General features: G+C 36.0%; 1 protein-coding gene across 2 annotated transcripts; it reads right to left on the bottom strand.

The window, feature by feature from the left end:
- Positions 1-20,424: 20,424 nt before the first annotated feature.
- MAP9 (microtubule associated protein 9) lies at positions 20,425-56,727 on the bottom strand. Of its 2 annotated transcripts, none has more exons than XM_087437502.1 (14): positions 56,615-56,727; positions 55,646-55,810; positions 54,852-54,936; positions 53,147-53,467; positions 46,548-46,780; positions 39,435-39,519; positions 37,423-37,670; positions 35,667-35,737; positions 34,397-34,565; positions 33,561-33,650; positions 31,945-32,106; positions 31,669-31,814; positions 31,359-31,491; positions 20,425-24,578 (listed from the first exon to the last, which is right to left on the bottom strand). In XM_087437502.1, the coding sequence occupies exons 2-14, from the start codon at positions 55,718-55,720 to the stop codon at positions 24,456-24,458; spliced, it is 1,941 nt and encodes a 646-aa protein (XP_087293628.1). In that variant the 5' UTR covers positions 55,721-55,810; positions 56,615-56,727; the 3' UTR covers positions 20,425-24,455. The 2 variants fall into 2 exon arrangements, with proteins under 2 accessions (XP_087293628.1, XP_087293626.1); XM_087437500.1 differs by having other exon boundaries at positions 46,548-46,777; positions 56,615-56,704.
- Positions 56,728-72,089: the final 15,362 nt, after the last annotated feature.

Here is a 72,089-nt window from a genome sequence, read left to right as displayed (position 1 = left end):
TTTCTAGAAACCTTGCACTGCTGTTCCTGCATGCACAAACCTATATGATTCGGTCCTTCAGAAGTTTCCCTCTTCTTCAATAGCCTTCTGTTGCCTGCTTATTGCCTCAGGGATAGCTTACTTCTGTGCAAAGTGGCCCGGTTGCTCCTTTCTTTTTAAATTCCTAAATCTCTCTGATTTGCTCTTGTAAGTCTCTCTGCCTTGCTTCCACAGTGGGAAGGAGGCATTTTATCTTTCTCCTTTTGGTGGGGGAAAGATTTCCAAAGTAAGTCTGATATAAAACTGGCTTCCTAGTTGCATAATTCACTGATAAAAAGATTCTTTATAATACCGTTAAACATTGCCCCTGGTGGCAGCACAATGTTTTACTATTGAAACATGCATTTAAACGTGCCTTCTCTCTTTCTTACAGGAGACGATATTTCCTTAGCTAGGGAACTAAGAGTGGGAGTGTGTTGGGGGAGAGTGGGGGTGGGATGGAGTGGGTGTTACTCATTATTGTGATGGATCCCAAGTAGGTGATCCTGTAAACAACGTGATTGGATCACTCAGAAGGCACAACCTAAGGAAGTCTTCCTTCTGGGAATGCTGCAACATCTCTCAATTAGCTACAGATCTAATCCATGGCAATGATTTGCATGGAAGCCCACTCTCCCATTCTCCCTGAGAAATAAACATGATAAAGCTGCAGAATTCCACTTAGTCTGTTCTATTACACACTCTTTAGTTTTTTTCCTGAAACTTACTCCTCTCCTTTTTTATTTCCATTTTCAGCTTCTCTGTCCTTTTTCTTTTTCCTATTCATTTTTGCATTTATAAAAGCACGGACTTTTAAACTGTCCACATATACTCCAAGTCCACCAGATAAAAATATAAAAACAGATACAAAAGTCTTCATATATAGCTAAGGCTTTACATACACTATTATAATCTCTGTAACAAATCTATCATATTAGGGTACGTCTGTCTTCTCCATTTTCCAAGGTAAACTGAAAATTACAGGGACTAACAACTTGTTCAAGGTCACATAGCTAAAGGCTTTGAAAAGGCAGGATTCAAAGCATGTTCCAATTGGCTCCATTCAATCCATTCCACAGATTCATTGATCCAGTCAATTGTGATTGAGTGCCTTGGTGCTGGAGACACAACGGTGACAGAACAGAACAATCACTGCCCTCATGGAGCTTACCTGCTTGTTGAGTGTCAAAGAAAAGTTAAACAGGCAAGGAAAACTTTACTCAAGGCTGTTACAACAGAGGAGACAGACTGGACTCAACTCCTGTACAACATAATGTGGGAGAGATTGTGAGTGGTGAGCTAGTGGAAGAGTACTGGAGGGCGTTAGGGGGTCAATGTGATGAGGCCATTTTTGTTTGTTAATTGATAACTTATCAAATTTAGGCTCCTACTCTCCCACAGACCAGGAGATAGGGCACTATCTTTCTTGATGATTACATTTCAAAGGAATGGCTCATAGGTCCTTGAGAAAGACATTTCTGGGTTGTAAAACTGGCAAGAGGCTGGGAGAAGATTTACATCTCAAAGGGGCAGAAAAATAACTTCACAGTACAGTCATGCATCACATAATGATGTCTTGGTCGACGGGACTGTATATATGGTGGTGGTCCCATAAGATTAGTACCATATAGCCTAGGTGTCTAGTAGACTATGCTATCTAGTTTTGTGTGAGAACACTCTATGATGTTCGCACGACGACAGAATCACTTAACTACGCAGTTCTCAAAATATATCCTCATTGTTAAGCCATACATGACTGTAGTTAAGTGTTCTAAAGAAAATCCTTTAAGAAAAGAGAGGTCAGGATTCTATTGTTGGAAAGAAACCAATCTAAAACTTAGTCAAGCTGAGGGGAACATTAAGCTCATTGTCAAGAGAGAGACAAAAATATATAGAAGTCTAATATCAAGCAGAATAAGGATGCTGGGGTAGGGGGGATGCTATTTTATATGAGTTAATGATTTTTGTCCTAGTTCATATCTAGAAGAGAGGTCTTAAGCCCCCAGTTCCTTAGAGCAACTAATTGGAGTTAGGGGGGAATATCTCCTAATGACAGAAATGTAACAACTCACCAGGTATTTAATGAAAAACATGTTGCCAGGCTGGGTCTTCTGGTCTGGCTCCTGATCTCAGGGCTTTTCCAGCCATTATTCCTAATGTGTCATTAATTTTAGGGCCATAATTTGGCATCAGCAAATAGGCTACTATCTTCCTAAAGATCTAAACCAAAGATCTGATTATAACCATCTCCTGGATAATATGGCTATCCTCTCATTTTCCTGAGGGAACACATCTTGGGTCATTTTGGCTTGCTCCCCCCTCACCTCTTTTGCCTAATAAGCCTAAACATAAAGTGTTCATATACTCTTTTTTTTCTGGACAGTAGCATCATTCAGGTAATCTCCAAAAGACAGGGAAGTCACTTCATCACCTCAGAAGTAATTTCCCTCCTTGGGCAATCAAGGAGACTTTTCAGCAGCCCTCTCACTAGCTAAGGCAGGAAAAGCATCTGGCTAAAAAGCAAATTTAATCTCTAGCAGGGCACCTCTACTCCATTATACTATCCCTTATTAGTTTTATGTTCTCATAAAAATATTACAAAGCCAAAAAAAGAAAATGTTACTAAGCCACTACATTTTATAGGTAAGAAGACTGAGACTTTGAGATTCTTGTTCAAGGCACATAACTGTTAAGCAAAAGAGTTGAGATATAAAGGTATGCCATTTTAATTATAAAGCCTGTGTTCTTTGCAATTTTTATTTCCGTTGTTGTACTCTACTACTAATCAAGTTTTATTCCTAGGGATAGGGAAGTAAAACCTAAATTCTATGGCTTTTATTTTTTCATGGAAAATGTAGGCATCTATAATGATATCAGAATGAAACATATAAGAAATATTATTCTGATCTATTGCAGAGTTTCTCGTGAGGTTCAATAATTATTGTTGAGTTTCCTATTCAAATGTTCTTTTCAGGATTATATCTTTAGGGAAAAGGCTAAATAATATTGATTATTCATTTTTATTTCAACATTAAGACGAACTATTTTTACTGTTTATTAGCTCCCTTTGTGGCTTTATAAGCTCAATCAGTTTTGTTCTCTTTGGAGATGAGAACATTGCAGAAAACAAAGAATACCTCAGGGCAAATTCCAATTACGTTATAGAATATGAATTATTTTACCTTGGCTGGCTGTTTGCTTAAGAGATATTTCTGATTAAAGAATTCTAATTTAAAGTGCAGGAGTAAATTTTCCTTCCACGTTATTTCACAATTCATCTCTTTTCTCTTTTATGTACTTGTACCATGGGGCTGATTCTAATTCTTGGCTTGAGGAGGAATAGTAGGTGCATCCCTTTGAAAAACTAAGCCCTGCCCTATTGCACTTCAGTCCTTTACCTTCTCAACCTAGAATTTATTCTGAATATTTCAGAAAATTCAGACTACATTTTCTATAGAAGAGTGAAGTTTGAAGAATGAAAAGCCAAGTACCTGTATAGACACGGGGGCATCCAAGGTACACTCATGGAGATGGGGTTAGGGCTGTTGTGTTTCTGGTCATGGTCTGTCCAGCTGCTTCCATGAGCCTACTGAGGCCATGAGCCCTTCTCTTTGTCACCTGCTCATTCCCACTCAGATGGGAGGAAAGAGATAGAGAGCCTTATGGCACCCTTACCGTAGTACTGCCACATAGCAGTGGGGTTCTCCATCAAGGTACCAGTTAGAGGGAATGTATGAAACTCCTTATCTCGAGATATTTAGAGATAGGTATTAGAGCTGTACATTTGAAAGGGTGCCCTACATGTTGTACAATTATACAAGCTAACAGGGAGAACGGGCCATGGAAGACTACATAGTACAATCATAGTCAGACTTCAGAATTACTTAAGAATCCCTCAGGGGTGATTGTTAGGCATGTAGATTCCTGTGTCATATCCCAGTAACAATACATTTCTCTGAGTGGCTCCAGAATCTGCTTAACAAACTTCTTAAGTATTTCTTAGTTAGCTCTGAAACTCAAAAAAGATTCAAGTAGGTGGTTAAATGATGCAATGCACCTCTAAGACCATTAAATTACAAAATGACAATAAATAATTCCTGAATGATGATTTTTGTCATAATAGTCTGGGTAAAACCTAACCAGACTGTAACTCTTTTATAAATTAAAAACCTATTCTGTTTTCTCCGAAATGAATGGATTGCAACTTGATTTGATTTTGCCTTATGCAGACATTCTGTGGCTGTGTCCTTGGGGAGACACAAAAGTACATGGAACAAGGGTCCTTCTAGAGGACAGCTTCTGTTGTAAAATGTGCCTTCATTCCTCTGATGTCAGGCAGATATCACAGTCTTCATGGGGTAATGAAAGATCTGCTTCTAGAGTCCCTGCCCCCTTGCCCCTCCCAACTCTTGACAGAGTGCATCTGAAAAGTGAAAGAAATGTCTCCCTCATGATTCTAGTACAGACGAAATGAAAAAGGATGGCCTTCCTCCAACTCCTGGGTAATTAATTTAACCTAATGTGTCTGTTCTAGCATCCAAGTACTGCAGTAATAGGCGCCATGTAAATATACAGATAGCTTGAGAGAGATCACTTTATTCAGTTAATGGAATTACTCCTTGGTTCACCCAATGTTAGCAATGACTTGAAGCTCTCATTCACTTAGACTAATAATATCTTACATGTTATAGCAATTTTTAGTCTTTAATGCATTTTACATACCCCGTAAGGAACAGAGTGCTTAAAAAAGATTATATGACTTGCTTTCGTGGCCTGACAATGCAGGAAGGGTCAGATTCAGGATTCAAAGGCAAGCCTAGAGACTCTACGTTTAGTTCTCTTTAAAGGGCATGAGGGCTTATGCAATCAGTTTTTCCAGATCTTACAGTTAAGGGGGAAATCCAAAGCTCTGGTTACAATGAGAGTGTTATTTGGCTCAAGCCCTCACCCAAGACTATAAAGACCCTCTCCTGCCTCTCGTCAGGGCCTGGCTCCTCCTGAAAAACACTCCACAGTCTCCTTTCTCTGGTTAGAGTTCAGGGGAAACTCATTTGATGTAGCACAAAAGTCTGGGGTCTTCATATGATTTATTCTCTTTACTAAGTCCCTCATTCAACAAATATGTATTAAGCATGTGCTAGAAGCTGGGCACTGTGCTGAGAACAAGGAAAGAAATCAGGAAAAAGAAAAGAGACTTCCATGCCTTTCTTGAGCTTACAGTATAGTGGGAGATTCAGAAAAGCTAAACAAGATACTACACATTGGACATGGGGTAAAGGGATATTTCAGGATGAGACAGAAGTAGAGAGATAAATAGCCAATCCAGAGTGGCATTGCCAGGGAGGGCTGCTTGGAGGACGAAACTTCTAAGCTGATCCGTAAAAAATGAGTAGGAGTTAGGTGGGTAAATGGAGATGAGATGGAGCGAAGTTTCCAGTCAAATGGGAGCAGCACTGTGTGAAGGCCTGGAGCTGGGGAGCATTGCAAGATCAAGTGTTGCTTATTTGTAGTCCCTGATGTGATGCCACCATAGCCCTCAGCTCTTTGTGCATACTATCCCCAATCTAAGCCTAATCTTGGCCTCCGGTTGCTGCCCTTTCTTGTTCCGACTCTGTTCCTTGGTACCAGTAACATCTTCAACCTTCTTCTGCCCCATTTATTTGCAAGTGAAGGAAAGCCATGCCTCCTTCTTACCAGTTGTACATCTATTCAGATTTTCTGTTTCTTTATGATTTGGTCTTGGTATGTTTTGTGTTTCTAGGAATTTGACCATTTCATTTAGGTTTTCCAATTGGTACTCTCTTATCTTTTTTATTACTATAGAATCTGTAGTAATGTACCCACTTTCATTTGTGATTTAGTAATTTGAGTCTTCTCTTTTTGTCTTAATCTATTTAGCTAAAGGTTTGTCAATTTTGTTGATCTTGTCAAAGAATTAACTTTTGGTTTCATTGATTTTCTCTATTGTTTTTCTATTTTCTATTTTGTTTATCTCTGCTCTATTCTTTCTTCCTTTTGCTAGCTTTGGGTTTAGTTTGTTCTTTTTTTTCTAGTTCCTTAGGTTGTAAAGTCAAATTGTTGATTTGAGATCTTTCTTATTTTTGAGTGTACGCATTTATAGCTCTAAATTTACCTTTTAGCACTGCTTTTGCTTCATCCCATAAGTTTTGGTATATTGTCTTTTCATTTTCATTCATCTCTAGGTATTTTCTAATTTTACTTGTGATTTCTTCTTTCATCAATTGGCTGTTTAAAAATGTGTTGCTTAATTTTCACAATTTTGTGAATTTTCCAATTTTCTTTTTCTTATAGATTTCTAACTTTATCCTGTTGTGGTCAGAGATTACTGTCTATGATATCTATCTTTTTAAATCTATTGAGACAATTTGTGACCTAACGTATGGTCTATTCTGAAAAATGTCCCATGTGCACTTGAGAAGAATGTGTATTCTGTTATTGTTGGATAGAGTGTTCTGGACATGTATATGTCTATTAGATCTAGCCGGCTTATTGTGTTGTTTAAATCCTCTATTCCCTTACTATCTTCTGTCTGGTCATTCTATCCATTATTGAGAGTGGGGTAGGGGTCTCCAACTGTTATTGTAGAACTGTCTACTTCTCTTTTCAATTCTGTCAGTTTTTGCTTCATATATTTTGGTGTTCTGTCACTAGGTGCATAAGTGTTTATAATTATTATATCTTCTTGCTGTATTGAACCTTTTATTAATATATAATGTCTTTCTTTGCATCTTGTAAACTTTTTTGATTTAAAGTCCATTTTGTTTGATGTTAGTGTAGCCACCCCTGCTCTCTTTTGGTTATGGTGCATGAAATACCCTTTTTCATCCTTTCACTTTCAACCTGTTTGTGTTTTTGGCTCTCAAGTGAGTGTCTTGTAGACAGTACGTAGTGGGATCATGTGTTTTTATCCATTATGCTAATCTCTGTCTTTTGATTGAAAAGTTTAATCTGTTTGCATTTAAAGCAATTATTGATAAGAAGAAACTTACTTCAGTCATTTTGCTATTTGTTTTCTATATGCCTTATAGCTTTTTCCCCTCGTTTCCTGAATTACTATCTTCTTTTGTGTTTAGTTTTTTTTTTTTCTTTTGTTGTGGTGAAATGTTTAAATTTCTTTCTCGTTTCCATTTATGTATATTCTACAGTTATTTTCTTTGTGGTTACCATGGGGATTACATTTGACATCCTAAAGTTATAACACTCTAATTTGAGTTTATACTAGCTTAAGTTCAAAAACATACAAAAACTGCTTCTTTATAGCTTCACCCTCATTCCTTTTCATTGTTATTCCCCCAATTTATAACCTTATACATTATGTGCTCCCCAAAACATAAACTAATAATTCTTTTAAATGCATTAATCTCTTAAGTCATATAGAAAACAAGATTTGGAGTTACAAAGCAAAGTTACAGTTACAAAGCAAAGTTACAGTAATATTAGCTTTTACACCAATAACTAGGTTTTTGTCTCTAAATGTGTTAGTCTTAAATCATGTAGAAAATTAAAAAATGCAGCTTTAATCCATTGTTACAATAATATTAGCTTTTATAATTGCTCATGTATATGCTTTTATTGAGATCTTTATTTATTCATGTGACTTTGAGTTACTGTCTGGTGTCCTTTCATTTCACCTTGTAGGACTCCCAGGAGCATTCCTTTCAGGGCAAGTGTAGTGGTCATGAGCTCCCTCAGCTTTTGGTTCTCTGGGAATGTCTTAATTTCTCCCTCACTTTCAAAGGAGAGTTTTGCCAGATGTAGGATTCCTGGTTGACAGTTTTTCACTTTTAGCAATTTGAATATATCAGCACACTGTATTCTAGCCTCCAAAGTTTCTAATGAGAAATCTGCTGGTATCTTATTGAGGATCCATTGTATGTGATGATTCACTTCTCTTTTGTTACATTCAAGACTTTTTCTTTTCTTTGATTTTTGAAAGTTTGATTACAACATGTCTCAGTGTGGATCTCTAAGTTTATCTTACTTGGAGTCAGTTAAGCTTCTTGAATGTTTATATTCATGTCTGTCATCAAATTTGGGAAATTGTAAGCCATTATTTCTTCAAATATTCTCTCTTTCTTTTCCTTGTGGGACACCCATGATGCATATGTTGGTCTGCTTGATGATGTCCCAAAGGTCCCTTGGGTTCTACTTGTTTTTCTTCAATCTTTTTACTTTCTGTTGCTCAGACCCAATAATTTCCATTGTCCTATCTTTAAGTTCATTAATTCTTCTGCCTGCTCAGATCTGCCTTTGAATTGGTATAGTAAATGTTTAATTTCAGTTATTATACTTTTCAGCTCCAGAATTTTTTTTTGGTTTACGTTTAGGTTTTCTATTGATATTTCCAGCTTGTTTATACATCATTTCCTTGACTTTCTTCACATATTCCTTTAGTTCTCTGGGTGGCTTTTTAACAGTTGTTTTAAAGTCTTTGTCTAGTGTATCTGCCATTAGGTCTTTTTCAGGGACAGTTTCCGTGATTTATTTTTTTCCTTTGAATGGGCTATACTTTCCTGTTTCTTTGTATGTCTTATGATTTTTTGTGGACCACTGGATATCTGAATCTAATAATGTTGAAACTCTGGAAATCAGATTCTCCCCCTTCCCCAGATGCTGCTGTTTTTGTTATCATTTTTTTCATTGTTTTTGTTTTTATGATTGTTGTAGGCTGTCTCTGTGCCAAGGATCAGCCTGAAGTATAAACTTATGGTCCTCTCAGATATTTTCTGAGCCTTTCCCTGGGCATGCACAGTCACTTTCTAATTTTCCCCATATATACAGTTGTCTTTGATTGTCTTCGTCTTTAATGTCTGTCTCCTGAAAGGGGAAAAAGTAAAAAATGAAGGGGGAAACAAAAGGGTCCTGGCCCTTTAAATCCCCTGGAAGTCACTTTAGTCAGAGGTGGAGGGGCTTGCACCAATGAGGGGAGGTGCAACAACAATGGCTGTATGCCTCTTTGTCTGCACCTCTGTGATCAGAGGCAGCAACAGTGATCAGAACACAGATCTCTAATATTTGGAGGACAGGATCCTTTTTCCTCACCTCTGGATCCTGTAAGCTGTGTGCAGGCTGCTCTAGAAATGTGCACAGCTGCCTGCTACGTGGCTGAGGGTGGAGGATGGGCAGCTGCTAATGTGCTAAGAGCTGAAATTGATCAAAATTAACCACAATTTACTGTCCAAATCTTCCCCTAGAAGTCACAAACCTTCAACAGAATCCATAGTTCCAAAAATAGCTACGTCAGACAGATTTTGCCCGTGCAATTTTTTCAACTGTTATCTAGAGAGGGAGACAAATTCCTGATGCTTCCTACTCTGTCATATTCTAAGAATCCTTCCCTCTAGTCACAGGTATTTGCACAAGAGAAGTGAACACATATGTCCACAGAAAGCCTTGAACAAAAATGTTTATAGCCACTTTATTCATCATCATCAAAAATTGGATGGATGTCCATCAACAGTCCAATGGATAAACCAAGTGTATATTCACTGAATAGAATACTGAGTTGTATTCTACTCAACAATAAAAAAGACCAAACTGTGATACATGTATCAACACAGATGAATCTCAAAAATGTTATATTGCATTAAAGAAGCAAGAAATAAAAATGAGCATACTACATATTTCCATTTATATGTCATTCTGAAATGGCCCTATCTAACCATGATGATATAAATCAGATCAGTGATTGCTTGGGAGGCAGAGGGAGGGTTTTGGCTGGGAAAGGACACAAGAGAACTCTCTGGGATGGTGGAAATGTTCTGTGTGGGTGTCAGGAGGGTATGCATTTTTCAAATTGATTGAATGATATTCTTAAGATATGAGCATTTTATTGCATGTAAATTATACCTCAAAAGGAAATACATTTTTTTAAAGCTCACTAAAAATTACCCACGTAAATTCTACTTGATCTTGTTTATAAGTTAATTTTGAAAATACGTGTGTGGATGATAACTACCCATAAATTGGAAACATTAAATAAAGGGGTCAAAATAGGATTTTATAAGTTTGAATCCAAGTTATTCAGTATCTGTTTCACTCAGATTAGACATGTGTAAAGGTGAGATACTGATACTAACCAAATTCATTGTTGTCTGGGATTTCTGGAGAATAAATTAATTGAAGATCTCTAAATCACTTAGCAATAAAAGCAAATTATTCTTTATATGCTATATAGTTTAACTTGACACGTAAAATGAAAAGTCATCATTCTTTTCCACAGTTGTTACCTTAATTTATGCTACACCTTATCTTTAGAGAGGTAAGACTATGTAGACTGCATGTAAAAGTGGAGACAAATCATTGCTATTTTGCGTAATTGATTTTTGGTTATTCTAGAACCTTCTTGGAGGTTGATTTGAGTAAATACCATAGTGTCTTGGTTATCATAAACAGGAAACCAGTTTATTGAGTTAGATAGGTGGGAGAAGGGGAAAAAAACACTTCACTGAGCAGGTAGCAGATTGGCATCAATTGCAAGCTTGTGGAAACATGAGAACGTTTGGCTGAGTACCACTTCATATAGAACTAAAGGAGAGTACTATCCTTAACAATAACAATGCTTACCAGGACACAGAAGAATATAGAGAAAATCTAGATGGTGACAGAAAGCAGAAAGGTAAAGAGGATCAGATGTGATGTACACCAGAGAGCACATCAGAGTATTGCCCAATTCCTTATGAATTACATTTAGATAAAGCAGAAACATCTGAAGCTAACTGCTTATACAACCAATTATTTAGAAATAAAGATATTTTCATCTACAATAATACTGAAAATCACTCCAGTTTCTAAAAGGCCAAAGATAGTTGGCAGGTATATAAAGAAAGGGATATTTAGGAGGGAGGACCTGACATTTAGTCTATTTATATAGGTGACATCAAAACACATTGTTAAGCCTGTCAATGGATGTGACACAATCATTGACACAACACAGTTTCAGAAGTACTATTTAAAAATAAAATTGTGTCCCAGAACAAAGAAAGATTCCTAGCTCTAACATTTGTTGACTCTGTTTTCTTGGGCAAGTTACTTAAATTCACTGAGCCTCAGTAAAATATGGATAATGATAGTGCCCAACTCATATGATGTTTGAGAGAATTAATGATAAGATGCATGCACAGTGCTTAGAATAAAGTAAGTGCCCAATAGATGCTAGAATCTAATATAAATATAGATATAGAAATACGCACATCTTATTGCCAGTGCTGTCAAGTCAATTCCAACTCCTAGTGGCCCTATGAACAGCAGAGCAGAACCCTGCCAGGTCTTTTTGCCCCATCCTCTCATTTTCTAGCGCTGTATTAGTCAAGGCTCCAATGCTATTCATAGGATTTTCATGGCCAATTTTTTTGGAAGTGGGTGGCCAGGTCCTTCCTTCTTCACTACCTTAGTCTGGAAGCTCCACTGAAACCTATCCACCCCGGTTGACTGTGCCGGTATTTGAAGTACCAGTGGCACAAATTTGAACAACCAGTGGCACATCACAGCAACACGCAGCTGCCACAGTATGATGAGTGGTGTGGTTCCTTGACGGGGAAACGAACTTGGGCCAAGGTGGTAAGAGCACCAAATCTTAACCACTAGACCACCGGGGCTGGCTTATATGCACATACATATATATATATAATATAATTACAAATATTTGGCAAAAGAAGAGATAAATTTGACAGATATACATCAAAACTCTACTTGTCACTCGTGGCAGAGACTGACTGAGGATTTATCAAATCTGTTACCCTTTCCTCCCAGACTTACAGCTAGCTTACATACCCTAGTGGTAGTTATTGCCTTACTTTGGCGGCCAATATATCTGGGAACTTCTTACTTTTCCTCATGATTGCAATATGACTGCTGCAGCTCCCACCATCATATCTATGTTCAAGCCAGGAAGAAGATAGGAAAGCTCAATGTGTGTTTCCTTTTATCAGGAAAGTCATAGCTTATAAAATTCTCAGCAGACATCAACTCAAGTCTCACTGGCAGAAGTGTGTCTTCTAGTCACCACTAGCCACAGGAAGGATGGAAAGTCAGTATTTAACTGAGCACCTTGTTGCTCCAGACATTACTATGACTCCGTTATCAAGGAAGAATTGAGGAATGAATATTGGCTAGGTAAGTGACAATGTCTGTAACTTATAAGTGTAACAATGAATTCTAACCTGTCTGATTTTTGGTTCTAGGTATTTGTCTATATAGGGGATACAAAAACCCAGAAAAAGTCAGGAGGGGGTCTATTTTTACCGAATGCTGAAAGCTAGCAGAAATAATCACATCTCTGGAAAAACTGTACATTGTCACATATTTATAACTTCTGCTTTCATGTGGAACCACTTGCCACTGAAAACCCAGCTCTGTTCAAGTGCTTGGCTCTTGTTTGCCGTGAAATGAGAAAGCAATAAAAACATGATATGTGTATAAATACTTTTAAAATCATGAGAGAAAGAAAAAGTACATATAAAAGTTTTCTGGGTTAAAGCCTCAAAGTCTCCTATATACCGGTTTACTTAATCAAATCTTTACATTTCAATTTAACTTAATTTTAATTTTTAATTAATCAGCTAATAATCTGCTTGCTTAGTTTGAGTGCGTAACAGCAATGAAGAACACATTAGCTTCTTTTTTTGATTTATCTTACCGGGAGTTTCTAATTAAGCAACTTTCCTGTATGACTCACAAATAAAACATATACTTTCGCCCAGTCAAAAACACCTGGAAGTAGCTTTTGCATATTATATTCATGACAGATTTCACTTGCTGTCCTGACTCATCGATGCTAATAATGATCATTTAATTGAAAGTTGACATTTTCTTTCTTTTTTTGATGCAGAGGTAGTTTAAGCTGAGACATTCAGCAACTAATGAAAATTTTGGTGTAGTATATATGAACCCATAGTATTTATATATTCTCTTTATTTTTCTTGTGTTTCCTTCAGCATAAAAAATAATTGTGTGGGGGGCCGGCCCCGTGGCTTAGTGGTTAAGTGCTTGCGCTCCGCTACTGGAGGTCCGGGTTCAGATCCTGACGCACCATTTGTCCGGCCATGCTGAGGCGGCGTCCCCCATACAGCAACTAGCAGGATGTGCAACTACCGTATACAACTGTCTACCGGGGCTTTGGGAAGGGGGAAAAAAGGGGAAAAAAAGGAGGAGGATGAGCAATAGATGTTAGCTCAGGGCCGGTCTTTCTCAGCAAAAAGAGGAGGATTGGCATGGATGTCAGCTCAGGGATGATCTTCCTCACACACACAAAAATAATAATTGTGTGGATATATTTATTTAATGCATTGTCTGTGATTACATGTTAACCTATAGTGAATTATAACTATCTAAACTAATTTACACATAGACATATTTGTTTTTTTTCAAAAGCTTGCATTTTTCCTCTGTAAATATTCCAGATAAACATTCAGTATTGCCAACTTTTATGGCTGACTAATAAAAAAAAAAAAGCAAGGGCAGAAATGTGTAACATTGACTTGAAAGAACCTTGACAGGCATCAAATCATTTCTATGATATGCAGGCATTGCATTTTAATTTTATTACTCAAGACATTTTTTTCTTATTAGATTGTGCTCGCAAGGGGGAAAATACTAACAGTGTCAGAATGGCATAGATAATTTTTATCTAAAATAGTTGATTTCTGCAATATGTACTGCCTGTAAAAGCACGAGTCATAACTCTTTTCCATTTTTGTTAAATAATTATTGCAAATAAGCTATAAATTCTCCATCTTAAGAACAAATAAACCCAGCCTTGACCCCACGTCCTCTTCAGCTATGATACCCACTCCCATTTCTCTGTTCCTGGTCACAGCAAAGCATATTGAAAGAGTGGTTTATACTTCTAATCGAATTTCCTTTCTTCCCTCTTTCTCTTAGAAACATTCTAATCAGGTCTTCATCCCCATCACTCTGTTGAAATCTTATTTTTAGGTCACATTGACTTCTCTTTTACAAAATAGGTCAATTGTCAGTCTCCCAACCACTCGATCCATCAGAAAGATTCGACATTGCATCACTCACTGTAGGGTTTTGTCTGGGACCCGCTTTTCTTCTTTATCTATACTCACTTTGTAGGTGATCTCACCTAATCTCATGACTTTATACCATACCATCTGTATGCTGATGATGTCCAAATGTACATTTCTAGAGCTTCTCTCCTTTGATTTAAACAACCAAACTAGCTTCATGATATTTCCTTTTGGAGTTAGCATTTATAGCAAAGAACTCTTCATTCCCCCCCAAACTTGATTTCCCAGTTTTCCCATTGTGATAAATTGCACCATCATTCACTCAGTTGCTCAGGCCATCCTTGATTCTTCCATTTTTTCCACATCCTCATCCAACTTGTCAGTAAATCCTGCAGCTTCCCCCTCAAAACACATCTGGAATTTGGTGACATGGCACCTCCTTCAACCATGATCATCTTCCTCCTGAACATTTGCAATAGATTTCAAATTCTTCACTCTCACCTCTTAAAGTCTATTGTCCACCCAACTGTCCAAGAAAAGTTTCTATAACACAAGATCTTGTGAGGTTGCTGGTATTAACTCTCAAATTTTATACCATGATACTTAATATAAAACCAAAGTCGTTTATCATGCCCAGTGAGGTCCTATGGGTCCAAATGCTGCTTCTCCAGGTACTTATATGGTTTGTCATTCACTCGTTTTAGGCTTTTGCTCAGACTTCTCGTCAGACAGACCTCTGATAATCCTACATAGCAGCCTCTATTACTCTTCTCCTTCCCCTGCTTAGCACTTATTGTGCTTAGAACTGATGGATGTTACACCTATACATACTTATTTATTCAGTGTTTCTCTTTCCTACTAGAATATAAACTACCTGAGGGCACAAACTTTTCTTTATCCATTCAGGTATACTCAGTACCTACACCAGCACTTGGCACATCAATTCCAATTATTAGGTTTCCATATTATGTAGAGGCATTAATATTGTCCAAATCATTCCTCTATCTCCCAACAATGCATTTTTTCTCTCTTTGGAAATTTTTATTAAGTTTGTCTACTACTCAGGGAGATTAAACATCTTCTCTTTCTTCTTTTAACAAAAGAAGGCATCACTGAAAATTTTGCCATCCACCTCTATAACTAGCATGGAGAAAATGAGTTGCCCTGGACAAATATCCTTTGTTCTGCAAGAATCATAACTTTGTTTTTGTATTTCTGAGACTAGAGACATCCAATCATGCAGAAGGGTAGAATTGTGCTTCCCAAGATATTTCATATGGCATCAGAGAAAACAACATTATTATTGATGACACTGAGTGTTTAAGGGTGCCTATATCAGGCTTGGTTAACAAAATTAATTGTATTTTCCTTACATAAAAGTAAAACTACATAAATTACTAGAGGATAAATTAAATAATTAACTTGAATAAAATTTCAAAATAAAATATTTTAAAATTTAAAATGATGATAAACTTGAATTTGCTTTTGAGGACATGACTTTTTCATATCAGGTATTACATTTGAGATGCCCATATGTAATCCTTATCGAGACATTTAAAGGTAATCTCATCAAATTCTCAATCATCCCTGTGGACAAGACATATTGTTAACACAAATAGTTGATAAAATTTTTGAAAAGATATTTTTTACCTTACAAATTGGTAATTATTTGTACCAATTTGATTGGTACATATCAAAACCTTACAATTGGAATTATATTTAAAGAACCAAAGAGCCTTCTTTTCTTTCATGAACAATTACAATGTTAAAATTTATTGTTACAAAGCAAATGGACTTCAAATCATATTGACTATTTTCATGTCAAATACAGTATATCAAAATAATCATGGAACTCTGGTTTGCAGAATAGCACCTGTGTGATTAGAATGGTCAGAGCCGTCACCCTGCAGTTAGCTTGTGCTAAAAGCTCACATAAACTATGAAAGGTGGTGTATACTTGAAGACAGAACTGTGTCATCCAGGAGACACCATCTGGCCTCTAGGCATGTCCAACTACCATTGGTCCTACTTGGGCTGCCCACCATAGCTGTGTTTCTTGGGCACCCAAGAAATGAACTCCTCCAGCAGCTCATGGACTCCTGTCCATGGGAAGTGGCCTACTATGCAGTTGGCTACTGAAATAGATTCCATATGGTTGAGGATCTTGAGAGTCAAGGCAGAGCAATGACTTCCACTGTTCCTCACTGTGTAGTAATCTGCAGGTACAGAATGGCATACCAGCAAGACCAAGTAATCTTGTGGCACCCTCCTAGAAGCCCACATGACTGCAGCTGGAGATGACTGCTCAACTGGGGTTCTGCCCCAAGACTCCCCTGCCTGCCTTGACAAAGAGAGACAGACCTGCAGCATTCATGCCACATCAATGTGCTTTGGCTTATGCATGTACCTTGACACACCAGTTTGGAATGTGGAAAGAAAACAACCAGGAAGACTTGTGGAATTGTTTCATTTGGACCTCACAGTGTTAACTCTAAGAGTTTTGTTTGTTTAGTTGATGTAGTTGTTGATATTGAAAAACACAAATTCATCACATATGTAGAAATATGAATTCTGCTGCTCAGAAAGAGCTATGATCCAAAAGTTACCTCTTTAACATAAAAAAAGACATCTATGTTGCTCTCATCACTTATGAAATCTAAGGGTTTTAGGAGCTCTGTACCAGAAATGGGAACTAAGATCAAATATGTATTTCTTGTTACAAATCACAGTATCATACTTGCAAATTCAGTACTTCATGAATCTATCAGCTATTAGCTCTGAAATAGGATATTAAGCTTGTGTTTGTGTTTTGCTTGACAAATATTGATCTTCCCATATATTGATTAATACGCAAAACTGGAAAGTTGTTGAAAAAAGTGAGAAAAATGGCACAGGAGCTAAGCAACTTCCTGGAAGTAAACACATAGAGACAGCTTCTCTTTCGTTACCCCTTGTCATGATATACTGAAGTGGACCCTACTAAATATGGTGGGAGAAGGCAGAAAAGGCTTAGCAAACAGCAAGGAAAGTGGTGATTGGACTTATGATTGGGTTCAACACTAGGCATAGGTTGTATGGGATGTGATTGCTTCCTGGTGCAGATCATGGTCCAGGCTTGCAGTGACCATTGAACTAAACCTTCTGGAACTGTGAGTGTGTCATGGGGTTCTGTATGGTATGTGTTAACCAAGGAGCAAGCAGGGTCAGACATATACTCAGGCCAATCAGCATCTCCTTCCTCTAATCTCTTCACTAGGCTTTGAGACTTCTAGGACCACTCCCCTCAAATCTATGATCCACTCCCTCCTCTCACATCCCCAAATCTGTCACCTTCAAGCCTATCTGAATAAAGGGCATCATCATCCATCCATTCGCTCAGGCTATGATGAAACCTTGAAGACATTTGGTCCATTAAGAAAGACTATTTTTCTACCTTCCAAATGTATCTCAAATTCAAGCACTTCTCTTTACTTCCACTGCCACAACCCCAGACCAAATCTCCATCAATCTTTACACAGAGTGGTAAAGAAGCTTCCCAACAGGCTATCCCCCACATAGTAGCCTAAAAACTTTTTAAAGTATATTCAGATCACTTCAAAACCCTCCCATTGCACTTGGAATAAAATACTTAAAATGGCTTCTAACTCTCTACATAAGCTAGAGCCTACCTACTTCTCTAGCCTCATTTCCTTCCTCTCTGCTCCTTGTTCATCACCAAGCCATGTTGGCTTTTTCCTCCCCAAAACCTTTGCACTCAATGTGCCTTCTACTTGGACTGTTCTTCCAAAAAGTCGTCACTGCAGAGTCTGATTTCAGCATCCATACATGGGCATATCTGAATTTCAGCTCTAGTCAAAAGATAATTCTACCTAGGCTTCATTCTTTAGACTGAATGAGCCAGCGAGCCCTGAGCTAGCCATTTTTTTTCTTCCTTCCTTCCTTCCTCCCTCCTTCCCTTTCTTTCTTTCTTCTTTCTCTTTCTCTCTCTCTCCCCTTCTTTCCCTCCTCTTCCTTCCTTCCTTTTATTCCTTCCTAGCTTCCTTCCTTTCTTTCTTTCCCCCTTTTTGTTTCTTTCTCCCTTTCTGTCTCTCTGTCCTCCTCACTCCCTCCTTTCTTTATGCCTTTTTATTGTTGCATAATATTACTACAAGAAGAAAGAAACCAAGAAAGAAAGAAGAGTTCTCTCAATAGGGCTTAATATATTTAATTGTAAATATTAGAATACATGTGAGTTTTTCCACTTAATGCAATCACACACACACAGAATTTTCTATTTTTAAAATTTTTATTTTTGTTTAGTGGTGAAAAAATGATGTAATATTTAAAATAAAAATTTAAACTATTTGCAATAATTATAATACTTAATTTGTAACACCTTTTTAATAATGACATCAAACACTAGGGTCCTTATTCCTATATATACTATACAGTTATTACAAATACATATGTACTCTTTCATATTCTATTTTTAACTTGCTCTTTTATCAGCCAAGGAATATTTATCCAGAGCCCACTGATAAATTAGAAATAGCAAGATGTATAAAATACAGTTCCTGTCCTCATAAAGTTCTTATTTAAGTTGAGGAAATACACACATACACCTACAAAGGAGAGGCCTTCAATAGCAGTTATTTAGACTGAGGAAACAGTGTAGAAAAGACAGTAACTAAGTTACTCTGGGTGAGTGTAGGATGGGTCGGGCTCACAGTAGACTTTCCCCAAAGGGAACTCATGACGACCAAAGGGTTATTTTAAAAAGTGGCCATACAACACACAAAAATACAAGTGAACTTAGTCTCTGGAAAGAGATTGGTTTCATCCTACCTTTTTCAAACCAACAGATTTTATTGTTGTGCATGGTTACTGCAATTCTACCAAGAATCATAATTTTGTTTTAAAAGCTTAAAAAGAACCCTAAAGTTTATCTCAAAAATTAAGTGGGAAAGAATATCCAAGAAAAAAATCTGGAAAGAAGAGTTATTAAAAGGTTTAGTTAAATTGTTGCTTTCCTACGCAACATTCAATCTAGGTTTAAGCCATCAGCATATGACATTTTTCTAGTAACTGTAATGGAATCAAAGATGAGTTACCTAGGATGAGCAAACTGATCCCATCAGACCAAAAGAAAAGACATATTCTATAGTTAAGGGAGAAATTTTCCCTATATCCCTCCTATAGATGAATGAAAAAGCATTTTTGTTTTGTTTTGCCGTGAAATTTTTTCAGATTGTGGTAAAATATACATAAGATAAAAGTTACCATCTTAACCATTTTTAATGGTACAGTTCAGTAGTGTTAAGCACATTCACATTGCTGTGCAGCCAATCTCCAGAACTCTTTTCATCTTGCAAAATTTGTACTCATTAAACAACTCTCATTCCATGCCTTGTAGTTCTGGTAGTATAATAAGGTTTCTAGCATTATTTATGAAATTTCTTTTATTTATCTATAGCACTAATGTAATCTTACAAAGCGACCCATGACATCTTTCTTCTCTTGCACACTCACTGCAGCAAGGTTAATCCTCAGTGTGAAACTTGAGTGACCATCTCTCTCAAAGCCTGTGTTCCATAACCTGCTGAGTTTTCTGACATTCTAATACTTGATACAAGACGTGTGACTAACTCCTTAAATATTACGAGTTCTTTTTTCATTTTATAGATTTAATGAGGTTCCTTATATCTAATAACAAGGACACGAACTACAAGGATGTTGAACATATTATTACTTACTACAGTAAACATTTGTAAGGAAGAAAATTGCCCCAACATAGGCTAAACAAATTATAGTTGCAGCATCAAAGATTCCTAGAAAGGTATAATAGCATGAAAACATGTTCAATATATATTGTTGGGTGGAAAAATCTGGTTACCAAATATGTAGTTTGATCTCATTTTTATTTTAAAGAATAAAAATATATATGTTTGAATATATGCATGTATGCACATTGTATTATATATATATATGCATCATATACACACATATAGACATTCATGTACAAACACATATAGGTAGCATGGGAGAGAGATAGACAGACAGAGATAGAGGGAACTGTATCTCTACCCTTTTCACTCTCAGCTTAATTTCAGCTATAGGGGAAAATGCACTGGAAGAGTACATAATATGTTAACTATGATTGTCTTTGGGAGATGAAAGTGTGGGTAATTTTTGCTATTTGCATTTTCTAATTATTTGATACTTACATATAATTACATTACTTTTGTAATTTGTTTAGTGTTCTAAGTAAAAAAAAAGTTTTATATCCAAACTTTCAGTCGTTTCTACTCAAGGGTGTATCAACAAAATATGATTATTTCATCTTTAGCCCACAAATAAAACTCATACCACATTTCCTATCATCATGAAATGAAATTTTGGCATAGTCAAAAAATAATATCACCCAATAAATCTTGAATGATTCACTTTAATTAAGCATTACATGAAAATATGCTACTAAAAAGCAGACATTAAGTACATCTCGAACAATTCTTAAAACATCCTAAATTCAATACCAAGAATTTAGTTCACACAAGTTAACATTATACAACTACATGTAACATATATGTTTCAAAATAATCAAATCCCATGAAATTTTAAAGTAAAAAGAATTCAGAGAAGTCTCAAGTTAAGCATTTACATAGTATTTATTATTCTATCAGCCAATGTACCTAGGAAGCAGGAAAATTGATAATATCTTTGCTTTGTGTAGAATGGAAGTACATGAGTTTAAATACTTTGTAATATAGCGCTATTGAAATCAGAGCCAAGATTAAATCAGGGAAATTTGTTTCATGTACTAGTTTATTCTTGGGAACTATTTTGACTAACATGCAATTTCTCCCATTTTTGAAATTCGTTTTCTCTATGGTATCTTAGTCCATGACTCAGGATTTAAGAAACTTCATTATTTCCCCACACCTTAAGTGGGAGTGTAGGTGCCCCACCAGCTTTGATCTGGTGGATAGTTATGGGAAGGCAGTGAGAGAATAAGGGAACATTTGAGAGGATACAAGTCAGCTAAATCAATAATGACCACTAGTTAAAAAAGTTAGTGTGAAAGGTTTATCAGATTATCAAAATTGTGGAATGGTGGGCAGGGTGCAGCTGGGAAGCCTGATACCTGAGTTCTAATTATAGACTTATACCTAGTTGTGTATGTGAGCTTGAGCAAGTCCAAGTCTTTGGAAATCAGTTTCTTCAACTAAAAATAGAGTTTGGGCCAGGTTTATTAAAATGTTAAAATTCCTTTCAGATGCAGAGTTACATCACTCTAAGGTACATACAACTGTGAACACCTAACTACTAGCAGGTCCTGCTTTGGCAACAGATAAAAATATCAGTTTAATAATATTTAAAATAATAAATGAACTACTAACATTTTTAGATGTGATGAGATACAAACCACTGGAATGTTGTTATCCCTGAACAGTTCTTATTTTCTTTCATTAGGAAAACTTCAACCTTCTTTTGATCTAAAATGCCATACCGTTTCTTTTTATTTATGCAACACTATTATTTTCTTGGTTCTTATGGAACTTAAATTCTGTATAAAATTTATTTTTTTAGTATTAATATTTAAATTTCTAGGGAAATTGTTCTTTTCAGTAATGTTTTAAAATATTCATTAAATTCCTATTTTCTTTACTTTGAAGTGTGAGTATTCAAGTGATCAATACAGTTTACAAAACTAGAAGTTTAATCTGAAAATCTATAGGCTTTTAGTGTCCTTAATTTGAATTAAAATTTCCTATTATAAATTAATGAAAAGTTAATGAGCAAATATCTATATTGATATTTGACACTTTTTAAGGAAATATGGGGAAATCATACCCCTTAACTAGATAAATATATTCAAGAGAATACTACCAGGCTTGATTCTCCCCTTTGGATCTCAGGAAGTAAACAGGACTATATTTTCACCCAGCTCCCAAAACTCAGATTTATTTTTGCCAAAGGAGAAGAGGTGATTTCATTCAACTAGATAATTGAATCAGCACAGGTTGCTGTAAACAGGAAATAATATATTATTTATGACAGTAAGACAAAAATCCCCACTTGAGGGAAATGACTTATTGGGTCTTTGAAACATCTCAATTTCCCTTTACATCCTACCTCACAAGCAACACCAAAAAATGAGTACTTAGATTACTTTATAGGAGGTCTCTAATACAGGTAACTTCTATATTCTGAGTGCTACAGCCTAGACTGGCCAGGAAAGCAGAGATTTCTTCTTGTACGCTAAAGAAGTCAAATAACCATTATCAACCCCATCTGTGTTAACCTTCTTTTCACATACATGAAGTGGGGAAATGTAGGGCTCGTGGCAGTAAATAAGTGAAAACAATGAACATTTATTAAATCTTTACCATGTGCCATATGTTTTACATTAATTAACTACTTCCACTCAATTTTTACAACTAAGAGGTGATAATGATAACCCACTAAATACAATAATGTAGAAGAAAATAATCAGAAGTTCAAGTAAATATTTACTGTGAAATTTATGATCTTACCAAAAGTAGTTGTACTTTTTTCTATTTTTCCTTTTACTTCCCTGGCATTTGCAAATATCTTCTTAGCTCTGAATAGCTAATTGGATACAATAAGCACTTAATCTATCCTGGTAGGCATTGCATTTGGTGCTATGGGGGACACAGGGATGAATAAGAGAGGCCCTAAATCCCCTGCTGATAATATACACTGTTGGTAATAATTACAATTTCATGAAGTATTCTACTTTCGGCAACATAACAAGGCTTCTAGTTTTATTTATGAAATTTCTACTATTTATCTATAGCAGTATTGTGATCTCACAAAGTGATCAATGACATCTTTCTTGCACACACACTGCAGCAGGAAGGTTAATCTCAGAGTGTGAAACCTCCTGAGTGAGCATCTCAAAGCCTATGTTCCACGAACTCCTGGGTCTTCTGACATTCTAATACTAGATACAAGACGCGTGACTAACTCCTTAAATATTATGAATTCTTTTTTCATTTTATAGATCTAATGAGGTTCACCATCTCTAATAACAAATGGCTATTTCTTAAGGGAAAGATAATCTCTAGATAGTTAATACATGATTTTATTTTTAGGATCTGAGAGGTAAAATGTGTTCATAAGGTTACTATAATACAGAGGTCTTGACACAATTTACAGTTCTCTGAGGCCACCTGAGAGCATGAACAGGAGCATATGGATTCTGGAGGGAGATAGACTTAATCAGTTCTAATCCCAATTCAGTCACATGCTAAATGTGTGGCAAGTTATTTGATTTCTCTGAGTCTCAGTATTTTTAACTCCAAAATGAGGCTAATAACACCTACCCTGAATGATTGTTGTAAAGATGAGAAATAACATTTGGAAAGATCCAGCATAGAGGATACAATGGTGCTTAATAAATAGTAACTGTTTATTCTCATCCATCATTGCATTGCATCATTGGCTAAAGTAGCATTTCAACTGCGAGAGCATACATTTGGCCTGTGCTAAACTAGCTGACCAGTTCAAGTATGAGTTCAATTAATACAAGGATATGCAGAGATCAAATAAATAAATATAGATTCTTTGGATAATATCTACAAATTACCTTCCCATACAGTTGTCTTCTAAATATAAGCTACAAGACACTGGATTAGTTAAGAGGACAAAAACTGCCTTTATCACCTTTATGGCTTTAGTCTGGAAAGTAATAATAGTGATAGTGACCTTGACTAATGTGTAAGTATATCACTACCATGAAATGAATATCTTTTGGTAACACTGAAATAATAAAGTGAGACAGAATTTAGAAAGACAAATTTCATTATAAAGTGCCTATGATTGTCATGTAAGCCTGGAACACATAAAGCACACTCATATAAAACGTAAGGCAAAATTCTTAAATAAAATGCCTCGACAATTACAGTTCTACTCAACTACTGCCTCAATTGATCAAAATTCTACCTTGCACAGTGCAAATGCAACTGCTTTCAGCTAAAGATCAGTTTTAGGAGAAATAATATATGCATACTCCCCAGCAACTATTCATTTTAAAACCTGAACCTAGATGCATAATTAGTCACATATTCAATTATTTCTATGATTATGGTACCTAGATGGTTTCCTTTTTAGTACTGGGAATAAACATACTTAAATAACATGCACAGCTTAGTGACAGTGATCATGGATCATCTGACTGTAAGAATTATCAGGATATGATAAAGGTTATGTATTAATAGTAAAAGCAATCTGATTATTAGGTTTTCATTTGAGGCAGGTTATCTACAGTTCAAAAAATGCTTTCAATGGTTAAACTCCAAAGCATCTTCTTCACTGTGATCAGAAGTAGTTGGCATTTAATTCAAATAGACTCCTCTAATGATAAATAATTGAATGAATAGTTTTAAACCCATGGTTAAAATTGGTAAATTGATAAATAACTAAACGTAAGAATTAGAATTATCAAAACGCTTTTGAGAACACAGTTCTGCTTGGAGGGCTCCATGGAGGAAGTGCCTCATTTTCAAGAAAGGAATGATGTTTCTTTTGTTTTCGTTCAATTCTTTCCTGCCTTTCTTTCTTTTCCTAAAGAGAAAAATAGAAAACTATAAATTTATATACATATATGAATATTACTTTCAAATTCAGTTGCCTGCTGAAGAATAAAATAATCCGTGATATTTAAATGTCATTTCCTAGTTTAATTGGTTACAAAGGAACAGCAGCGAGGGAATATTGCTAATTAATAAGTATACTACCAATAGGTATTAATGTACCAATTTTTTTTTTTTTTTTTTTTGCTGAGGAAGATTTGCCCTGAGCTAACATCTGTGCTCAATCTTCCTCTATTTTGTATTGCGTTGCCACCACAGCATGGCCGCCTATTAAGTGGTGCAGGTCGGCACCTGGGAACCGAAACCAGGCTGCTGAAGCGGAATGCACTGAACTTAACCACTAGGCCATGGGACCGGCCCCAATTTTTTTTAATATTCAAAGTGACAATATTTAAAAAATAGCTATGTAAAATAGAAAAAGAAGACCTCTAATTCCATAACTCAAAGAGAATAATTATTAGAAGGTAGTGATGACTTTCTGAGAACAGATTCTCAGAAGTAAATTTACTGAATGCAAAGCTTGAATAGGCCATGGCAGCATGGGATACTTCAAATGCTTTTACAAATAGCTGAAAATTGACTTTCATGTTTCTTTGCTTATTATTGAGCTTGAGCACGTTTTCATTTCGTTAGCCTTTTTGTGAATTTTGTGCTTGATTATTTGGCTCATCTAACTGTATGCATATGAGTGCTTTTAATTTTTAGCAATTTGAGTATTTTCATACAATAAATATTATTTTTGCAGCAAACATTTTATCTATATTACTTTTAGCCCTTAATTTTTACAAGAAAATAAATATTTCAGCCTAGACAACTGTTTAAAGGGTAATATAATCACAATCTGTGTACCACTATCTGTCTCATGAAATAAAAGATGACCAAGACTCTTGAAGCTGCCTGTGTCCACTCCCTCATCACACCTTCCTCCCCCTCCACCCTACTGAGGTAATAACCATTACTCTGAACTTTACCCTTATCATTGCAGTACCTCTCTTAATACTTTTATTACATATGTATTCATCCCCACACCACAACTAATTTTGTTTTGCAGATTTTTAGAATTTGTAGTAAAAGGTATCATGTTATATATTCTTTTGTAACTTTTTTTATTTTTTGGTGAGGAAGATTAGCCCTGGGCTAACATCCGTTCCCATCTTCCTCTACCATATATGTGGGATGTCTGCCACAGCATGGCTTGATAAGTGGTGCATAGGTCCGTGCCTGAGATCCGAACCTGCGGACCCCCTGGGCCACCGCAGCAAAGCATTTGAACTCAACCACTACGCCACCGGGCCGGCCCCTTTTTCTAACTTTTTTAATCATCATATTCTTAAGATCCATCTATATGGATCTGTAGCTTTAGCTCACTGATGTACAGAATTCTAGCATATCAACATATCACAATTTACTAATCTATTTTTTTGTTGAAGACATGATGTTCTCATTTTTTTCCACACAAAGACAATGCTGTTATAAACATCCCTGTTTGATTCCTTGTGCTTTTAAGCCAAAATTTTTCCCTTCACATACATGTATATGCCTAGGAGTGAAATTGCTGGTTTGTAGGGGATGCATATGTTCAACTTTGTTGGGCAATGACAATTTATTCTTCAAAGTGGCTGTAGGTATTCACCTTTCAACTAGCACCTACACTGAGTTTTTATTTTGAGGTATTAGTGATTTTAAATTCAATATCTGTTCATCTTTTCCTTTGTTATTTCTTATAGCACTTCTAGGTTTAGAAAATCATCTCGTCCCCATGAGATTTGATACATATTGTTTAATATTTTCTTTTTGTTCTTCTATTGCTTGTCATTTTATATTTAATGTTTTAATTATTTTAGAGTTTCTATTGCTGCCAGGTAATTCTTTGAAGTGATTTTACGTCCAAATGTCACACAAATAATCCCAATTGTTATTTCCTTGCATCCATTAGTTTGTGTTGCTTTGTTGTATAGCACATCCTTACTTGTAACAGGTTCTGAGGTGTCCTGTGGGTCTATTACTCTACTGGTACTATACTGCTTCGATCTGTGTTTATCCATTCAACTGTTAAGGCACTGAGATCCTACTCCGGGTCAATGGTATACTAGGTGTCATGGACAAACTAATTATAAAATTCAAACACACTGATATGGTCCTTGTCCCTTAGGGAACTTTCAAAAAATGGACAGTTAATAAACAAGTAAATAAAAAAGAGAGAATCCCAAATCATGTGAATTTCTATGAAACACATAAATTGTTGTGATTAAAAAAGAGTAAAAGGGAGTATTTACTTTCAAAGAGAAGTGGATTCAGGGAAAGTCACTTTAAAGTGAGACGTGATGGATAGGAGAAGGCACTCGTGATGTGCACTGAGGAGAGAGCATTCAAGCAGACAGAACCGTGTGCGAGGGCTCTGACAAGCGGGGAAAAACCTGGGACGTCAGAAGAAACAAAAGAGCCAGTGTTACTAAAACTTGGGAGACGGGAGAGGGTGCCAGACGAGAAGAAAACGGGAGAGTAAGATTACACGGGGCGTTGCAGGCCACGGGAACACTTAGAACACTGGTAAGAGAAGAGATGTCAACAAGTGACACACAGAGACGCAGGCAGAGGTGACAGATAGAGTGGGGGGAATATGACAGCCAGGGGGGAGGAGACAGTGGCAAGCAGAAAGGGAAACTGACTGTGCAGAATGCTGAGAGGTCTAGCAAATGGGCAGAAAAGAATACAATCAATTGGCTAGATGGCCTGGCAAGACTGTAACTTTCAAAGTGTAGTTCTGGGAAAGAGACAAGACTGGGGTGTGTCGAGGATGAAAAGCATATGGAGAACCAAGAAAGTGCAAAGCAAAACTTTCTACAAGTTTAGCTACAAAAAAGAGCAGCGAAACGTGAGGGAAATGAGGAATTGAGAGGGTTTATTTTTCTTTAAGATTACACATCCTGGGATCTGATGGGAATAATCCAGGAGGGTAGGAGAAAGCTGACTCACAGGAGAGGAGGATGGGGAGTTTATATTTTATTGACTGATAGGAATAGTCCTGCTTCACATTATTTTGAAAATATTATCTCCCATATTCTCACATTTTTATTATACCAGATGAATTTTAAACCATTTTGTTTCCCTGTACATAATCCCTTCAAAGGAATGACTGAGTATCTGAGGATTGATATGAAATCTAAACATTAATCTAGAAACACTTGAAATGTTAATAGCATTTGGCCTTTCCATCCTGCAGCTTGGATAGTCTCTTCATTTCTTTAAGTCGCTGCTAAAACTATAAAGTTGGGTGATGTCCTCATATTTCTCTAAGAGCAGCGGGATCAGGGAACCCTGGGACACCCATGCCTCTGCTCTGCAAGCTGGCTAGCCTGGGAGGGGTGGTATTTTGGTAAATTATTAGGTGTCTGTGCTTTCATTAGTACATATATGGAATTGTTCAACGTCACAGGGAGAATTGGATACTACAAGGCTTCAACTAGCATACAATCATTCACATACAACAAAAGGAGTGAAGAGAAGTGTGAGATGTTTTTTTCCTGTCTTAACATTTTGCTCTGTGTCATTAGAATGCTTGCGTGCTTGCTACTCCTAACAAAGCAAAGAGCGGACTTCCTTTCAGAATCCCAGTTGAGAAAATAAAAGCTGTCATTGCATCATTGTCAACCATTTTAGTATTTTAGAGAGAGGCAGACTCTCCAGCTGGGTGAGGGAAAAGCAGTGACCAGGATGTGTCCACAGAAACTGACTGAACAAACCTCTTTTGGCCCATTCTATTTAAGACGGGGAGAGGAACTCAAAACAAGTGTGATCTTACCAGCAGGTGCTAAAAAGTCAGGACAGAAAATTATCAATTAATTATCACCCTTAATATCAATTAACATGGATTAATAATATTATCTTGAATAATAATTAAAAGAACCTTGTTGAAAAGTCCTTCTCTTAGTCCTGTTATCTGTTGGGGACTGAACCTTTAACTTATTTTCTTGTCAAAGTTAACTATGAGTTAATATGGGAACCAGCATGAAGAAGAGATTCTTACTTGATCTTTGGCTACAATTTTCCTCTAAAACAATTACCCATCAAATACTCACTACCCAAGCTAGGTTGTATATCAAAATTTTGAGATGTTACTTTACATGAAAATTGAAGTCATTAGACTTCCACATAGGGGTATTTTTCCATTCTATCTGCAAACAAATCTCAATAAGAAATTGTTAAGACAGGGAGTAGATCTGTAACATGTTGTATGTGGATGATTTTATAGGTAGCACTATATCTGTAGAGGTTATACTACATATCAAAACAAGTTATTTTCCTCTTAGGTCTTTGACAGGTGTTTGTTCTCCAGAAGATTGATTAGAATGAGTAAGTGCCTAAATACTATAATAAAACATAATATACCTAACCATGACTTAGTCATTAAGGAAATTCTATTCCATTTTCACAAGAATGTGAAAATAAAACTGAAAACTTAAACATTTCCATTTACTCTAAGCGAAGCTAGCAGAGTCCGTATACATCTCCTTAACATAAGAAGACTTAATTTTTCTTAGAACAAAGGATTATTTAAGAGTTTAATCTAAGAAAATCAACATGAAACACTACTTTCCTCATTCAAATCACTGAACCTATTTTGATCACGCTATTTTATTACTCTTTTTTTGCATGGAATTAGCATATAGCAGCACCAAAGTCAACACATAAACAACAATAAATTCTGTTGGTATTTTTATTAGGATTGCATTAAGTTTGCAAGTTACTTCAGGGAGAACTAACATCTTTATAGCATCATTATAAGACTGTTTCTATCCAAGAGCAGTTTTGATCGATTTTCTCAAGTCTTCACATGCATCCTTCAGGAGTGTTTTAAACTTTTCTTCATATTTGTCTTGAACACTTCTTAAGTTTATTCCTAAGTGTTTCATCTTTCTATTCTATCTTTAAATAGCCTGCTTTGGGTCCTGTATGCCTCTCTAGCTACTGCTGATTCAAAAGTTTATGTGAAAAAATAAAGAATGGTAGTCAGAAATACTTTGAAAGAAGAGCTATGAAGGAAAATTAACCCAAACAGATATGAAAACACATAAAGCCCTGCTAATGAAACAGTGTGCTACTGGAAATGTACAATGGGATTGACCAATGGAACAGAAAGGCAAGAGACAGACCCAAAAATCTAGGAATGTATCATATAATAAAGGAAGTACCTCAAATCAGTGGGTAAAAGATGACTATTTCATAAAAGATGTATTCGGAAAAAATAAAGTTGGAATCATATTTCCCACCATATATCAGGATAAATTTTAAGTAGATCAAACGTTAAAATGTTAAGATATTAAAATCATAAAGTTATTAGAAGAAAAATGGGAGCACTTTGTTTACCCTCAAGTTATGGAGAAGGTCTTTTCAACTACTCCTGAAAATCAGAACCTCAAAGAAAAGACTGGTAAATTTGACATCAGAAAATAAAATTCTTCATGGCATGAAATACTATACCCAAAATTGAGAGACCAACAAAAAATTAGGAAAAAATATTTGTAACCCATATCAGAAATAATGGGCTACTTTCCCTAGTACATAAAAAAGCTTCCAAAAATCAATATGAAAAAGACCAAGAGAAAAATGTGCAAAGTCTATGAATTGACTTTTTTCAGTTTACTGAAAAAAAAAAAACAAATGACCCTTATACAAATGAAAAGATACTCAAGCTCAATCTTAACCAGAGAAATGCAACTACAAAATACCCTGGATGGTATTTTTTAACTAGCAGATTGGCATGAACTCAAAAAATGTTTGATAAGAAACCTTATTGGGTCCCAAACCCTGTAGAGAAATTTTACAATTTTTGATTGCTGAAACGTGATATGTTAAGTACAGTATTTTGCTTGACATTAATGAAAAATAACTATAAACATAAATACACTGAAACAAAAATACATTAAAAAAACCAAAAAATATAAAGTCCAGCTAGATGTTTTCCTCCCAAACTTCATACTTGCTTTCTTTCATTAAAAAACACCTAAACTTGGGGCTGGCCTGGTGGGACAGTGGTTAAGTTCGTGTGCTCCACTTCGGTGGCTGGGGGTTCGCAGGTTCAGATCCCGGGCGTGGACCTATGCACTGCTTATCAAGCCACGCTGTGGTAGGCATCCCACATATAAAGTAGAGGAAGATGGGCATAGACGTTAGGCCAGGGCCAATCTTCCTCAGCAAAAAGAGGAGTATTGGCAACAGATGTTAGCTCAGGGCTAATGTTCCTTACCAAAAAAACAAACAAACAAACAAAAAAACCCACCTAAACAAGACCTTTTCCTTGAGGTCATCAGAAAGCTCAAAAGAGAATAAAAAATGGAATAACTTCCTTACCATTAAATTCAATGTTAGTGTGTGTCATGACCAAGTTCCACCTAAAATAGTCTGGCATACCTTCAGTAGTACATTTGTCAGCTTTTATGATTTTAAATATGATAATTGTTTAAGAGGAAGAACGGGCATGATGGGTAAATGACTAAAGATGGGGATGCAGGTAAGGAAGACTATTATGACTGAAGTTTTAAGCCTGAGTACTTTAGGGAATAGGATAAGCATTAATAGAAATGATTAAAGCAAAGAAAATACGATATATGTGGGATAGAATGAATTCAAGAAGGCAGCTTCCAGGTAGAAATGGTCAGTAGGCAGGGCCAAACAGAACTGGCATTAGGGACAGAAAAGTCACAAAAAAATACGTTAAAAAGACACGAGTGCATTAACAAATGATACCTACCAGCCATTTTTCATATTCATCAATGGCTTGTTTATCTTTATCTTTTTTCTCAGCTCTTTTCAGTTCTTCCTTTCTTTTCTCATTTATTTTCTCCTTTTCCTTTTCTTTGAACAAAGCTTCCTTTTTTTCATTCCTATGTAGGATAGCATAAAACACTGGAAAGTTAAAGAATATATAATACAGATTCCCTAATATACCCTTGCAATAATGAGATTGAGATGCATTGGTCAATTTCAAGTAAACAAATTCTGGAAAAGCCTAAAGTGTTATTAATTTAAACTCTGTCAAAATGTTTATTATTTTGGATTACCATTTTTCAACAGCAGTTAAGTTATCTTTCCTTTTCTCAGCAACAGTTTCCTCCTCTTTCTGTTTCTTTGCTCTTTCATATTCTTTCTCCTTTTTATTTTTCTCTTTAAGATATTCCATCTTTTTCTCTTTCCATCTTTCAAAAGCCTGAAAAAGTTCAGAATGATTTTCTTATTTACTGTGAATATTATAAAATAAGTAAAAACACAGTTAGTCACTAATTTAGATTCCAAGTATTTAAAAATACTTAAGAAATATATTCAAAGCTGTTGAATACCTGTAGGGCTTCTCCTTTTCTCACAGCGTTTTCTTCTTCAGTTTTCTTCTTGTTTTTTTCCTCGAGCTTTTTTTTCGCAGCTATTTTCTTTGCTTCCTTTTCTTTCATAGCCTTCCAGGCCTCAAATGATGCTAATGCTTCTTCTCTCTTAGCAGCTCTTTTCTATTTTGGAAAAATAATAGACAGTTACATATGTGTGTATAAATAGCTAGACAAATAAAGATAGATACAGATACACATATATGTATTTATCTGTAATTTCCTTGGGATTCATCATATATAGAAATTAGGTTTCAAGGCAGATAATTGATTTAGGATGCTTTAGACAAGTTAATTTATAAAAAATGTTATCTGAATTATTCATTGCCTTTTAAAACGTCCTTTTCTAAAAGCATTTATCAGATATTGATCTACTACTATTCATGGGAAGGAAGTCAATTTTTTTGGAACTGTACCAAACAAATGTTATCAAAGTAAACTGTAATAGGCTAGGTGGTACTGTAAAATGTTCATAATAAAATATTTCAGTAAAAGAAAAACATCAGGAAAGTTATAGGCTTATAAAGTAAGTCAGAGTAAGATAAATTGGCCAAGTCCCACAGTAAGCCACAAATCTTTGCTTTGAACGCAAGTTTTGACTGACACTGAAGCATAAAATTCGTACCACATAAACATATCCCAAATGTTGAAAATGCATGCCAGATTGGAAAATACATAGATGAGCATATAGCAAGTATGTTATTACTTTACTTACTTCAATCTAATCCCATAATATCCTATGTTTGCCTTATAACATTGCTTAACATTAAATGATAGAAAGCTTTATTATGGAGATAACATAATTTAGAAGTAAAAGTACTGCCCATCTCACCGAATGGTGAAGCCCAGATGAGAAGGTGTCTGGCACTGACCACAGCAGTATAACGCTGCAGTTGTGGTGACAGGTATTCAGGCACCCCTTGTAGGGCTGCTCCATATGGTACTGTGCATTTAGGAAATGTTTCTTTCTAAATCCATTTTACTACTGAACAGCAGGAGAAGGGATTTTCTTTTAGGGATTTTGTTTTAGAAGTTGGGACAATGAGAAAGATGAGCAGGCTATCAGGCAGGAGTTTGAGGCAGAGACTGAAAGGATGGGAGGGAGTAAAACAAGAGTCCAGTCAATGGGAAGGACACGAGCCAAGAGCTCAGGAGAGGCTGGTCTTGAAGATCCATATAAAATTCAAGACAGAAAAGAGGAGAACTGGTTGATGTCTGATGACCCTTTATATTCCTGGCTAAGTTGTAAGATTGAAGTTAATTTTTCAGAGTGAAGTAGGTAGTCACAAGCAATAAACTTATATTCAGCAGTGCCAGAGCTACTCCACACATATAAAAAATAAAATAAAATATTAAAAATCTCTGTGTGTTTGTGTTTCCATGTAAAACAGTTATAATACATTTATATCAAGCTAAAAATGTATAAAGTACCAGAGAAGTAAAATCAGAAATCAATTCTTTTATATGCAAGTTGCTTTGCCATTTAAAAAACAGTTGATTTAGAAACGTTAAATATTTGTAGATATTTTACTGACAGAAAAATCCAGTATATTTTTCTCTTCTATATTTCAGAATACCTGTTCATTTTGGATCCTTAAGTTTTCACTTTCAATCCTTTTAATTCTGTGCATTTCATGTAAATATACATTTTTCTTTTCTAACCACTCCTGTAAGAACAAGAAAAAGGCTATATGATATTCAAAGTTTCCCAAATGAATTAGAATTCTTATCTATTTTTGAGATATTTGGTTAAAACTTTAAAAAGCAAAACAAAATTTATAAGTTCTATATAAATTAGTATCATTTTTCTTTTTCTGATAATATTCTAATATATAAAAATGAGTACTAATTAAGAAAATAATATGCATGTTATCTTTCTTAGTATTAACAGACTTCAAAGACTCAATATAATAGCTATATATATTAACATTTTTCTGTGAAATTACATGTACAATTTTCTAATGTGTACTAGACAAAAAAAGACCTTTTTTGGAATTGTGAAAAAATCAGTAAGATCTTTTTCTGTGTAAGCCTAATTCAAATACAAAGTCTCAGGAGAGAAAACATTTTAAAACTCTTTTTGTTTGTTAACAATATCAACTATAAGGAGAAAAAGCATAGACGCATATATAGACTTTAACAATATTTTTTCTTTTGCTACATTTTTATCAAGTGCCATGGCATACTCACTTTCTTTAAAAAAAACTATGATCAGTTAAACAAAGCTTGGAATAAAATGATTTAGTAAAAAAAGCTTTGGGTTGCTCATGTTATTCTAAAGGAAAATCTTTCCCAATAAATTAAGTATTAAACCATCATTTCTGAGGGGCCTTTTTATTCCTTGATGAACAGGTAACACTATGCAAGTGAGTAGTTATTCTTATTTTTTTATTTTTAATATTTTCCTTTTTACCTGATAAACAGCTGCCCTTATGTTATCTGCTCTGTCAGCTTCCATGTTCTGTTTCTGTGAGGGCTTTTGGTCCAAGACTTTCAAAGTCCCTAAATAGTGAGAAGAGGTAGTTGCCGATGGAGTTTTCCTTGTAGAACTAGATTTCTTTAAAAACGCAGAAGTCATTAATCTGAAAAGATCCAAATGAATCAAGATAAAATATTACAATATACTCAGTAGGGGAAAGATTCATTAGAATCTGCAACTACCATATTTGAAAACTACATAATAATCTAATAAATTATAATTACTTTGAAAATGATGTATAGTCTTTTCTTAGTACACAAAGAGCCCCATTCAACATAATTTAAATTCTATAACTTTAAGTTACATAGCTCCAAAGTGACTGCTCTTTTTAGTATTCGTAATTAGAACATTTTTAAGAAACATGGACTGCATCTCAAGTTACACAGAAAATGCAATATTAATAAAGTAGGTTTTAATAGTTTCTTGTATTATTTTGTTACATCATAAACCATTCTAAATATGAAGGTAGAATAGTATTCTCTATCTCAGGGGTTGGTGGGAAACTCTGGCCCACCATCTATTTTGGTAGATCAAGATTACTGCACCACAGCTATATTCATCCTTTTACGTGTTGTCTGTGACGGCTTTCCTGTTACAATAACAGAACTGAGTAGTTACACAGAGACTGTATGGCCTACAAAGCCTCACATATGTACTAACTGGTACTTTACAGAAAAAGCTTGTTGACCTCTATTGTATTTGATTAACGATCATTTGATTAATGATAATTTAAAAGATTCAGAAGGTTTTAATTAGCATTTCTGAGTCAGGCATTCATTATCACCAGTGTGAATGAAGCTATATAGATTCTTATCATTTTAATAAACCAATTTAGTCCACAGAACCTTCAAGGCTTTAAGTACAATTTTTCATGTGTTAGATAAAGACACACAATAGAGAAGTATAATGCTGGAGCTCAGCTGTATTACCACTTTATATCTACTGTCTTGGGAAACACAGGAGAAAGAAACTCTATCCCAGGAGCAATGTAGAGTATGGAGAATCCCTAATCAATTCCTTTTTATAAAAGAATATAATCAACTGAGGGATTTTATCATGAAGTAACTACTCCACTCATCTCATGAGATGGAAATTAAAAGAAAATCAAGTAACACCAAATGAAATTTACTTTAGGGAAGTTAAATTAAAACTAGCTTTGTTGGAATGTAAACCCATAGGTGAGAGATACTGATAACTTTATTACCTGCCAGATGCACTGGATGCTCTATTATTTGTTGACTTTTTATTCTTCATATTTCTATCTTCAATTGTTTTCTATTAGATAGAAAAAGCCATAGATGGATTATGTACCACAACTATCACAGTTAGGCTTAGGGGCCAAACTGCCAGTAAATCAGTATTTTTTAAGCATATACTGTGTGTCAAGTACTGTAGGCAATGGGAACAAATAAGTGAATAAAATGCCCTCAAGGATATGGCATTTTAGAGAGGGTTAACCGACAATAAACACATAAACAAATGTGACTCATGAAGGAGATAAACTAGGGTCCAGTGACAGAGAGTGAGTGGTGTGAGCTGAGGGGTTCCTTTAATGAAGGGGGTCCGGGAAGGCCTCCCTGAGGGCTGATATCAGAGCTAACACAATGATGGGTGGAAAGGGGCTGGATGGAGGGCTATGGAAAGAAAGTGTAAGTGCTGAGAAAGGAGAGCTTGATATTTTTGAGAACCAGAGAAAGGTGAATGATGCTGAAGCCCAGTGAATGGTGGGGAGAGGAGGAATATATGGTCAGGGAAGAATCACGTGAGAGTCTTAGGAAGTGGTAAGGAGTTTAGATTTTATTCTCATGATGAGAATCCAACAGAGACCTTAGCAGAGGAACGAGTCAATTCAGACTTAAGAAAGATCACTCAGCAGAGATGTAAGAATAAAGAGCAAGAATAAAGAGAGTAAGAATAAAGCCAAGGATCCAGTCAAAAGAAATATGTCATGACCTTACTTATAAATATAAATTATCTATATATAAATTGACTATTCTAATTTAGACTTATCTTTACTAGACATTTCTAAGATCCTGTCTATAAATTCCAGAATACTCTTCTTCCTTTTAAGGAATAACTTTTCTTCTATACATAGATAGATGGTGTTAGCATTAAAGTGAGAGCACAGACGTAAACACATCCCTAACTTGACATTAGTTTTTTTCCTAAGGAAAATAGCTAAGAACAATATACCTGGAATATGGTTTAATGAACCATCTCCATAAATTTTAATAAAAAGCTAATATTCTATATCATAAAAATCCTGTTCAATCGTAAGTTTTCAGCCAACACTACTGTCTTCCCCAAATATGAATACACATAACCACTAGCTAACTGCAGCTAGAAGAGATAAAGACTAAATTCAGGAGAAATAAAGACTAAAAATGCTATACCATAAAATTTATAAGTATAGTATTCTGGTGCAATTTAGTGTAGGGACAAGCAGTCCCACACATCATGAATCTAGTTCTCAAGGTTATAACAATAATGTTCCTGATAATGACCCTGTCCCTTCATTTAAACAAGCACAGATGTTGATAAACATTTCTTAAAGATTTTCAGTAAAATTTTTAAAATCTTTAAAAATGATATCCAAAGGAATAACTCACTAATTCAAAACCTCAGAAATTGTTCCAGATAGCTTATTTTTATAACATGAAGACCAATGGTAACCTATACACTTAAGGGTATGTATTTCTGAAATATTTAACAGTATATTATGATCATATACCTCTGACAATTTTTAATGAAACACTGAGTTTTAATGTATTCACTGCAAACCTTCCCTGAAGTTAAAATTCTATTGAATTAAATAAGAACCATTTGACAATATAATACCACCATCAAAAGACTGGTTTTCCACAGGTAATTCAGAAGTACATAACTTGGAAGACAAAATATTTAAAGTTCTATTTTGAGTTTTAAGCTGTGGTATAAAAGGTAGAATTTCGTATAAATACCTTTGCAGATTCAGTTGCATTGCTAGATATTAAGACACTCTGAGATTTCAATAGTGGTGGATCAACTGTTAAGTCATCATTCATAATCAGTTCAGTTTTCTCCTTTTCTTCTTCAAGGTCATCAGTAGTCACTTGATTTTCCTTGCATTTTTCAAGTGCAGGAGTAACAAAGTCTATCAAAGATGAATTCTCTTCATTTTCACTTGGCTTCAAAGAATTGTGGTTTTCAGTTAAGTCTTCCTTCTGATCTATTTTGAGAAACAGTAACAGCACTGAAAGTCCCTTCTGAATTAAGAAGGCAAACAACAGATTCATTTTCTTTCCACTAAATCAGGACTGACTATAATCCCTTTTTCTTGCAAAATAAAATATGAAGAAAACTATCATATTCAACTTGAATAAACTTTTTTCCAAAGTGATCTATAAAAGAGAAAAAAGCTACTCAATCTACTAAAGCATTTGACATACCTAATACTTAGAAAAAATAACATATTAGTAAACAGAATAGAATAACTACCCTAAAACAAACACACACCAAAAGAGCTTGTTGATGTATAAACCAAGAAAGTGAGATGGCAAAATGTTCTATTCAAAAGCCTGTGTTTCTTAGCTGCAACAATAGGCTGTGTAAGAGGGAGGCACACATCTCAATGCTACTATAATTACTAGCAGTACAGTTATAAAATTGTATAGATGTAGAAAGAATCAAGAATTCATGCAATTTTAGAAGGACCACCACACAGAGAATAAATGATCCTCTAGTCACTAAGATGCAGTGTTGCCTCTGACACCAAGAGGCACTAACGACAGGCCTATTACTCATCCTCTCAGTGCTCCAAGGGACAGGCTCAAGCTCTGGCATCAGAGGATTCAGTTTTGCTTTTACAGAATTGCTTCTCATATTCTGCTTCTACCACACTTTGGAATGCTCGACAGATAGAAATCAGTGCTTCCTGTGTTGATCACCAACTTTCACTTCTACCAGGATCCACCTCCTGGCCAAACCTATATCTTCATTGTCAAAGTCTTAATTCTGCTGCTTTCATTATAGACATTTTTTGGAACTCGTTTTGAGATAAGCTAGATTTAAAATCACTTTATACATACAGTTATACATGCACATTTGGAGAGCACTTACAATTCAAAAGCTTCATTATTGGATTCTTTAAAGCGGCTAACCACCATGTTGGATGGAAAGAACAAGGCTTTGGAGCCAAAGATTCAAATTACGGCTCCATCACTGACCCTGGATATGTTTCTCAGTATTTCTGCACTTCACTTTTTCTCATATGTAAAATGACAAAAATTATACTACATAGTAAGCACTTAATAAATGTTAGTTACACATCCCAGTCCTAGAAATAGCTATGCCTTTTAGCTCTCATGAAGCTACATGTCACTGGACTAAGGAAAGAAATAACGTTAACAACTCACACCTCACACTTACTACATGCTTACTATGGTACTGTTCTAAGTGCTGTACATGTATTATTAACTCATTTACTTCTCAGAACCACTCTATGAGGTAGGTTGCTCGTATTATCCCCATTTTGAAGATCAATATACAGGGCCAGAGAGGTTAGTTACTTTGCTCATGTGGATGTGCCTGGATTCAAATCCAGCTTAGTCTCCCCTCTAAAAGTCCACCTAACCATTATGTTGTACTACAGATGATCGCAGTAACACATACATAATAATAGTACACATTTAGTGTTCATTCTACTTGTGCCAGGACTGGGCTAGTGGCTAAAATGTATAGTATCACTTAAGTTTTCGCAACAGCCTTATGAGATAGGTCTTATTATAACTTGGGGAAATTGAAGCACTGAGAGATTAAGTTTTGCATCTAAAATCACATGGCTAGTAAACTGCATAGTCAGTATTAAAACTCAGGCAAACACAAACATATTTTGTTCCTGTAACTATGCCAAGTATTATTTCTTTTACAAAGAGGATTCTAAGCAATACAGAGTTCACAAATAAAATAAGATATAATAATTAGATATAACCACCTTTTACGGATGCTTTTTCCTCAGATCCTGGTGAAAAGGAATCTCCAAGACCTTCTTTAAAGGATGACGATGATAGGCTTGGATCCTGTTTTTAAAAAAATATATTCACCATGTAAGTTTAGTTCTCAAGATCTGTTGGGGGAAGTAGCATTATCAAGACATTTCCTAAACTCTGAAATCTGCATTAGTAGGAGTTTGCTGCTGAAACACCAAAAGTGTTAAGCCAAGGGAGGCTTATATGCTTTACGTTCAAGCTTGATGTTCTGATCATTAAAAGGGGTCACTAAAAGAGCTATTCTAGTTCTTTAGCTGCCACCTCTACATTTGTTTTTAGCAATTTTCAAAACTCCTGCTGCTCTAAAATCAAATCTCATAAATATTTAAGGCAAAGATTTGATGTCTCTTTCTCTAACTCTCCTTTCTAAGTATAAAGAAGACAGTAGGTAAAAAACTAGTTTCAAACAAATGTAACTAGTTGTCTAAATGGAAGCAATTTATAAAACTAAGTAGACAGATACTTCCAAATATTTTAGATAGGAAAAGTACATAGATTTCATACACTTGAATTTTCCTCAAAATTCTGAAATGAAATAACTATACTTGTGTGCCTAAACATCTCTCAGTATACTATGGCTATCACTCATTCAGGGTCACCAGGAGCTGGAACTGACTTGACAGCAGGTAATAACTACAGATCTAGCCTAACAGTGATGATATTACAACGTAAGAAGTTCTCCAGCCATGCTGAGGCCGCATTCCACATAGAGCAACTAGCAGGATGTGCAACTATGACATACAACTATCTACTGCGGCTTTGGGGAGGAAAAAAAGGAGGAGGATTGGCAATAGATGTTAGCTCAGAGCCGGTCTTCCTCAGCAAAAAGAGGAGGATTAGCATGGATGTCAGCTCAGGGTTGATCTTCCTCACAAAAAAAAAAAAAAGTTTGATTTTGTTGCACAAATTATAAATTTTAATTTTCTTTCCTACAATATTTTATGGGTATAAAGACAAGCATATGTCAAAAGTAATAGATAGAAGCCATCTGGGAAGACAGCAGAAGTGCTGAAACATTGGACTCTACCTTGAGAGATAAAACTTTGCCTGAAGAAATTTGCAAGTTAGTAGTTTTTTGTCTGAAGGCATTCCTCTATCTATGCAGCTCAAATAACAGAAGGCTTCAGTCTTACAGGGCTGGCTTGAGGGGTCAGAGGATAGAGTTTAGTACTGGAAGATCAGCCAATACGTTTGGGGAAGAGCTGTAGAGGGCATGAACCCCAAAATATTCATATAAAATTAATCCAAAACCCTTGGCTCATCTATGCACGGCATGGGGAAGACCTCAGAGGGTTCTATAAAATCACAGCAGCTAGAAACTGAAAGAACTAAGAATAGATTTCAGTCGATATCCATGGCCGGGGAGACAGAGTTAGGATTCTGAGTTCAGCCATAATATCTGCATGCTCAAACACATGTTCAGAGGAACATAAAAGAATCCAGAATCTCTACCATATATTACTTATAATATGTGGTATTCAATTAAAAGTTACTAAATAGGTGAAGAAACAGAAACAGACACCTACTCATGAAAACAAAAACAAAACCAGTCAATAGGAATCAACCCAGAGATGACTCAGATATTGCAGTTAGCAAACAAGGACTTTAAAGTAGCTATTATAAATATGTTCAAGCACTTAGAGGAAATATATGCATGGTGGCTGAATAGATGGAGGATCTTATCAGAGATATAGAAAACACACACACACACAAAAACCAGTGGAAAGTCCAGAGTTGAACACTATAATACTGAAATTAAAAATTCACTGGATACACTTAACAGCAGATCAGAAATAGCAGAAAAAGCCAGTGAACTTGAAGATAGAGCAATACAAATTATTCAATCTGAAAAACAGGGAAAAAAGATTGAAGAAACATGAACAGAACTTTAGAGATTGGGGAGACGTATCAAATATTTCAATGTACATATAATTAGAGTATTAAAAGGAAAGGAAAGAAAAATACGGCAGGAACATTTTTTTAAAAACTTGCCATTTTCATGGAAAGTATCAGTTTACAGATCCGGAAAATCAATGAACCCCAAACAGATAAATATAAAGAAAACCACACCTAGGTACCTTGTAGTCGAACTGTAAATCAAAGAAAAAAGGCAAAATCTTGAAAAAATTCCTGAAAACAGCCAGAACAAAACGAACACACTATATACAGGAGGACAACAAAATGAATTATTACTGATTTCTCAACAGAGAATAAAGGCCAGGAACAATGGCAATCTACAATGAGCTTGGGGTAGGAGAACGGAACTGCCAGCCAGAAGTATATATTTAGTTAAACCATCCTTCAAAAATGAAGACAAAATAAATGCTTTTTATATAAGTAAAGACTGACAGACTCCATCACTGGCAAACCTCCATTACAAGAAATGTAAAAATAAGTTCTTAAGATTAAAGGGCAATTACACTAGATGGTAATCTGGATCTATAGGAAGAAATGAAGATTCACTGAAATGGTATATATATTTAAGAAAACTATAAACATTTATTTTTATCTTCTTTTAATTCTTTAAAAGTCTAAGACAAAAAGTTTAAAAGGCTCTTTAAAGAAAAGTTAAAACACTGTATTGTGGGAATTGTACCACATGTAGATGTAATATATATGACAATAGCCCAATGGATGAGGGAGTATATGGAACAATACTGTTGCAAGGTTTCCATATTAATTGTGAAATAATGAAATATAAACTCTAAGTAGATTGAGACAACTTATAGATGCATCTTGTAATGGACAGAGAAACTACTAAAAACATAACGCAAATAGGTATAACTAAAAAGGCAACAGAGGAATCAAAATGGAAAACTGAAACATATGTGATTAACTCTCAAAAAAGAGGCAGGAAAAGTGTTACAGACAAACAACAACAAGAACATCAATTTGAAACAACAGATAAATAGAAAACAGCAATAAATTGGCCCTAAATGTACTTATATTAAAAGAAAATAAATTCGGGGCCAGCCGAGTGGTGTAGCGGTTGAGTTCACGTGCTCCGCTTGAAAGGTCCAGGGTTCACAGGTTCAGATCCCAGGTGCAGACCTATGCACCGCTTATCAAGCCATGCTGTGGTGGCGTCCCATATAAAGTAGAGGAAGATGGGCACAGATGTTAGCCCAGGGCCAATCTTCATCAGCAAAAATAGGAGGATTGGCAACAGATGTTAGCTCAGAGTTAATCTTCCTCACCAAAAAAAAAAAAAAAAAAAGAATGAAAAAAAAAGTAAATGAATTAAACATTCTGCAAGATAAGGAGAATTACCAGAGGTAGAAACATTTCATGATGCTAAATAGGGTCAAGACATAATAATAATAAATGTGTATGTGCCTAATAACAGAGTTATAAAATACTGACAGAACTAAAGGGAAGTAAAGACAAATTCACAAATGTAACTGGAGATTTTAACACCCCTTAGTTGGTAATCGGTAAAGCAACTAGACAAAAAGTCAGTAAGGATGGAGAAGATCTGAATGACACTCCCAGCCACCATGACTAAACTGAATTTACAGAACACTATATCCAACGCCTGCAGAACACACATCCTTTGTAAATACAAATAGAACTTTCACAAGATGCTCCTAGGCTGGGCCATTAAAAAAAAACCTCAACAATTTTTAGAAATGTGAAATCATATAAGATATATTCTCTGACCACAATAAAATTAATATAAATCAATACAAAAGTATATCTAGAGAAGATCCAAATATTTGGAAATAAAATCATTCACCACAAAATAACCAGTTGGTAAAAGAAGAGATCACAAGGGAAATTAGAAGATACATTTAAAGAACTAATAATGAAAATAAAAGACATCAAAAAAACTGAGGGTTGCTAAAGCAGCGCATAGAAGGAAATGTATAGTTTTCAATGGTTTTAATAGAAAAGACAAAAGGCTTAAAATCAACAGTCAACTTTTCCAACTTAAAGGTAAGCAAATTAAACCCAAAGAAAGTAAAAGAAAGAAGAAGTAAAGAGTGAAAATCAGTGAAACTGGAAACAAACAATAGAGAAAATTAACAAAGCCAAATTTGGTTCTCAGAAAAGCTTAATAAAACTGAGCAATGCCTATCAAGATTTAACAAGAAAGAAAGAAAACACAAACTGTATATTAGAAGTAAAAGATGGAATGTCATGATAATCTTATTGCCATCAAAAGGATAAAGGAATTTCACAAACAAATTTTGTTTATAAATTCAACATCACAGACGAAATGGACAAATTTCTTAATAGACAAATTACCAAATCTATGAAATAGAAAATCTAAAAACTAAAATATCAAAAAAAAAAAAAAAATTAGTGTCAAGGACCTCTTCACAAAGAAAATTCCAGATAATTTCACTGCTGAATTCTCTCAAGTAAGGAAAAAATGATACCAAGCTTTTGGGTTCATACCAAAAATACAGATGCAGAAGTCTTAACAAAATATTAACAAATGAAATTCCACAATAAAATATTATACCATGACCAACCAGATTTTATTCCAGGAATGCTAGGTTAGTTTATCATATGAACATACATATGCATCATCATACACACACACACACACACACACACACACACACAAAGGAAAGGTGGGAGATGAGGACGTAGTGAGAAAGCAAATTCAATATCTGGCTGTGACATCTGCAGGAAGATAAGGCAGGAGGGGGAGAGGTATGGTGTCAAGGGAGAGTTTATGCAAAATTAAAGAGGTTTCAACATAGTCAAATGTGGAAGGAAACAGACCCTTCCAGTCTTGGCTGGAAAAAGACCCTTCCAGTCTTTGGCTCTTGCAGCAAAGAGGCAAACGTTACAGACATAAGAGAGAGAAGGGTTGAAGAAAAAATAGATGGGAAATCCCTGAGAAGGTGGGTTAAAGAGGATTCAGAGCACAGTCAGGAAGATTTTTATAATGAGGAATATGGAAAATTTAAATTATTAAAAATAGAAGTATCCAATATTCCAAACAATAAGATAATAGTTATACATTACAGTCATTAAAGTGAATACAGTTTCAAGATCACCCAGCAACATGGAAACACTTCATGATTTATTGCTAAGAGATAAACAAAAGGCATGATAGAAAACATTATTAATGCTAAGATGACAAATATGATAAAACAAGTATAGGAAAACAGTCTAAAAGGGAATAAGAATAATGATTAGTTGTTATTAGGTGGTGGAATTATGGGTAGATATTTTTCAATTAAATTTTCTTTCATAATATGATGTTACTTTAATAACTTTAGAAATACTTTTTTTTTAATCAAGGGGCATAGAAATGCTAGCAAAGAGCATATAAATTTAGGTATCTGTACCAGTTTGAATACTGTCCTGTCAAAATTTATGTCTATGTAGAACCTCAGAATGTGATCTTATTGGATAAGAAGGTGTTTGCAGATGGAATTAGTTAAGATGAGGACATACTGGATTAGGGTGGATCCTAAATCCAGTGACTGGTGTCTTTCAGAGAAAAGAGAGGGAGACACAGAGACACAGGGCAGAAGGCCACGTGATGAGAGAAGCAGGGACTGGAGTGGTGCAGCTACAAGCCAAAGAATGTCAAAGACAGCTGGCGGGGCCAGCCCCGTGGCTTAGCGGTTAAGTGCGTGTGCTCCGCTACTGGCGGCCCGGGTTCGGATCCCGGGCGCGCACCGACGCACCGCTTCTCCGGCCATGCTGAGGCGGTGTCCCACGTACAGCAACTAGAAGGATGTGCCACTATGACATACAAGTATCTACTGGCGCTTTGCGGGGGGAGGGAGGAGGAGGATTGGCAATAGATGTTAGCTCAGAGCCAGCCTTCCTCAGCAAAAAGAGGAGGACTCAGCATGGATGTTAGCTCAGGGCTGATCTTCCTCACAAAAAAAAAAAAAAGACTGCTGGCAACCACCAGAGGCTGAAAGAAGAGAGGAAGGATTCTTTTCCAGAGCCTTCGGAGGAAACAGGCTCTGCCTACACCTTGATTTTTGACTTCTGGCCTCCAGAACTGAGAAAACAAATTTCTGTTGTTTTCAATTTGTTACAGCAGCTAGAGTAAACTAACACAATATCCACCTGACTAGATAATTTTACTAAACATAAAATAATTGTTTGGGTTTGATAACAACTTCTTTTCTTCTCCTGCTTTTCAGAACAAATTAGGAAATGGCACAGTGAAGTCAGGTAGATGTATATCAATTTGTCAGCTTTACTGGTAAAGCCGAACCGCAGAACAAGATTTCAATCAGTAGCCTATTGCTCTCAGACCTCCTGTCTGAATTAGAAGGACTCATCCATTTAATCATAGTACCAAAGGAGCTCCTCCCGGCTCTTTCTGCACCACCTCCCAGGAAGATCCTCACACACCAAAACCACAGAGGAGTGAGGAGAACAAGAACGAAGCTTAGCCAGGTACCATTCAGTTCCTTTTCCTGCTCTGCTCAAGCTGATTATGGAGGAGGAACTTTCCCTTCTGAAATGCCCGAGAACCACAGTAAAAAGTGGACGCCAAGCGTTCTCCCCTAATAACAATACATAGGAAACTCTCTGGGGAAAATCTGAAGAATCACATTTACTCCCATTTTAGCATATCCCAAAGAATACAGGATCATGAATATTCAGTACATGTTTGTTGAGTGAATGAAACCAAATGAATAAAACGACAGACTATATTGTCCTTAGCCATAAATTATATAATTCAAAGATATGTAAATAAAAATAAATTCTTGCAATTAAAGATACACAGTATTGCACACATTTAAAAGGGCAACTTATTTTTCGCATTTTACTTTCTCTGAAATTGGATGCATCTTATAATTATTGGTATGTCATAGCTAGTTGCCAGTTTTCTTCTTTCTTAGTGGTACGTAAAATAATGCTATATCTTACAAAGGGAGTTTTAGACTCAATGGAATACAGTATATTAAAAAAATTCAAAATTATTTCCTTATCAATTGCTGAAGAAAACATGTAAAACACACACACACATACACACACGCATGCACACATTTTCTCTCTCTCTCTCTCATAATCAGATGCAAAAGCCTGACTTTAAGAACATAATACAGCAGTTCAGCTGCAGTGCTAACCTCAGGACCAAGGTTTTCAGACAATGCTTTTTTCTCAGCTTCTAGTTGTCTGCCATTCAGCCTTGGGAGGGACGAAGGTGCAGAGTGTGCCTCTGACTCTCCGTGGAGAGCAGTTTCTTGATCTTCTCCTGGCCCATCTTTCTCCTCCCTGAGGCTATGCTTTTTCAACAGGCTCCTTGGCCGAGGCGAAGGCTTACAGTGGTTGTCTGCCTCAAGGCTGCTGCTGTTTTCTGCTGAAAAATAAAATATTTTAAGGTGAGTGTACAAAAAAATGACCACGGCTTCAACTACACGCCAGGGTGCAACTACACTGCCCTCCTGTGCCCATGCACCTTGGCTCCCTGTCCTGGAGAGTCCTGAAGCCCAAAACCTTTCCCTACACAGAGCTCCAATAAGCACAAATAAGCCACAGTTCATGACCAAAATTAAAAAAATGGCTGCCATCCTGGAAGTAACTAGTATACGTTAGTTTTTTTTTTTTTAAATGTACTTTGTTTCTTTCTTTCTTTCTTTCTTTTTTTTTTTTGAGGAAGACTGGCCCTATGCTAACATCTGTTGCCAATCTTCCTCTTTTTTTGTTTCTCCCCAAAGCCCCAGTACATAGTTGTGTATCATGGTTGTAGAGCTGTAGCTCTTCTATATGGGACATAGCCTCAGCATGGCTTGATGAGCAGTGAGTAGGGCTGCGCCCAGGATCTGAACCAGCAAACCCCAGGCCGCTGAAGCGGAATGTGCCAACTTAACCACTACACCACTGGGCCAGCCCCTATACTTTAGTTTTGTGAGAAGTTAACTCTTCAACTTTATAAGCTCTCCTAGTATTAAAAAAATACTTTTCTAAAACAAACAAAACAAAATCACGTCCCAGTTTCTACCTCTATAAAGTGAGGGGGTTAATCCATGAAACTTTTGTTGAGTTTCTGCTGCCAGTAATGTACTCCCATTACTGGACCTCATTATCAAGACAGTGATGATGGCCCTGTCCAAGGACTTTACAGGTTGGGAAGGGTGATGATTCTAAAGAAATAAAATGACAAGACAAAGGTAAGTGCTGCTGTGAGTATGAAGACGATGATGTCGGTACAGAAGATAGAAGTGCTGGCTCTCACTGGAGGGAGGAATGAAGGAGGAGATGATTTGTGAATTACTCTTCTTCAAGTCCATCAAACTTCTCCTGCAGTTATTAAAATTTCTCAGTTACTATTTCCATTCCTCCAAAGTTTAAAATAAGAATCTAATGCTGGTATGCTTCCAGCCCTCAAAACATTACATGAAAGTTTTTCACATAAACTTTTTGCCTAAATTTTACCTGTTATACATATTCATTTCTCCATTGTTTACCAAAGTGCTCTTCTGATAAAATTTCATGACTGAACTAATTTACACCTTCCTCCTCTTTACCTATAAACGGGCTTATGAATGCTGCTAGAAGAGTCCACAACTATACCAAACTGGTACCACTATAAATGATTCATTGCCAATTTTAGTTATGTCCTAAACTCTGGCCAAATGTTCAATTCAAAATCCAAGAGTCATCCTAGATTCCTCCCTGTTCCCCCCTGTATCCAAAGCATCACTATACCCTATTGATTCTCCTTGCTAAATCTCTCTTTCATTTATCCCACTTTCTACATCCCCACTATCAGCTCCTCAGCCAATCTTTCCTGGATTACTACCTTAGTGATATTTACAAAATGCAAATCAGCTCACATTACTCCTCCCCACAAAATTCTTCAATGGCTCCCCATCATCCATTCCTACAAAATAAAAGCTTAATTGCCTTTGAACAGTATAAAAGGTTTCATGGTCTTGCCAGTGGCTATCTATGCTGACTTGTCTATTGGCACACCCATTTTGTAATCTGTGTTCTCGAAATGCTGGGCTAAGTGTTGTTGTCAGCTATGCCACAAGCCCTCTTGCTACCATACCTTTACCCAAGCTGATCTCTTTCCCTAGAACGTCCGCTTCCTGCTTCTCCTCCTGACAAATGCTTGCAAGTCTTTCAAGCCTCAGTTTAAGCAGAACATTGTAAAATGCCTAAAAGAAGGTATTGAGTCAATTTTTTTTTGTTGTGGTAAGAACACTTAATAAGAGATCTTCCTCCTTAACAAACATTTAAGTGCACAATATACTATTGCTAACTAAAGGCACAATGTTGTACAGATCTCTAGAACTTATTCATTTTGCGTAACTGAAACTTTAAACCTGTTGAACAGCAGCTCCCCATTTCCCCTGCCCGTAGCCCCTGGCAACCACCATTCGACCTACTCTCTGTATGAGTTTGACTCTTTCAGATATTTCAGATTTGAACCTTGGCTCTGACACTTATTAGCATTGTAACCTTACACAAATCATATAACCTCCACACACCTCATTTTTCCCATTGGCAAAATAAATTAAGAATTCCTAAGATGCCTGTGGGACATGAGGGAGATAATATATATAAAGTGCACAGTGCCTCATACATGGTAAATGCTCAATGAACATTTACTTTTTTTTTTGGTTTGTCTATCACTCCTGTTTTCTTTGGGGGAGTCTCTCCTCTTCTCCATCCATGTGATTCTGGTGGATTAACAAATATCTCCTCCACACCTCAGTGAGAAGGGTGGGCCCATGATACACACACCCCGCCTCAGCTTATCACAGAAACTTAATCTCCCCTGTCCACAGGTGGTCAGGAGGTCAGTGATTTTCTATTTGGAGTTGAAGGACACACTTTTAAGGTCATGGAGCTGGAAGGATGTGATTTGGAGATTGCTAGTGGCATACTCCCCTGGCAACTGAAGGGCTGCTTGAGACAGAGAGACCACATGACACAAAAATAGGACCAAGGGATGGAGTAACTAAGGGGGTGACAGGGGCGGGACGGGAGAATGAGAGGGTTGGGGAGTCAGGGAGGGAGGACAGAAGTAAAGAGAGAAAATCCAATGATACAAAAGTACTGAGTCTCCAAACTTAATCACACCTAAAGCAAGGCCTCCTGACATTCACGCTTAATAAGGTGACAAATTCCCCTCTCCACTGAAGGTTGTTTGAGTTGCATCATTTGAAACTAAGAGTCCTGACTACAGGTACTATAATTTGTCAGTTATTGCTAATATCGCCATCTCTTCTAGGAAGTCTTCCCTGATGCCCTCAGGCAGACTTAGGTGCCCACTTTCCTGTGTTCTTACTGTGCCTTTTGTACACCTCCCCACTAAACTGTAAAGTCTTTGCTATGGTCTGAATGTTTGCGCCCCCCCAAAATTCTTATGTTGAAATCCTAACACCAAAGGTGATGGTGTTAGGAGGTGGGGCCTTTGGGAGGTGATTAGGTCACGAGGGCAGAACCTTCATGAATGGGATTAGTGCCCTGATAAAAGAGGCTCCAAAGAGCACCCTTGCTCCTTCCTCCACATAAAGATAAAATGAGAAGTCTATGATCTGGAAGAGGGCCCTATCTGACCACGCTAGCACTCTGATCTCAGACTTCCAGCCTCCAGAACCGTGAGAAACAGGTTTCTATTATTTATAAGCCACCCAGTCTGTGGTATTTTGTTATAGCAGCCCAAATGGACTAAGACAGCCTTAGAGGATTGGTACTATGTCTTTTTAATGTCATATTCCTAGTTACTATCACAATACTTCTAACATAGTGAAACATATTGTATTCACAATAAAATTCATGTGGATAAACAAAATGATCTGCTTATGAACAAATGCTAAAGAATAAAATGAATAATAAAAGCATTTAAAAGAGTGCTTAATTTACACCAAGATTATTCTAAGCACTTTCAATATATGAACTCATTTAATTGCCTCAAACCCCTAGTAGTGGTTGCACTATTATCCCCATTTTACAGATAAATAAAACGAGGAACAAAGAGGTCGTGTGCTCATGGTCATAAACTCTACTTTGTGGGATTAAAGTAGCAACACCCTTACTCCAAAGTTCATGATTTTAGTCATTTTAATGTCAAAATAAAAACAACATACCCTATAAAAATTACTTGCTACAATCACTACCCATGTGACAGCTGCTTAATAAAGTGGAAGAGTCTGTTACTGCACTTTTTACAAAAGACAAGCAAGAACAAAGGAAACTTTCAGGTTCTAATATTTTTACAAAGCATTAATTGCTACTCAGCAATATCTCACTATATTAAAAATATTAAGTTCCAAACCTTGTAAGGAAAAAAAAAGTCTAAAAATTTGGAGAAGGATAAACCTAAGTTCATGAACCAAATTCCTTCTTTCATGAATTATTCACTTATACATTCAAATACTTAATGAATTCTATATGCCAGGCACTAACCACTAGCCTCAATTTTTTTCTTCAACCTGAAGAATCTAGGAATAATGATTTTAATATATTTTATAGCAAAATTCCACTTCCAGAAGTATTGTTGAGTTTTCAGAAAGAAAAAAATATGTCTAGACATTTTCAAAATGCTTTTTTTTACAATCAAATGTAAATAATTATCTGTTTTGGTAATTATTTTTATACTACATATACTGAATTGTAAATGGCTAATGATTGTTTAAAAATATAGTACACATTGTACATTTGTGTATAGCATTTTGAATCCTGGTGCCATCTTGTGGTTAAAATACAGTATCTCTCTACTCATTTTAACTTGTCACAGGTTAAAAAAAAAAAAAAAGATATTAAGTAGGTAGATTATTGTTGATTATCTACCATAAAGTTCTAATGATATACTCTACCTATATCAGACCAATTTTTAGCTTCTATAATACTCACATTTTCTTATTAAACTAATGAAAAGCTTTTCAGAATCAAGACAAATAGGATAAATATAATCCACAAAACTAAGTTTCTAAACTCAACAAGGACTAGGAAATACTCCTACTCTGTCCTTTAAGATTCACTGTGCATATTTCTATATTAATGGCTCCAAGAAGTACTCTTATAAAGAAATCTGTTTAAAATTTCTATAACTATGTTTTCTCCATAGTACCAATGAACAAATTGTGGGCCATACTTTGGGAAATGGTGAACTATTGGATTATTCCCCAAGTTCAACTCTGTTCCCCTTCTCTCCACTTTTTATTATACTCAGTACACTGGGAAGGTACATTTTAGCAAGTTATTCTGTTTCATTATGCCTTGCACGTACATTTTTGTAGAATTTTATAGTTTATGCGACACACTTCAATGGATTCTCAAAAAAATGCTGTAGGGCAGGAAGAGCAGGTTTTATCCTCTTCCTCATGAGAAGAGTAAGGCTTACCCTACTTGGTAAGGTCACACGTAATTAATATACAGTGGCTTTTTTCCTAGTATTCCCTGTTCTACTCATATCTTCGCTTCATTTGAAGGTTAATGGGATTATCAGGGAAAAAAGGAGTGGTTTCCTAAGACATGTCTGAAATAAAGTTGTGTCTGATGTTACAACTGACATCTAAAATGTGAAGTATGAAAAATTTACTGGGATGGTATTTAATGATGATATAAAGGAAAAGGGTTTTGTTTTGTTTTGTTTTGGTGAGGAAGATTGGCCCTGAGCTAACATCTGTTGCCAATCTTCCTCTTTTTGCTTGAGGAAGATTGTCCCTGAGCTAACATCCATGCCAATCTTACTCTATTTTATATGTGGGACGCCATCACAGCATGGCTGGATGAGAAGTGTGTGGGTCCACGCCCGGGATCCAAACCTGCGAACTCTGGGCCAACAAAGTGGAGCACATGAACTTAACCACTATGCCACTGGGCCGCCCCAGGAAAGGGATTTTTATGAAGGTTACCATCAACTAATATTTCTTCTATAAAACAGAAGAAGAAAGACTGGAAGACATCAAACCCTTAAGTCTCCATGCCCACGTTTCTGCGTGGTGGCACAGAGGACCGTAGAGGGGTTGGTGCCTGCTTCACTCCATCTTTGCTCCACCATGCCTAGAGCTCAGAATTGTGGAGAAACTACTATAATCCTAGATCACACCACAAGCTTCCCTTCAGAAAAGTAAGTTTTAGCGGATTTTCCTAGAGAATAGAGAAACTGAATGGAGATTCACTTTTCTTAAGGAGCTATAATTGCTTTTATTAGCTTATCCTGAAATGAGATAATTAAAATCAATTTCCACACAAACGTTTAAGTCTGGAGGCTTAAACAACAACAGCAACAACAAAACTCTCTCCTTTTATTAAATATACAAACGTCAAAAAAAATATTCTAGCAAATGGTGGCATGGGAATGATTGTTTTAAGGACTAGTCCCAGTGCTGCTATAACTCTAACCTCTGGAATGTGAGATGGATTAAAAAGGATTCCATTGTAGTTCCAACCCTGAAAACAAAATTGACGCTCACGGGCCTAGGCAAGGCTGGACCTAGGAGCATTAGGAGCCACAGCTGTGGACTACTGAAGGTATTCTGGCCTTCTATCAGGCACCAGCACAGACGCAAGACTGAACAGACAACTGGACATCAGAATTATGGGTTTTCTCTATGGTTCTACTGTTTTGATTTATGTCTGTAAAATTGAAAGTTAAGTCGGATTTTTTTTCTTAAATATTTACTAGCTACCATTTAAAGGCATTCTGTGATTGATTATCCCAAAATAAATTTTCAAGAAATGCAATTATAGCAACCTAACAAATTACCTGAAGATGTGTTTTTGACCAGAAGAATTCTGGGTTTAGGTTTCATTTTAATTTTCTCTTTTTCAATTGCTTGGTATTTATTTTGAGATTCGGATAAGGCATTTATAACCATGTCTTCACAACCATCTGGTGCCGTTTCCTCATTGTTTTTGACAGAGAATACTGGCTCATCTTTTGTTATGTCACTGTTTGATTTTTTGGTTTTCAAAAAAGACAGTTTTGGAGAATTCTTTTCTTCTTCATCTGATATTTGGAAATCATTCATTTTTTTCTTAACTGAATTTTCATCTACTGAGGTGTCAGAAAAATCACCTAAGGAAACTGAAAAACAGAAGAGAAAAAATGTTTTCAATAGCATATTTTAAAGTTTTGAAGGTTACATTAATCAAAAAGATTACCTTAAGGACTAGAAATGAATTTACAACCATGAATAAATGCATTTGTAAAATATATTTGTGGCTCTAAAAAATAGTTTTTATTGGCAATTTATGAAATAAAAATTATAATTTAATTAATTTATTCAAAACACACTTATTGAGTGTGACTAGTGTGCCAAGTACCGTGCTTACTCTGAGAAAAGTCATCCAAAGGTTCCTTAAAATAACCATCAGCCATGAGACATTTAAATTAGATTTTGTACTGTAAAGCTTTTATTTACAAACAACTTCATTACATAAAATCAGGAACATTTGTAAATGGAAGAATTTAACTAGCTATTTGCTAATTACACTTTTTTCCCATAAAAGCATTGGAACTACAATTCCATTCATACCAGAGTATTAGATTTTACTATGCAAGAATAATAAAGAATGCTAACTTAACTACAAAGCAATGATTTAACTATTGTTCTGATTATTTTTCCAGAGAATACTGAGAGTTATTCACTGAATATTAAAGTATAAAACACTGAATTTCAAGTTTAGAATTCTGTATTCTTATACTTGAAATCTAGAATGTTAATATTTTTATATAATTCAAAGAAACCAAACGAAATCATACCAGTACTGATACACTGGGGTTTTAAAAGTGAGCCCCTATTACAGTCCAAAAATATGATTTATAAAAAGCATTATAAAAGTGATTCTGATATACACCAAAGTTTAGTTCTATGGGCCCTAATTATTAACTCGCTGTAGGGTCTCAGAGGGTTGACCTTAAAGATGACCTTCTTGTCTCCAATGTGGCTTCCCACTGACAGGCATCCTTTTATTGGAAAGCTGCTGTCAGTTAATGTATATTTTCATACACATTCAGAAACAACCAAGGTCAATCATACAACTTTAAGAAAATTATAAGTGGCTTTTTACTCATTAAAAATTTAGAAATCAGGCCGGCCCTATGGTGTAGTGGTTAAGTTAGGTGCGCTCCGCTCTGGCGCCCCAGGTTCCCAGGTTCAGATCCTGGCCACGGACCTACACCACTCGTCAGCCATGCTGTGGCGGCGACCCACATATAAAATAAAGGAAGATTGGCATAGACGTTAGCTCAGGGCTAATCTTCCTCAAACAAAAAGAGAGGAAGATTGGCAACAGATGTCAGCTCAGGGTGAATCTTCCTCAGCAAACAAAAAAAAAAAGTTGGAAATCTAAAGTCAGTGAATTCATAGGTATTATTTTAACATAGTGATTTTTTTGGAGGGATGGGTTAAATATAACTAAGGAAACAAAAAGAAGAAAAGTGGTTTACTGTTCATATTCTCACATACCAATCTCATCACTGTCAAAGTCATCTGAGTATTCAGAACTCCTTTGTCTGGCTGAGCGAGCTGTAATTGCTTTTATTAGTTCATCCTGAAATGAGATCACTAAAATCAATTTCCACCCAAACGTGGAGGTCTCATATTTAGAATTAATTCTCTAAACAAATGCTTGATTAGTAACTGCTTCCAAACTTAGGTTTCATTCATCTAAGAAATATTCACTGTAAGCCTACTTTATGCCATGCACCCAAGCCCTCAACTCAATGCAGAACATCACAGACAAGATCCTTCTCCTCACGGAGCTTACACTTAAATAGCAGGAGACAGACAATATCAAATAAATTAATTGAGGGGACTCAACTTAGACAGGATTTATTATAAACTGGCATTTTGGAAGAAACTGGTACTTAAGATCTTTTATTTCAGCATATTGAAGTAATAGATGTAATTAATACTGAAAATTTAGAGGCTGAATTCAAAATTACAGAGGCTGGACAGAGAAAAGTCAAATGTTATTATGTTACAACAGAAAAAAAAACATTTTATATGAAAATAGCAATTTAAAGTTTCTGTTCAACTTGTAAAAGCTGAATTAACTTTTAACTTAGTAAGAACCTAGTTCTGAGGCTAGTTTGGGAGTCTTAGAGCCACACAGAAGAGTTGGTAACACTGGAGGTCAAACAGGATCACCCGCAAAATCTCAAGAGGAACGCAAGATTTACTCCAGCTTTATACAGACTGTTCCCAGAATCACTTCAAGTCCAACATTACTAAGATAGTGTTTACCTTAAATACTTTACCTGGAAAGTAGTTCTTTTGGTGACTTTTGGACTCTTTGTATATGCCAAAGTTGTGCTAAAAACTTCATCAGACATACTGTTTTGTTTTTGTTTTTTGTTTTTTTTACTCTTTACCTTTATAAAATGGCTAATAAGTAATAGGAATAATTCAACCTCTGATGGCGGCTGAAATATACAGAAAACAAATCAGACTTTTTTGCATGCTTGAGAATTTCTATTTCCACACTTAATGCCCCCCCAAAAAGCCAAACAAAACAAGAAAATCATCACAAGAACATTGAGCTACAACTTCACTTAAAAATGTAAACAGAGTTCTTGTAAAGAAATATCAAATTCTCATAGTTTGTTTTCAAAAAAAAAAAATGAAAATTGAAGTTAGCCTAAAATAATTTTGCAACTATTTTAAAGATGAGCAAATAAATGACTGCAAAACGTCAAAACCATAAAATGATGCCAATTAAATTAGAAACTTTATTTTTCACCTCTTCTATTCAAAAAGCATAACATTGCCTACAAAACAGTCATACTTATTTAAAAGGCTACCAAGAGGATTGTTAGCATAAAAGATATAATTAAGAGCACCACCAAAAAAAAAGAAAAAAAATTGCTTGCGTACAGCGCCAGGAAAGAAAAAGATCCTAACGCTAAACTACAAATAGTAATATTTTTTCCCAGCCACTCTTCACTCTCACAAAAGTGTTAATAGGACTAGATACAACAAAACGAAGCTTCCGCGATGAGCTGCATGAAAATCCTTGTACAAATGGGCCGGTGAACGTTTCTCGTGCTCGGAGCGGAGGCCCGGGCCTCGGCAGCCCGCCGCAGCGCGCGCCCCGGCACGGCCAGCCGGCGCCCAGGTCCCCGCCCGCTCCGCACTGCGCTGCCCGCCGAGCGCCCCGCACTCTCCGGCCCCGAGCGCCGTCTCCGCGCCGTCCCTCCGCGACTCCTTGTCGCGTGGTCTGTACTCACCCCGCCACTCCTGCGGCGGACTCCCGGCGACCCCGAGGACAGAGCCGCTCGTCTCGGGCAGGGACCGCGCGCTTCGGCCTGGGCCCGGCGGCCTCGGACACACGGCACTGGACTGCGCAAGGGGGCGGGACTAAAAACGGAGGTGGGAGGCGGTTGCTAGGAAACAGCGTCTCCGGGAGGAAGTGACTTCCCCACCGCCGGGTCTCTCGGGTACCCAACACGGCTCTTCGGCCCGACGCGTCGCCGGGCAACCACCCAGACGAAAGAAATGACGTCACCCGTCTGGATCTTGGGAGAGGGGTGCAGTATATGCTTCAGCTGTTGCCGAGGAGACCGGACTGGGCCGACACCCACTCGGACGCCTAGGGCGTTGCGCTTGCCGGTGGAGTGAGCGTCTTTACCCGTAGATGCTGCGTACGCCACAGCACGGTCGTTGTTTTGCCACAGTTAAGACATGAAGTTCTGTGAATTAAAATAGTGTACTGACAAAATAAAATGCTGACAGATGAGACAGAATAGCGCGATAGTGACGTTTGCAGGCTCAGGAGTCAAATTGCGAGTTCGAATCCGGCGCCCTTTCCCTGTACCCGTGCGATGTTGTGCAAGTTAACGTCTCTTTTGCCCCAGTTTCCTCTTCTGAATAAAAGGAGATAATAACAGCAACCTTAAAGGGTTGCTGTGAGTAATGAATGAACAAATACAGGTGGAATACTCGCAGGAGTGCCTGTGATTGCATTCGGTGAATATTAGATACGCTTTTTGCGCAACTCAGCCACGAAAGACCTGGACAGAAGTCGTCCCTTGTCAGCACAGCTGAAAACCCATTCCAAGTGTTTCTTTACTCTAAACTTTTTCCGTTTGTATACGCAATGGATAATCTAGTTGAAATCAAACCAGTCAACAAACAAAATGATCTAATAGCCTGGAGGACCATATGCCGCTAACGTAACCAAAATCAACATCATTTTGTTAGTGTAGATACCTAATCCTTAAACAAATTAACAAAACACAAAAACACTTCTTTAAAATAGCAGGGATTTCTACTATTTTTAATTTAAAAGAAGCTTAATCCTAGTTGAATTGTCTGAATGAATGCATTGATTAGTAATTAAATTTGTTCCTGGTATTTTTTCCATATCTCTAAAATTTAATTTTTCACTTATTCAACAATTATTTATGAACAAATCATAGAGATATAGATTTAACAAATTGATGTATTGAAAAACTAAATGTGCGTAACTAGAAATATGAAATTTAGTTTAAAATATGATTTTAACAATATTTGCAATGCAACTTTTTAAAAGTCGTGTTCAGTTTATACTCAACTTGTTCTTGTTTGAAAAACTCGGTTTGATCAACATTTGCTTAATTTTGATGTTTTCAGACATTTTTGAGTAAGTCTCTGTCTAAGAGAAAGATTTGCCATTCTTACCACTTACTGTTAGGTTTATGATCCCTGTAAGTTATTAATCAACAAATATGGTTCTATCATAGTACCTGTGCCCACAGTGAAAAGGCAGCATCTACCGTTTCCTTATATGTGAAGTACTCATTTGCTCATGTTCAAATATTTGTATTTATTCAAAAACCTCTGTTCTGTTCATTTTTTTCACTCATTTAGCTAATATAGTTTCCATTTAGATATGATTTAAGAAAATAAGATTCAAAAAAATTAATGAAAAAAGCCTTTAATAGAAGACCCACTAGATTTTTATTTTCAACTTAATACAAAATAATTAATAAATGATATCAAGCTATGCCTTACAAAGCTACAGTAAACAAAAACAGTTAACCTGAACTAGTTAATTTCTCCATGAGAGCTGGAGTGCAGTGTCTTTCTACTATTCTCTATCTTAAGCAGCAGAATATTATATACTTTGTTAATATTTTCAGGGAGCTTCAATATAATATGTTAGTAATAACATTATATAATACCTGAATTAATAGTATGATTTTATCTAACATATAGTTTGCAATAAATATGTAATTGTTGAATGAATGAACTCATGAACAAATAGAATTTTAAAGTGAAAATAATTTCTGAAACATTCCAAAAGAAGCTCACAGGTACTTTAAAAAAAATGAAAATACTTCAACACAAAATTTCAGCAGCTTATGTAACATTTTCTGTTTATTTTTCGTTTTTCTAATATGTTTGATCTCAGAAGTATTTGCTACCATTTTTTGAGTTTAATGCCCTTTTCATTTCTGAGCCTTGTCTTCTCTCATTCATTCATTCATTCATTAAGTATACCTATATCGGTAATATTCAGGGTCAAATTTCAGGAGTTTGAAGGTAAATGAGACTAAGTCCCTGCCTAGGAATCTTATAGACTAGAGATAGCTGGAAGGCTAAACAAATAATGACTATAGATTGTGGTAATTTCTCTGTAGAAGTACAAAGTAAGAAGCTTTCAAGAGAGAGTAAAGAATTCTTCCTGGAGGCTCTAGAAGGTTTTCACAGAGAAAGTAAGTTTGAGTTGGTTAATGAGTTTAGAAGGGATAAAGGAGGTGATAAGGAAGGGTCAGAAGTACATTTTAACCAGAGGAAATGGTCGATGAATATGGAGCCTACCCCACTGTTGATTGAAGTGGTTGAGCAGAGAGATGGTGGTGTGGCTCAGACTGTGTTGCCTACTGGGCGTGAGAGGGGAGTGAGAAGATACATTTCCAGATCAAGAAGCAACTGAGAAGTGACTCTTCTTCAAAAGTTCCCTGCCCTCACCTCAGCAGGCAAATTGTTTATTGTCCTGTGACTGGCAGCACATGTTAGAGACAAACGACCTTGTACTCACAGGCAGCCCTGGTTGAAAAACTGAAGCACGTGTCTAGCATTTTGAGAAGTGCACTACAGAAAGCAAATCCCCATGGCTGTCAATTGATAAAGACTATATTCACATTACATGTTGAATGCCCAAGTCAGAAGAGAATGAGAGTAAGTGCCCAGATACAAGTACATTTACCAATATCAGTGCCGACTTGTGGGATGAGAATAGCAAGAGACATACAGAAGGGAAACATCGGAATCTTGAGGAAAGCCAACCATGACCAGCTACACTGGTTAAAAGTGTTTATCAGCTTCTTATGAGTGAGGGTAAAATGGTCATTGTAAGTCAAATATACCAATGTATATTCTTCTGGGTTGTTATATAGCGATACATGAATTATTATACAGCAAGAGAAACATGATTCTTCATTCAAACTCAGAACTTGTCATTCTGAACAAACTAGTTTTGTATCAGGGTAATGTCCTCAGTTAAATACTCCCTACAGATATTGTTCTAGACAAAGATACTGGATGTGGGTAGACGTTGTCTCTACTACCTGTGTATTGCTAACTATACTATGTCTAGTATATTCTTTGTACTTTACTCATATTATTTAGTTTAGCCTTTAAAAAACTGCAAAATTTGTGCTTTATAGCTACATTTGCAGTACAGAAAAATTAATTATTTTTCCCATGATACTGCAGTTATTAATTGATAGAAGCAGAATTTGAACCCAGGCAGGCTGACCCAGAGTCAGTGCTCTTAACCAACCCCTGTGGTAGGTCCCCCAAAAAAGTCCATGTCCTAGTCACTAGAACCTGTGAGTATGTTACCCTATATGTCAAAAAGGACTTTGCAGATATGATTAAATAAATCATCTTAAAATGAGGAGATTGTCCTGGATTATCTGGGTGGACCCAATGTAATCACAAGGGTTCTTACAAGAGAGATGCAGGAGAGTCAGTCAGACAGAAGAAGATGTGATGACAGTGGAAGCAGAGGTTGGAGTGATGGGGGGCCATGCACCAAAGGATGTGTGCAGCCTCTTAGAAGCTGGAAAAGACTGGGAAAACACATTCTCCTCTAAAGCTTCTAGAAGATGCACAGCCCTGTTCACCCTTTTAGACTCCTGACCTCCAGAACTGTAAGAGAATAAATGTGGGTGGTTGTAAACCACTGTTTGTGGTAATTTGCTACGGCAGTAATAGGAAATTAATACAACCACTATGCCATATTTTCTTTTCATATCCATGGCGTTTTTGGTCAAGTTTCTGCTGCTTAAAATGGAAAAAACTAGGCGCTATTTGTGTAATCTCATGTTAATATATCTTATTTCTGTGGTGCCTGCTACACACTGCAGGGAAGCAGGGACAATTATAGCCTATTCTGGGCTAAAAGCTAATGTTAGTGTGGGGCATGGCTCTCTAAGACATTGACTGGATAGTTAACGAATTGCCTTGAACTAATTGCTGTGGAATTAATATTTTAGTCCATAGGAAAATGGGAAAAACAAGGAAATATCATGACTTGACTGTGCTTTAGAAAAGGTAATTTTGGCAGTTAGTTGAAGGATGCATTAGAGGCCAAAGAACCTAGAAGGAAGTGAGACGTAAGATATCACCCAGGAAGCTACGGCATTTGCTCAGGAGAGATGTGACGTGGACTTGAAATAAGGGAATGGCAGTGAGAATGGAAAAGAATGGATATATTTTTAAAGTATTTTAAATAACATGATTGAAATTTTAGCAAAAGAGTATGTGCTGGGGAAGCAAAAGAGGAAGGAGGGACAATACGATGCTGTGTTTGGACTTGCTGAGTTTGAGATGCCTGTAATATGTGGGAATGGGTGTGAGGCTGGGATAATGAGGAGTGAATACAGAAGGGAGTGGAGGATGGAACCCTGGGGAACATCAACTGAGCATGGACAGGGGCTGTAGGAAGCATAGGAAGGGAAGTGACTGCAAGAAAAATCAAGAGAGAACCCAAGGATGAGAATAGTTCAGGAACAAGGGAGTGGCCAATGCTGCCTAGCAGTCATGTAGCTAGAGATGGAAACTAAAAGTTTGCATTTGTCAGTGAGGAGGTCACTGGGATCTTACCATGCCTAAGTGAGAGCAGTTCCAGTAGTGGGTCAGACAGGTGTACTGGAACCTGCTCGTACCTGCTCAGGAGAGTCTATTTTGCACATTCAGTCCCAGCTCTGTGTTCAGCAACATCAAGTTGGTAGCTTGAAATCAATCATGGTGGAATTATTTGAGTGTTGCAAATGCTACAGTGCTACAAATCAGGGCATTCCTTCTCACCACCTCTCACCACCAGCCCTCAACTGGGTGAGAAGGCAAGTGAAGCAAAATTATCTTAAACCTAGAAATGAATGGGAGATGAGGAAGTAGGATGGAGAGAGACCAGTATTTTTTCCGGAAATTAGTGGTGAAGAGAAAGAGAGAGGCACAGTAACATCTTGAAACACAGGTAGGTTTGAAAAAATATTTTTTTCGCCCGTGAAATGTCCCAGCAAGACTGATTTGTTGTATAGACTTCATTACGTTATTGAGGTTTTAAGAAATATTTACTTTTAATAACGTTTCTTGTATACAAAACCACATTATTCGTACTTAAGATGTTGATCTAACGTTTTCTTTCTTTTGCGATCTAGTAGCACACACTGTATAAGGTATTTTTATGTGTTTCTTCCATGTGTAGCTCCCCCTTTCATTTACCTTTTTGGAATCCCTCAGTACCTTCCTGCTTTGTGCACTTTCCCTTTAAGACTTACCTGGTTTCAGAATAGAAAAGAAAAATCACTTATTTACATGTTTTTATACAAGAACTTTACAAGTTTTTGTGGAATTAAGATCCAACGTTGAAGAAAACCTAGGCATCACTTAGTGGGAAGTTTCCTTGTAAAAGATCATCCTTTTCAGGATTTTCAACAAACAAAGGCCAGAGCCCAGCCGTAGGTGATGAGATAAAACAAATTCTTCAACACTACGCATAAAAGCTAATTTTGGTTTAGTATTGCTCTCATGTAAGAATGCAATATTCCTTCTTTTTCTCCTTTGGAAAGTTTTTTCCAAAAGGGGAAGGACATCCGATGGCATGCCTTAGTAACCAAGTTCCAGAAGATGGCAGCAAAGGATTTAGCGCTGGGGAATATAGCAGGAACATAATTATTAACATTTTCAAGATATTTCACTTTGCTTAGAGTGATTAAAAATTAGACTGAAAAATAAACTACTTTTTAAATCATTTCATAAAGGTTTTTGAATTATCAGGTTTTTTTATATATGAAAATTAGGAATTTAGTAGTTTAATGGGGCAAGAAAATTTTTTTTAATAAATATTCTTAAAAAGCTTTGTATAAGCTGCTCACTCTCTAATCTATTCCCTAGTCTCCCAAACTCAGCCATAATCATTGTTAATTGTTAGGATTCTTTTCCATACTATTTTTTTCTATACACATAAAAAGGTCCACATTACACATATTCTTCTATAACCTGGTCTTTTCACTTGAATATCCTTTCATGTTAATTAAAATTTGAATTATTCTATGCATTCCTCTGTGGTTATATACATATGTATATTTTAAAACCATTATTGATGGCCCTTTAGGTTGTTTCCAATTTTTATGAGCAGCCTTGAATAAACATTGTGGCATTCTTAATTATTTATTTTGAATAAAATCCTAGGGGTGGAATCACTGGGTTGGGTCAAAGTATACACACATTAACTGTCTTTATACTTATTGCCAAATAAGAATAGTTTTCACCTAAATTTATTCACTAGATTCTCTTATTGCACTCTTATAAGATGTAATTTTGTTTGCTAAATTTTTCTTCTCATTTTATTCTGTGAAACTCTGTTTGTTGTCTCCTTTAAAAATAATTTCATATATTGTCTCAAAATAAAAAGATATCAAATAAAAACATAAATATAAAACATTATTTTCTTTAGTTTTTAAAAGGAAGCCTTAAGGATTAAAGGAAGGAGGAATTATTTAAATGTGACTGGAAAATATTCTTCTGTGTGTAAAAATAAAAAATTTCAAATTTCCTTAATTCTATAATTATTATTCCTAGCATTAGGAAGTCACCATTTAATATAGTTCTCTTAAGAAAATCCATTAGCTCACAGGAGCTAAAAATAACACAAATGAAAGCTCTTCATGTTTAAAACAGGCAATGATGAATGCTAAGGCATTACTAAATATTTTATGTAACTTCAAAGGCCCTACATTTGCCCAACCATGGATTCAATTTTAGGCATTTTATACACATGTACTGTAGCCAAACTTAGAGTAAACTTTGATAAAAACTTTCTGTTATGTAAGTTTCTTAACCTTAAAATGAACTTTCCTGATTCCTGAGTAAGTATATAGGGTGATGCTTTTATTCCTTGGCCTGGATCCAGATGTCAACTTTTCATTTAACAGCCTGTTCAGACAACCCGTAGCCAACTGATTTTTTCTATTACAGAGGCAGAATAAAGAATGTGCCCTGTAAAAATCTTATACAGACTTCTTTTTCCTGCATTAGTTGTTACAGTATCTCTTTTCCTTCTATAATTAAAGCCCACAAAATTTTCCCTTTAAAAAGCCAATACTATATCTGTTAGATAAGACAAAATTTCCCTATTAGCTGTCAGTTAATCTTGTTTGTTACTATTTTCATTATTTTTTTTGTTTTCATTATATTTTTTTGTTTTGGAGTGGTGTGTGTCTGGGGTTGATAGGTGTTAGGTAAAAATTAGCAACATCTCAAAAGCTATAGATAGTACAGACTTTGTATTTTTTTTTTTTTAAGAGGGCTGATATCGTAAAATCTAAAGCTTTTGAAAGTTTGGACTCACCTTTTTAAAAATGAAATTTCACTATTTTTGATGAAGTGAGACAATGAAGCAGTGAGACATGATTTTGCATCTGGCTTATGAATTAAAGTTTTATTTAAATTTTTAGTTTTAAAGTTTATATTCAAGTGTGTTTTAGACTACTTTCTTCTAGACAAAGCAATTCAAGAAGATGATGTCTGTCTTAGAGAGCTCTACTGTCTAGTTGAAACTGTGCTACTCTTGTGAGATTCTAGGTTAGAATCCCAGAATGCCATAGAAATAATAATATAATTCTTGGTACATAGTCCCTTTGACAATATTATGAGAAAACTCCTGTTCAAGTACTTCCAATGACATAGACTGAATACATCAGCATATGAGGCAGATGTTCCATTATTAGGCAGCTCTAATTATCACAATTTTATTTTTCATATTTAATTAAAATATGCTTCCCCATTTTCTACACATTGATCATAGTTCTATTCTGCAGAGTTACAGAGAGTAAATCTAATCCTCCTTTCACATGACAAAACTTCCATTTTGGAAAGATTTAGCACATTCCTACCAATTTGTCATTTTTACCATTTCTCATAGTTTCAAAAACCCATCACCATCCTGATTGTTCTTTTCTGGATAATATGATTTGATTTCGTCCTTCAAGAGCTGTGTCTACAGCGGAACAGAATAAACTAAATGTGGCTTAACCTGTGCAAAGAAATACTCCCTTTTCAAGGAATGAACACTGCTAACACAGTCTGAGCTTACATTAACACTCTTCTGGGAGATGGGTTCACTCTTGCTTCATATTGTGGACTTGTAATCAACCAAACACTGTGATTTTCTAGGTGCTGTATGATTCAAAAGATTCTATGAAACTAAATGTAAATTTTGGTATTTTAGTGGGATAAGTACCATCATCTGGTTGGGGGCACCTGTTTTCAGTCTTTCAATCTATAGAAAACTTCTTGAATTCTATTTTGTCATCAAGCATACTATTCTTTATTTTTGTATTATCCTTAAATTTAACAAGTATATGTACTTGGCATGTATTCATACAAGTATTACTAAAAATATATTCTTAGGTTATTTAGTTTATCCACGTTTATGCATGCCTTTCTAACCAGGGTCAATGCAAGGTGATTTTGCTATTTCCCATCTAGCAATGTGCAGGTTTAGAGAAATAGACTCTACTTCTGAGCTACAATAGTCACACTCGTTCCCAAGGCAGCAGTAGCAACATCAGGATCCCTTAGACTTGATTATCTTCAAATCAATGTCCTTCAGCAGCAATTTCCCATGGCAGTTATAATATTTATTTAGATGATAGTTTGTTAATAGATTCAGTAGTCACAAAATATGGTTGGAACCTAGAAGCGTGTGTAGAAAATCATAAATGCCCAAGAAATGTCTAATTGGATGAAGCCTCAATAGAAATTAATGCAGCATGGATTTTACTATAATCTGTAACTTATTACTTCTCTCAGCTATGATTTATTGAAAATGGCTTTTCCTTTCTAAAAATTCCTCAGCTCTATTGTACTAAAATTTGATTAAGATGATTTTGGGGGCAGAATTGCACTACAAAAAAAAATCACTATTACTAGACATTTCAATTATTGAACTATTAAAAGAAATAATGATTTTCTTATTTTAGCAAATAAAGAATTTAAGCATAGAGTCAAAGCAAAAAAGGAAATAGTCCTAATAGTTCTAAGATTAATTAAGAGACATTGATAGATGAGGCTGACTAAGTTTCATGGAATGTAAGCATCCTTTTTTGTGTGTCACAAATTGAATTATCCAAAATTCTGGGATAAGCTTGAGTTTCTGCTACAGTAAACACTAACAGACAAATTTCCGTTTATTTTATTTTTTAACTTTAGACATTTAGTTAATGACGAGAATATTTATCTCTGCTTGATTTCATGGCGAGGCTTTTGTTGCACACACACAAACAAACACACACAGATTTTAATAGTTTTTGAATAGGATTCAAATTCTCATTAAGATCTTTTGTCATTTGGGGCATTCCTTTTTTTTTAATATTCTGGAATTAGATTTTGCCATATTTCTATCATACTGCTCCCACCATATTTATTCCCATAAAATCTCATCTTTATGTTCTATACCCATGTCAATATAAGGCTAAATCTTGGAAGAGGGAAATACCTTGGGTACTTTCATTTTTTTAAACACTTTCAAGGTGATTAGCGTTGGAGGGGATGCAATGAGAACCACAAGAGAGTTGCTACTGCTTTCTAGAAGCTCACAATTTGATAAAGCAGTGAGGTCATGTACAGAAAAAAATAAACAGAAATTGATAATTACCTCAAGTTTGAACAAATCAATTAGAAATTACATTAACCTGTACATTTCTAAGACAGAGGCAATATGAGTATACGTACAGAGGAAGAACATGAAACCAGTCAGTGATGCTCAGAGACGGAAGCAATGAGGCATGGAGGGAAGTAGCAAATGCTTCAGGCTAAATCAGTGAGTGTTGTGCCAGGAGGTTCTGCATTTGTCAAACTGCCAGCAGTGACCCACTAGTGAGTCATCATGTTGATTTTATTGCAATCAAGATTGAAAAGAAATTTCTGGCATAAACTAGACTAGAATAGTACAAAAATACACAGTGCTGTACAAATTGGGAAGGTATGTACTATTTCAGGAAGCTTGTGTTTCCGTATGTACAAGCATATTCTAAATGGAAAATATACAATGTATATTTGTGTGTATATATAATATATATATTACTGTATGTGTATGTTGAGGTTGTGGTATAAAATATATTTATAAAATATATTTTACTGTAGATAGTGGCAAAAATTTGACAGCCACCAAGGTGGTGAGTATAGACTCCTCTTTTAGGAAAGAGAATCAGAGGAAGAAAGATAAGAATTTCCTAGGTTCTTGTGAAACCTGAAAACTAGTTCCCTAAAACCATAATACTTAATTTATCCACCTTTACTGGAAGACAACTCCACTTCGTATGACAGCTTTACAGTTGGAAATGGATTAAACACTCTCATTTTGCAGGAGTTGATATAATTAATACTAACAAAAATGTGAGCAAAAGTTAAAGAAATAGAGAACTGCGTGACTATACAACTGCTTCAGAGCCCCCTTCACACTCTATTCAAGCAAACTTATGTTTTATTATTACACACACACTTCATTTTGGAAGCATCTTTTGAATAGAAATGTCACTTCCAATCTTCCCACATACCATCATTCAAAATCCTTTCCCACAATTACATCCTCCACAAAACCTTTTTTAATTAACCAAATACAATATGATAATTCCTCCTTGTGTATCCACTTTTTCCTCCCTGTCCTGATCTTAAAATAGAGAGATTTGATCATTTACTCTCTAATATATGTGGGCATTTACAGAAGAAAGTAAAATAATTCTTGTATATAACCTATATGCATGCTAAGTTAGGGATAGTGTGTGCTCTGTGTGTGTGTAGATATGATATAAATCTTACATATCTTTTTAGTTAAATGTTACTTTGGATAAAGGTTGCATTTATTTCCATTTTTGTATTTTTTAGTGGAGAGGGATGAAATTTGTTTAACTAAGAGTCTTTTCCAAGGATGGTGCAATGAACATAAGAGAGTTTAGACACTTTTAGATTCTGGTAATGATAATAATGGTGCTAATTTTGTCCTCAAGAAACAGATTGTTTCTTGAATCAGATACTATAACCTGTTTCAGTAATCTTATTCCATATCTTCTTCAGCATAGAGTATTTTACAATTTTTCTCACTATACTCCCAGAATAGTACAAACCTCGACAACTTTATGATATATCAGAAGTACATGATAACACAATGTTAAAAAAACAGTGAGGAAGATGCTCCTCCAAAAATTCAATGCATGTATGTTAGAATAAATCTGTAATCCCACCTTTGTGTATCTTCTTGTATTCTGGCTTTTTCTTACTGATTTGTATGTAATAATATTACTCTTTCAGTGGGTCAAGAGATTTTACAAGACTGAAGTGTGTGTGTGTGTGATTCAAAGATGGCATTAATTATTGACATTCCCTATAAGTTTAGAATATTTTTATTGTTGGACATTTATAAATGACAGATAAATAGAGGAAAATACATTTTTGGAAGAAAAAGAAATCAAAATATATTTTAGAAAGAAAAAGATCAGCGGCAAGATACTAGGCAAGGATGGAAATCAATTCAGTGGGGGAAGAATTTTGATCAATCAACAAGAATAATGCTGTATTGGTTATATTCGCAACTGTGGCTCTCTTACTAACTTTTTTGTTTTAAATCATTGAGCAGGTCTCATGAATCTTCTTAATACCTGTTGAAGCCAGATATGAACTATCAAATTTTATTCACTCGAAGAACCAGCTCTTACATTTATTGTCATTTTTGTGTCCTAAAATTATTAATTTCTTCTACTATCCTACTGGATTAAAATCTTCTATATTCCTTATGTTTTCTTTGTATAATTTCTGTAATTAAATGCCTGTTTCATGTTTTCACTTTTCTTTACATCTTTAACTTGAATGCAAATGTTGAAAGTAGATGTTGCAAGTTGGCATTGTGTTTGTGTGTCTCGCATAGTGGAATTTTATTTTTTAATTTATCAGTCAAATTTGGGCTTTAGGATCAGAGCTCTGTTCTCAAATCTTGCCTCTTCCACTTAATAGCTTTGTGACCCTGGGTAAGTTGGTCAATTTCTCTGAGTCACAGTGTCCTTCTCTGTAAAACAGAAAAAAAAAAAAAAAAAAGGGAATATCTACCTCTAGTGGCTGTTGAGAAGATTAAGAAATAAACATGTAACACATTTATCCTAATGCTAGCACATAGCAAACAGTCAATCAATAGTGTGGAGCTACGAATATATATTTGAATGAGATATGCCTTCCATGTTTTATATTATACATATTCTATCACTTATCGTGTTATATAATACATACTATGGGTTTCAGATAAACTCCTCCTTGTCCCTATTATGTAGAAGCAACTTAATTTCCCCTTAATAATTGAGATCAGTCACTCCAGTGTTTGTGTGGAGGCAAAAGGAGCCCGAAACGGCCAGGACACAGTCTCAAATTCTAGTTCAGTGGGACCATTGTTTTATCTTTCAGGGGAAGCATTAATCCCTTGGGAAACAAAACTTTCATATGAGCAGAAACTAACATTTCAGAGATGAGAAGCACAAAGTTTTCAGGTAATTCATCTGGAATAACAGTAAGAGGAGGTTTTTCTACTTCCGCTGTGTGTTCCTGAACCTGTGGACCTTTGGGAGAACCAGCCATAGATACCATAGATAATCCATAGTTTATGCACTGCGTCTTGTAGGAAAGCACTCTTCCCTGACCAGTACAGTAATTGAGTCTTCAAAAAGCCATTCAACCATAATATTAGGCCAGTTGCTCCTGAGTAAGAGGGTACATGATACAACCAGCGAATCCCATGGAGTCAGCCATGAACATCACTTCTTTCTTCTGTAAAAGGAATTCCTCAGTCAAATGCAGTGCTCTGAGGGATACCATGATGGTGAATATGACATTCAATAAACCTTTGGGTGGTGATGCTGGCAGAGCAATCTAAACAGAGAAGATAAATCCGTATACAGAATAAGTATGTGTATTCTAGAGAGAACAAATCTCAACTCCCTCCATGATGGATACAGCCCAATAGAATCAAACTGTCTAAAGGCGGTTGGTTGGTCTTCTCTGCATATGGTGCCCTAGCAGGGGCTTGGTGTTGGTGTCTGTTGTTGGAAGGTTAGGCATTCAACAGTAACAGTAGCCAAATCAGCCTGGATGAGGGTAAGTTTAATTTATTGAGCTCATATACAACCTCCATCCTTGCTGCCAATGCCACTTTGGGTAAACACTGAGGTGGCTGAAGAAAGGCTAACATTCACAGAACATCAGCTAATCTTGTCTACCTGATTATTAGGTCTTCTTGGCTTCCATTTGTAGTATTCATTTAGAACAACAATATACTAAAACTATGTGCCCATTCCAAATGGTCCCTTCACAAACCTCCTTGCCATAAATTCTCTAATTTTTTCATTTCCAAGAAATCATCAGACAAATCATTAGTTCAGTGTAGAGGGATTATCATCCCTCTTTTATTCCATGAAAAGTGAATAAGAAGATCAGCTACTTAAAGTTCTGTTCACTGGAAGACTTCCCACTTTCACTGTGCTTCAGGGGCTGTGATGCTGCAGCAGTCCACTTCTGGCTGATAGCAACATATTGCCTGAATTGCTTTTCCCTCAGTCAACTGGTCACAGGGAATTCCCAATGTGGTCTTTGTTTAGGTTGAGGAAGAGGTGAAATGAAGTTGGAGTAGGTGCTGTGGAAGCACCCCTTCAAGTAACTTAATTTTTACTTTCAGGACTTGTTTGAGCCCAATCTTGTATGAACTGCTTCTGCTTGATAATAGAGTGCTGCTATGTATCCTCAGCTTAATAACTTGGCAGGTCAGACAATATGTGTCTTGTAAGATGATCGATTGCCACTAGGAGCCAGTAGCAAGCCAGGGGCTCTTTCTCAAAAAGAGATTAGTTATTTGCAGAAGTGAGCATGGCTATTGGGTCTGTGCCATGGGTCTTTACCAAAACTTACCAGAAACTCCATACAACCTATCTATTTGCTTCAGATACTTTGAGCACCACTGCATCTATTGAGTCATTAGGTCAAGTTGCAAAGCAGCGTGTAACTACTTCAGAGTCTTTTCTAGCTCTAGATCCACTCAAAACTGCCAGCCTTATAGGTTACTTGGTGAATGGGTGGAGCAGCAAACTCACTTGTTTTACACGTTGCTTCCAAAATATGGAGACCCACCAAACATAATGCCTTTTTCTTGGTGGTAAATGTTACAAGATCCAACAACATGTCTTTATGTTTGAAAGGAACATCTCAATATATCCAGGACATTGGGCCTATAGACACTTCCCTGAGGTGGGGAATATTTATGGAGATATACCACCTACCCTCTGTTCTGCGTGTGTTTTACCAAGATATCTAGGATATTTGCCACTTCCTGTTCACCAGGTCCATTTGGCATCAATTCTTCAATATGATGGACAATGTGATAATTTGTAAGAAGGTGGGCCTATCAACTATCTTGTGCACTAGATAATGACAGAGATAGATCATGTATCCTTAAGGTAAGGCAGAGAAGGTATGGTGTTCTCTCCGTCATGTGAAAATAAACTGTTCCTGGTGATCTTTGCTAATCAGTATATAGAAGAAAAGGCTCTTAATGCCTAGTAGATTCAAACCGTGCCCCACGTGTTCTGTGGATTTCTTTCTGTAATGAGACCACATTGGAAACAGAAGCTGCAGTTGGAGTCACCACCTGATACGTCTCCAATAAACCATTGTTATTTTCTGTAAATCTGTCTTCCACACAGACTAAATAGGTGAGTTAAATGAAGATTCAACAGGAATCGCTACCCCTATAGTCTTCTTGTCTTTGGTGGATGCAGTGACATTTACAATTACGTCATGTATGCAGTGTTGCTTTTGATTTATTATTTGGAAGGGAAGGCCTATTCCAGGGCTTCCCCTTAATCCTTCCTACCACAAAAGCCCTCAAGCTGCATTCAAGAAGCCAAGATGGGTATTCCGCAAGTGGCAGAGTACGTCTATGTCAACTGCAAATTCAGAAGTCAGCAGAGGATTAATTCTCAGACCAAATGAGCCTACAGTGAAACAGACTTGGGTGGAATATTTGTTTATTACCTGACCTCTGAAAGTCTTCTCTCTAACTTATGGAGCACCATGGCATTTTGGATCCCCAGATATTAACTTCATCTCAGAGCCAGTGTTCAGTGTTTCTCTTTCTCCAGTGTCTAGTCACCATGGTAAAATGGCTACAAGTCCCTT

This window comes from Ceratotherium simum, chromosome 12, assembly GCF_057802395.1.
Source record: "Ceratotherium simum simum isolate JZ-2026a chromosome 12, ASM5780239v1, whole genome shotgun sequence".
Lineage (NCBI taxonomy): Eukaryota > Metazoa > Chordata > Mammalia > Perissodactyla > Rhinocerotidae > Ceratotherium > Ceratotherium simum.
This window is presented reverse-complemented; position numbering and strand designations above follow the sequence as displayed.

What these genes read in the sequence shown, in the direction of transcription:
- MAP9 (XM_087437502.1), bottom strand. Translation starts at nt 55,720, where the DNA reads ATGTCTGATGAAGTTTTTAGCACAACTTTGGCATATACAAAGAGTCCA. An exon ending in ATGCAACTGAATCTGCAAAG is followed by an intron (nt 35,738 to 37,422) that starts GTATTTATACGA and finishes TCTATCTAATAG; the next exon opens with AAAACAATTGAAGATAGAAA. An exon ending in GCATCCAGTGCATCTGGCAG is followed by an intron (nt 34,566 to 35,666) that starts GTAATAAAGTTA and finishes GGATCTTTTCAG; the next exon opens with ATTAATGACTTCTGCGTTTT.